The sequence below is a fragment of the Zingiber officinale genome, chromosome 2B (assembly GCF_018446385.1).
Source record: "Zingiber officinale cultivar Zhangliang chromosome 2B, Zo_v1.1, whole genome shotgun sequence".
NCBI classification, from domain to species: domain Eukaryota; kingdom Viridiplantae; phylum Streptophyta; class Magnoliopsida; order Zingiberales; family Zingiberaceae; genus Zingiber; species Zingiber officinale.
In genome coordinates, this window is record NC_055989.1 from 29,631,539 (window position 1) to 29,703,627 (window position 72,089).

General features: G+C 38.9%; 2 protein-coding genes and 1 long non-coding RNA gene across 3 annotated transcripts; 2 read left to right on the top strand and 1 right to left on the bottom strand.

Annotated features, from left to right (window-relative positions):
* Positions 1–6,801: 6,801 nt before the first annotated feature.
* On the bottom strand, positions 6,802–8,725 carry LOC122045548 (protein CURVATURE THYLAKOID 1A, chloroplastic-like). The gene is made up of 5 exons (XM_042605816.1): positions 8,520–8,725; positions 8,102–8,193; positions 7,919–8,026; positions 7,586–7,657; positions 6,802–7,063 (listed from the first exon to the last, which is right to left on the bottom strand). The coding sequence occupies exons 1-5, from the start codon at positions 8,680–8,682 to the stop codon at positions 6,995–6,997; spliced, it is 504 nt and encodes a 167-aa protein (XP_042461750.1). The 5' UTR covers positions 8,683–8,725; the 3' UTR covers positions 6,802–6,994.
* An 18,625-nt stretch (positions 8,726–27,350) lies between these two features.
* LOC122045549 lies at positions 27,351–29,993 on the top strand. The gene is made up of 2 exons (XR_006130012.1): positions 27,351–28,004; positions 29,748–29,993. It is a non-coding gene; the product is annotated as an uncharacterized LOC122045549 (long non-coding RNA).
* Positions 29,994–35,739: 5,746 nt separating this feature from the next.
* On the top strand, positions 35,740–37,554 carry LOC122049053. The gene is made up of 3 exons (XM_042610540.1): positions 35,740–36,755; positions 36,868–37,150; positions 37,238–37,554. Exons 1-3 carry the CDS (start codon positions 35,871–35,873, stop codon positions 37,372–37,374), a joined length of 1,305 nt encoding a protein of 434 aa, XP_042466474.1. The 5' UTR covers positions 35,740–35,870; the 3' UTR covers positions 37,375–37,554.
* Positions 37,555–72,089: the final 34,535 nt, after the last annotated feature.

Consider the following 72,089-nt stretch of genomic DNA (forward strand, 5'->3'; position numbering starts at 1 on the left):
TTAGCAATAAGGCGAGCCTTATACCGATCAATTGAGCCATCAGAATTACGCTTAATACGAAGCATCCACTTATTACCCATTGCCTGGAAGCCAAGTATTGAAATAAGAGTTTAATTGACTAACTGAAAAAAATATTAAATTTTTTTAAAAATACTTTAAAAGGTTGCTCAATTCGTTTTGAAAAAAATAATAATAAAAAAAAAACTTAGAAAATTTTTTTAAGTTACAATTTGCCTTAGAATTTCTTTTTACTTATGATTTTTTTTATTTTTTTATTTTTTTTACCTTCAAAAGTTTTTTTAGTTGCACAAAAATTCTATGCTTAATTATTCTTACATTTTTAAAAATAGAAATTTGTTTACTTAGAAATTTTTGCACATTTAAATTCTTTGAAAAATTCTCAAAAAGAACCCCATTTAATACTTAAATTTTATTAGTTAACCTTAGACTTGTCAAAAGAATCCCATTTTTTATGTGATCAAAGGGGGAGAAGAATGTTAAGTCTAGTGGGAGGTATAACTTTTTTCTATTGAAGAATCTTTACACTTATTTGCAAAATTTTGCTTTTATTTTATGTTTGTTTTACCCTACCTTAACTTGGGTTGCTCACATCAAAAAGGGGGAGATTGTTGGAACCCCAAGGTGTTTTGATGTGATCAAACTGTTGGTGCGGGAAACATCCGACGATCGAACTTGTGTTTTGATAATGGCAAAGGATTCAAAGTTAAGGTGTTTTGTATTCTAACAAGTCTACTTGAGGATTTCAGGAAAGTCCTAGCTGCGGTTAGGCAAAGGGAAAACCCTAGGGGGTGGTAACCCTAGGTCATAGGGGGTCGTAACCCTATGTGGAAAGTCTTGGCAGGTCGATGACTTCAGGCAAAAGTCCTAAGGGGTGGTAACCCTAGGTGGAAAGTCCTGGTGTCGCGAACGAGGTGAAAGACTGGACTAGCCGGGAAGCGGATGTCCAGTAGAAAGTCCGGAAGCGTCGAGTGCTGAGCAAAAGTCCAATCGATCTGGAGGATCGACTGGCAACAGGTAAATCTCCTGAATGGAGTAGGTGAGGACGCGTTCCCCGTAGAGGGAACAGTAGGCGTCGGGTCGACCTAGGGTTTCTGGTTGGAAATATGAAGTCAGACCCGGACAGTCCGGAGACTGTCATAAACATTCTTTATTATTCATACTGTTATTTTGTGCTAACTTTGTGTTGCAGGATGTTGTTTGGGACTAACATGTCTTGCAGGTACACAATAACGAAGATTTATCTCGGATGAACAGTATCTGAGGCGCCTCCATGGAGCTTGGAGGCACCTCGGGTGGAAAAGCTGACCTAGCTGCGAAGCTTCAATGGAGGCGCCTTGGTGAGGGTATAAGGCGCCTTGGAAGGCGCCTTGAGCAGGGCATAAGGCGCCTTAAAGGGATGAAGTTCGACCAGATCAGATTTGATCCACGCGGAAGACTCGGCAGCATGGAGGCGCCTTGGACAGCCTTCAAGGCGCCTTGAACACCCTTTATAAAGGGGTTTCGACCAACACTTCAACATATCAAGTTCTAGGCTTTCCTTCTTCAACGTGCTGCTAACAAAGTCATTCTGAAGTGCTGCTGCGACATTCCGACGACCCGGAGCTCCAATCTTCTTCTTTCTTAAGTTGTTGGTACAAAGTTATTTCAATACTTTCATTGTAATTTATAATTTCTATCAAGCTTATAGTTGTTGCCCATTGGAAGCGATCAAGGATCGCGGGCCTTCGAGTAGGAGTCACCTTAGGCTCCGAACGAAGTAAATTCTCTGTGTCCTTCTGTTTGTGTTTCTTTGTTTTAATTCCGCTGCTTTAACTCCGATAGTTTCACGATTCCGATAAACGTACAAAATAGCCACGAGCGCTATTCACCCCCCCCCTCTAGCACGGTCTCGATCCAACAATTGGTATCAGAGCGGGGTTATTTTGAATTGGTGCAACCACCATTCAAAACAGTTTTTTCTTTTCGTGGTATTTTGTTTCAGAGTCAATTAGAAATTAGCTAATTAGCTAAAATTCTAATTCTTTTCAAATCGGTGTTGCTCAAAGTTGGTCAATACCACTTGAGCTCGTTATTTTTTCTTCTTCTTCCCGCACTACTAATCCAAGACTCAGTCTTGGAATAGATCTTCTTGTTTGTGTTTTTTTTTAGATCTAAATGGCCCAACAAGAAGGATATAGCACTATTCATCCCCCACTATTTTCCGGAGAAGGCTTCGGATATTGGAAGGGGCGAATGGAGATATATCTGAAGATCCAGTTCGACACCTGGATGATAGTCAAGACAGGACTGCAACTACCAACTGATACAGACGGTAAGCCTACATCCTGTGAGAACTGGGAGCCAGCCTTTATCAAAAAGGTGGAAGCCGACGCCAAAGCTACCTGTACCATCCAGTGCAGTCTTACCAAAGAAGAGCTCAACAGAGTTGGTCCGTTCTCCTCCGCAAAGGAGCTGTGGGAGAAATTGATTGAACTTCACGAGGGCACCTCGGAAACCAAGGTAAGTAAGCGTGATTTGTTACTTAATAAACTATACAATTTAAAAATGCAGGAAGGCGAGACGGCAAGTTCGTTACACGCTCGAATTCAAGATATTCTGAATTCTCTTCATGGAATCGGGCAGAAGGTAGAAAACAGAGACATTATAAGGTATGCTCTTAACTCATTTCCTAGGAGTACATTGTGGGCACCGATGGTAGATGCTTACAAAGTCTCTAAGGATTTGTCTTCCTTAAAATTAGATGAATTATTTAGTGAATTTGAACTGCATGAACAATATAATGCACAGCCATCCGAGAAGGGTATTGCTTTGGTTGCAGGTACGAGTCGAAAACGGGAATCAAGAGTACGATAAAAAATTGAACCGGAATCAGAAGACGAACCCGACTCAGAAGATTCAGAAGATGAACTGACCAGCGAACTAGTGAATCTCGTGAAGAAGCTCTACAGGAAGAAGAAGGGCTTCAACAAGAAAGATCTGAAGAAGGCAGTTCAATCCAAGGAGGCCCAATAGAACTCAAAGGTAAAGTTCGAAGTCACTTGCTACGGGTGCAACCAGAATGGGCATATCAAAGCCAACTGCCCCAACCAGAAGGAAAGCCTAGAACTTGATATGTTGAAGTGCTGGTCGAAACCCCTTTATAAAGGGTGTTCAAGGCGCCTTGAAGGCTGTCCAAGGCGCCTCCATACTGCCGAGTCTTCCGCGTGGATCAAATCTGATCTCGTCGAACTTCATCCCTTTAAGGCGCCTTATGTCCTGCTCAAGGCGCCTTCCAAGGAGCCTTATACCCTCACCAAGGCGCCTCCATTGAAGCTTCGCAGCCAGGTCAGCTTTTGCACCCGAGGCGCCTCCAAGCTCCATGGAGGCGCCTCGGATACTGTTCAGCCGAGACAAATCTTCGTTATTTTGTACCTACAAGACATGCTAGTCTCAAACAACATCCTGCAACACAAAGTTAGCACAAAATAATAGTATGAATAATAAAGAATGTTTATGACAGTCTCCGGACTGTCCGGGTCTGACTTCGGATTTCCAACCGGAAACCCTAGGTCGACCCGACGCCTACTGTTCCCTCTATGGGGAACGCGTCCTCACCTACTCTACTCAAGAGATTTACCTGTTGCCAGTCGATCCTCCAGATCAACTGGACTTTTGCTCAGCACTCGACGCTTTCGGACTTTCTGCTGGACATCCGCTTCCCGGCTAGTCCAGTCTTTCACCTGGTTCGCGACACCAGGACTTTCCACCTAGGGTTACCACCCCCTAGGACTTTTGCCTGAAGTCATCGACCTGCCAAGACTTTCCGCATAGGGTTACCACCCCCTATGACCTAGGGTTACCACCCCCTAGGGTTTTTCCCTTTGCCTAACCGCAGTTAGGACGTTCCTGAAATCCTCAAGTAGACTTGTTAGAATACAAAACACCTTAACTTTGAATCCTTTGCCATTATCAAAACACAAGTTCGATCGTCGGATGCTTCCCGCACCAACAATCTCCCCCTTTTTGATTATGGCAACTCAAATTCAAAGTTAAGTAAACAGACGAATAGATAAACATTTTTAACATAGGCAAATTTGCTAAGAATAGATCAACACATTTACCAAAGCAAATTTGCTAAAGTAAACTCTATGCTCCCCTTAACTGTTGCTCCCCCTTAACTGATGCTCCCCCTTTTATATTAATTTAAATTTAAATTTTATTTTTGCTACTCTCCTCCTTTGCCATATATAAAAAATAAGCAACAATAGGCATTTGAATAACTAAATTTTGAAATATTGAACATGACTCATGTTAGCTAATTGAAATGATGATGTTAGCTCTTTAGAAACTTAGGTTAACAGTAAACTTAAGTTTGAACAATATTTAAATTTGGTTTAGGTTATTCATTCAAATTCAGTTGATCCTTAAGTCCAAGCATGAGTCATGTTCAATAGATTAACTTACTAGGTATCAGAGCCCTAAATATCAAACATGCTTAACTAGAAAATTGAGTCTCATTTACCAACTGTCTAACCTTTAACTACTTGATAATTGCTTATAGAGAAATAGCTTTCACATGGTTAGTCAAGTTAAGTCAATTTGGTCCAGTTAGTTTTGACTAGAGCTGGAAGACTTGACTTGATTAATGTATATTGCGTATTTAACGCCCAGACTCATATTGATGCACAGATATAAGCATTCTTGAGTCCAGGCTATACCCTATGCATCTCACGCCGTTCTATGTTTTTCAATCACAATCAAGGTATACCTTAGTAGTTTCGAAAAGAATTTAGATATCTCCACAATGACATGATATTATTCACTTTGGGCCTAAGCCCTCATGGTTTTGCTCTTGGGCTCTCCCCAAAAGGCCTCATACCAAATGGAGATATCTTTTCTCTTATAAACCCATGATCATTCTCATGTGTTTCCAATATGGGACTATGTTTGCAACCTTGCAACCTCAACACAAACAAGTTAAGTTAGGTCCTGTTCGCTTTAACCCTTGTGTCTAAGTGTGCAGGAGCTTAGGAGCACAGGAAGTCGAGCGAAAGACGCGGCTAACGAGAAGGACGACACGGAAGAGAGCCGACAAGCTCGGTGCGTCCGAGGGACGAGGTGACCACGGAAGAGTACATTAGTGGACGAGAAGAACGTACACGACGTTCGAGGGACGAGAAACTGGGGAGGAAGGCTGCTCGAGGAGAAGGTCGGAACTTGGGTTCGGGTGAGCCCTATTCTGGATGGCCGAGATCACCCAAGCTAGTGGAGCCGAAGCGAAAGACTCAGACCGAGACGAGCTGAACCGGAGCAGAGGTCCCTGACCAAGAAAAGTCAATCCTCTTGACTTTCCTAGTCCGAGCGCCCGGAACCATTCCGGGCACCCGGACCAGTCTGGGGCGCCCGGGATGCTTCCGGCCACTCGGACCTGACTTTTTGACCAGATCGAGTTTTGACTCGATCTGAACATTGGGGGATATAATTTTATCCCCCCTAGGGCGCCTGGACCCTTCAGGGCGCCCCGAACAGTACTATAAATATAGCACTGTTCTGCACAGTTTATTGAATTCACTTGTAATCCATTTCTCTGTGCTTTACTCTTCTGTCTGTGCTGTTAATGCTGTAAGAGGCTACTCCGCCCAAAGGAGACATCAGATAGTGCCCCACATTTGCCTTGGATTAGCAATCTCCTGATTGCAAACCAAATAACTTCCTTGTGTCTATTTGTTTTTTATTAGTCTTTTAGTTTTAATTACAAGTGCTTTTATTTAGTTGAAAATCCGAGAAAATGTTGTTTTATTTTGTAGGACAATTCACCCCTCTCCTCTTGTCGGCCTCCAATGGGACCAACATCTTCAAGTATAATTTAGATATTCATCCCTTGTTCTATCTCAACCTAGTCATACTCAGCGTTAATCTAGATATCCATGTCCTCTCTAGATATCTATCAGATCAAGGACTATTTTTAGATTAATATACCCATTAATATGTAGGACTTTATCATTAATCTTATATGTACAAAAATAAATAATGAATGATAAATATTTATCTTTATAAAATAATTATCCATAAAATATATAAGGAGTGTTTTGACACATAAATACACACACTAACACTCCTACTTCACATCTTGTTGCACCTTTATCTCATCACTTCAACCCCCACAAGATGCTCAATTAATTAGAAGATGGCAGATTTATTATAATAAATAGGGGTCAAATCTCAACGCGTACATGCTCTAAAAAAAAATCTTTTTTCACCCTATAACCAATCTAACAGTCAGCCATAAATTAACTTCATGATTTACCTTCTTCCACATAATCGCAGGACAAATTGTTAAGGACACTTAGGTCAACATAATCACTTCTTTTTTTATTATTATAATTTACCTCGTCACTTTACCTTTTTAGCCTGGTACTGCTCCCAATTCATGTGAACGGGATCGGAACTGCTTCCCGCACATATTATTGCTCTTCTACGAAATTGCTCCCATTTCATCCAACTTGGATGCAATCTTCTCACTTTATCTAGACTGGATGAACTTTGCTTTCAACTGAACTAGATCCACTATTTCCAATTAATTCGGGCTGCTCCTAATTCACCCAAATACTCTCATTCATATGAATTGCTTCCAATAAGTATGAAGTGGATTTGTCAGTTAACCAAACTAAGAGCATGTAGTTCAATTGTCATCGACACCAAACTTTATTCAACCAAAATATCATGTCCAAGCCTACACTCCAGCCATACTGACTAGCTCCGATTACCTGATTGTGATTTAAATATAAGAAATCATCATCATACAACACAAGGGAAAATACTAGTTATTTGTCTTGGACAGTGAGCCATAATCTTTGGATTGCCATCTAACAAATCAACGATTGCATAAGCACCTCCTAATAGTCGTATAGCTAATAAATAAATATGGGCATCACGATAAAAATTCTCAATTGTAAAATGCTAATGAACTCCTTGAATTGGCGGTTAACCGAAGTCATTCACTTGAGCCAGCAATTTTTTTCTTCAAATCTTCAATGTCACTGGCAAGCTCTTTTCTGCTTTCCTGTGAATGATGCTCAACATGTCAAGAGAGAGAGAGAGAAATACAAAGAATTAAAAGGAGAAATTAAATATTATAAGATTCTATGTTGATTAAACCAATATAATATGTTGATCTACCTATATCTACTTTTTAGAAAAAGCTACACAATAATGTTGAGTAAATGAATGTATAAATATGTACATAATCTTACATCTTCGGAACCGAAGAGTGCACAAACAATTATCAAAACTTGGTTTGGTTTTGTAGAACACATACACAATTTTTTGTTACATTTCTTTCTTTATTCGTTTTATATATATGAACAAGATTGGGTGCCTTTATCTTATAGAGAATGATCGGACTACTTTCACCAATTACAAGGTGTTTTCAAGTCCTATAGAAATTACAGGATTCAGAATAAGCAATACAATTTTAACAATTACCAATGTTACGTGAAAGACAAGCTTTTTATGCGTATTATAAGCAACTGTCCAAGTTAAACGGGAAATTGTTGAGAACATAGATTTGTCACACAAGATGTACCTTAAAAAGCAGGTACCGGTACACAAACCATCCAGTATATCCAAGACCTACTAACTCCAGGACTTTTGGAAGCTGTAAAAATATAGGAGATTTGAGTAGATCAAAGAAGGCATACCACTCTTTCTGCAAACTGTAAAATTAAGCTCAATATTATGCATGGTTAAAGAACACCAGTCCTGTTATTAGTTGTTTTAACTGCTCAAATCAGCAAGAATGATTGATTATGAAAAATGATTTCAGACAACTTAATAAGTAGTTATCTTAACTATGAAAATATGTCACTGAAAAAAAACTCAGTGAGTCCAGAGGAATATGCAATGATGATGGTAATACCAGAGGAACTGAATTGATTGCCCCGACAACAACCGATGATAGCCACACCGCTACAAGTGCACCGCCGCCATATAAGAGCACAGTGGATTTGTTCTCCAGTGAATCCCACTGTTATTACAATGACAGAATGAAATGAAATATTGCACATTCAAATTCAAATAAGGAGAACTTTAGTGGGCATACTTTCGCCTTCAAATCTGCAAGAACATCATCTGCAGAGGAAGATGACTCATCTGAAGAAGCTCTTGCACGGAGTGAAAAGAATCTGCAAACATCTGCTCTTAAAGATCTTAATCAGGCACCACCTATTGGTTTACCTAACGTTTAACATCTAATAAACTAATTTATATAGAAAAAGAGACAGCTTGTTGCTATGATTTTGGAAGATTAGGGCAAGCAACACCTACAAAATTTCTCAAAAATTTAATCTTTGGCTAATCGAAACTGCAGTAAACTAAATTAAATACGGGATGCAGCCTCCGGACAACAAATTAGGGGAATTCAAGCTAAATTAATATAAATTTCCAACTTGTTCACAAGTATCCAGAGTTAGTTGTCCCAAATAAGGAACTTGGAGAGGAGGATGGATCGAGAAGGATACCTTGCGATTGGGAGTCAAGATGGAGGAGTTTGGACGAAGAATAAAGTCGAGGCGGAGAGAAGAAGCGGACGGTGGCTCGAGCAGTGTCAACGACAGGCGAGGGAATGCGAGCTCCGGTGAGAACCGCCGCGGGGCACAACGCTGCAGATGCCGTCGCCGCCATAACGGTGCGAAGTTTTTGAGACACCCAACTCAATGCAGCGGTGGCTCCTGACCGCTAAAAAAAGCCAGACTCAGCTACCCGCCTACTGGCCACTATAAATTGGACACGTGGCTGATAGATTATCTCTGATTGGCTATGTTCCTATCATTATCTCATTTGGGCGACGAACAAACGAAGAAAATAAAAGTTGACCATGAAAATAAAAAAAACATATGACAGAAAATAAAAACGGCTAATTAATAAAATGATGATTTACCCAAGAGCGTAGCTGTTTTTATATTCTTCCTAAATCGCGTAGACATTTTGATATTGTCTACATCACGTAGCTTCTTCTATGAAAAAAAAAATCTTAATCGTGAAGGCGTTTCTTTTGAAGAAAACAACCTGCATCCAAACCAAAGACGACTAACAAACGGTACAACTAATTTTCAGGCAATGGTGCAACTAATTTTTTAACGAATGGTGATTCTTTACTATGTGAAAAAGTAGAACGGAGATAAGGTTGCAAACATCAGGCCGATGGCGAATACTTTTTGACGAACGGTAAAGCTTCTTGTTAGAGAAAACAGGAAACAGGGCATAAGTAAAAATCATTGCTCTGGTGGAATATCATTTTCAATGAACTTTGCAACTTATTGTACACAGAAGAGGTGCTTGGAGAAAACATAATAAATGTAGCGCTGGAGAAATTTCTATTGGTATAATCAACCTCCATGAATTTAATATTTGACAATATGTTTAATGGAGCTTGGTCAAGATTGACCTACTCAAAGTGAGAAGTTAAAATCAGGTCAAGGTTGATCAGATGACTGACAAGTAGGTAATAGTCTACTCAGTGGCTGCAAGTGGTGAGTAGTCTACCGAGTAACTAGCAAGTAGTGAGTAATCTACCGAGTACTGCAAGGGTGAGTAGTCTACCGAGTGACTAATAAGTCTAAGTATGTCAAGGTGACCTGATGTTTGGCAAGAGGAAAACCTTAGGAGGAGATAACCCTAGGTATGAGAAGTCTTGGAAAAGTGAACTCCAAGAAAAAGTTTTAGTGAGTGAAGCTAGGTGGTAAATGTCCTGGTGAGTGAAACCAGATAATGGAAAATCCTAGAAGGAGGTAACCTTAGGTAATGAGAAGCCTTAGAGGAGTGACCTCCAAACATGTGCGACTGTGGTCAACTAGACCAGCAGATTTTGATAAACCTAAGTATAGTTTTACGAATATTATTTTGCATTACTATTATTGTTGTTATGCTAATTTAGTATTACAGAAAAAATCTTAGTAGATTATGCGATCATACACTAAGCAAAGAAAGTCTAAACAGGTATGGAAGATCAAATGTTTGACAGGTGAGTGAGGTAAGCTCTTGGAGGGAGTGCAATGAGGTCGTGTCCTAGTAGGGACAAACATTATGTGTTAATCTAATCAAAGAAATCGACAGAAGTTTCTAATTTGAGATTAAGATAGTCTGTGCTGTCTTATTCATGTATATATATATATATCTATCTAACTCTGTCTTTACAGGATTATTACTCTGCAAACTCTGTTTTGTAGATAAATCAAAATTCTGGGTTAACAAATGGTTCTGTCAACTAAATAAGAGGTTCAATCAATGGATCAGGGCAGAATAAGATAATCAGAGCGAAGCTCACAGATTTTGTATCCATAGAGTGATAAGTCGATTGATAAAGTTTATCATTTGACCAATCCATAAAAGGAAGCAGCAGAAAATCAAATCGAATCATTGCGTGAATGACAACTCAAAGGCTCGGTTGACCGATCAGCATGATTAATCGACAGAACACCAAAAATCATGGGATTGCACAGATCGGATCACAGCAAAGAAGAAAGGTGCAGGATTCAGTCGACTGATAGGAGAATCGGTCAACCAAAACTATCAGTCGACCGAATGGGCTTCAATCGACCGAACCATGTCTATAAAATGTCTCGAGGTTCGAGCTCAGTACAACTTTTCTCTCTGATTCATTTTGTCTCTGCTACTACTATTCGTGCAAGTGACGATACCTCTGCTCGGAAAAGCTCTCCAACAACTTTGCTAAATCTTCATACTTGTGTTGTTGGTAAATTCTTTTCATACTTGCATTTATTCATTAGAGACAGTAGGATTGTTACTATCATCTTTTCATATTGTACGATTTGGCTTCCTCTGGAAGAACTATATTAGAATTGTCCACTGAAAGCGATCAAGGATCGTGGGCCTTAGAATAGTAGTCAATGGACTACGAACATAAGTCTTAATAATTCATTGCTCTCCTCCGCAGTCCATATATTATATTTTGCTTGTGAATCTCCCATTGATAGTACTTCTTTAGCATGCATAAGATAGAAAAATGGTGGATGAGCACGTATATAACAATATTCTTTGTTGTTTTATAATAAAAGTTTGGCTTATGCAGCCAATTAAACAGAAAAAGAAAATTTCAACGATCAAATGCTTCTTAATTTATTAATTTCACTATTAAACTATATGAGATTTTCATTGACTCCTTCAATGAAAATAAAATACTATGTTATTTATATGCTCTCCCTAATGCCTCAAAGTTCATACATTCTCGGTTACATATTTGCACATGTTTATAAAAGCAAGCCATCATGTATAAAAATTGATAAATAATTGATATTTTCTTTGATCATTTGTTCTTTGCTAAAATGAATATTGGAAATTACAGAACATAGAGCAGCTGCTCCATTTTTCCCAAATTATATAAATCCAAAACCAGCAACATTTCAAAGTCGATTTTGAGTTAGAATGATGCAAAAATAACCACCTATGAACCACAAAAGAAAAATATTTTACACGAAGTTTCTACGATTAATTTTCTATACACAAATTGTGCTCCATAAAATAAAAATAAAATCAAACACCCACTAAAAAATGAAATCAAATAAAAAATTCTACTCCACTATTCATATAATAGTAATCGTTAGAGATATAATAAATTCTACTATTACAAATTGTGCTTTGTAAAAGAAAAAATAAAATCAAACACCCATTAAAAAATGAAATCAAACAAAAAATTTTGCTCGTATAATAATTCAATATTTACTTATGTTGACCCATAGAGTTGAAAAAAGTATATCGTATACAAATTGTGTATAGTGGAGCAGAACATTTAAACAAATTGTATACACAAATTGATATCTATTCATATAATTTACGAATAATGTACGAATATAGTATCAATTTGATTTAATATTCATACAATTGTGACCCACTATTCATACAATCGTTATCAATTTGATGTGTATACGAATCGTATATCAATTTGTGTTTACGTTGACCCACTATTCATATAATTATATACTATTCATACAAATTGTGTATACAAATCGTATACAAATTGTGAATATACTATATAATAAATTCTACAAATCGTTATTAAAAATTGTGCTTTGTACTGCATATACAAATTGTGCTTTATAAAAGAAAAAATAAAATCAAACACCCATTACAAAATGAAATCAAATAAAAAATTTTGCTCCACTATTCGTATAATAATTCAATATTTACTTACGTTGACCCATATTGTTGAAAAAAGTATATACTAATCGTTAGAGATTGTGTTAGAGACGGTAGACAAATATATAGGTTTATGGTACCAATCGGGATGGGAAAATTTGTAGATATATACACGAACAATTGAAACAGTACCAATCGTTATGAAATAAGGGAAAAATTGTAGACGAACAATCGAAACAATAACAATCATACCTTTGAAGGAGAATTTCTTGGTCGTGAGAGGAGGTTTTTTTTATCGTGAGAGGAGACAACCCGAGACGTCTTGAGAGAGTTTAGTGCGATTAAAATCTGTCAAAATCTCTAGGTAAAATGGAAGACAATTTTTTACTTTTTATGGTAATACCTAAGGCATTTAAATATATACTAAAGAATTTTCTAAGAATTAATCCTTGGAAATCTATTACAATTTTGGATACCTTTAAATTTTTATGGAGTCTTTAAAAGTCAAGTTTGAATACCACATGATTTTTTATAATTCTTTGAAAATCTATTTTGAATACCACTAAATTTGTAAAGAGTTTATAAAAGTCTAATTTCAATACCTCTAGACTTTTAAATTTTAGAAGAGTCATTAAAAGTCATTAAAAGTCTAGTTTTAATACACCCCCCTAAGTAAAAAATTATTATGTCATTGAGTTTTTGCCTCTTTTTATTTTGCTACAAATTATACTTTGATTTATTTTTATTATTACGACAAGAAAAGATTTCGAACGAACGAGATTCACCCCCTCTCTCTTCTATCATGATCCAATAGCTTCTTCTTGGCAACCAGTGCAATTTATAGCTTCGACAGTCTTCATGAGGCAGTTGTTCCCGACCACACACCTCCCTCCTAACCATGAAGTTGAAAGCGACGAAACTTAGCTCAAGGCATTGACTTTGACATTTCTCTATTATTGTATTAGAGAATGGTTCAAGCAAGGTGTTGGGTGGCGAGTGTAAGCAAGTGTAAAGCGAGGTTCAAATAATTCAAGTAGTTGTTAATTCTATCAACTAGCCTTCCATATATGTTGTAAACTGCTATGGTGAGTACTGGAGCCCTGTAAATATGGTAAATCTGCTTAACCCAAATTGCTAATAAAATTTCGAGGAGTCATAACTTTCTACTCGGTTGGAGTCATGGATCAAGCCACCTATCAAAATGTCAATAATTTCAAGGTATATAAGTTTGGTTAAGAGTATAAATTGAGAAAACTGGGTCTAAGTGATAAAAAAAATCAGTTTTAGCAGAGCCCAACAAAAGGGGCAGATATGGAAAGTTTGGGGGAGGTATAAAAGGGTCAAGCAAACTCTTGCTTGACTTATATTAGACCAGGAGCTCCATCCCCTTCCTTGGAAAGGGTTTTCCCACCCTAGAGCAACCATCTTCATCCATCTTGATAATCCGTCCACCTCCGAAACAAAATTTCATCCAAGAAGACCGGCAACGCATCGATAAGTATTTTCTTCTCCCTATCTTGTGTATTGAGTTGTAGATTGTTATTTTCTTTATCAATTGGTTGTAATTTTTTTTGCTATGGAGTAGATCTTCCGAATTGTAGGATATAGAGAGTAATTGTGATGTAATATTGATGTATGAACTATGTATTTGATCATTTCCTTGTTCTATGATATGTTTATGACTTATTTTATTGTGTTGTGCCATGTTGTGTTTGATTAAATGTGTGTGTGATGAATGCATTTGGATGTAAATGATTGATTATGTCTTAGTGACATAGGTAATCCCTTTAACTAGACTTTCTAGAGTATCGCCTTGAAATGGGAACCAATTCTCTACAAGGGATTAGCTAATTAGAATTTAATGGGTTTTTCCCAACTTACTGTTAGGAAGTGACTTCTATAATCTAGACTATATGATCGGGAGACCCTCATGTGACAGGAGGTTTACCTTTAATAGGAATTTTTATGTTATCTCTTTACTTAATAGCATTATTCTAACATTAGGAAGTAAAGGAAAAAACTCTAGATTGTATGACTGTGGAGCCCTTTGTAATAGAGGGTATCCCTTTAAGCGGACTTTCTAGAGTTGCTTGTTTACTTAATTGAATTGGAAATTAGTGTAAATACTCCAGTGACCTTCACAAGTCCGTACTAATAATTTAGTTAGAATCTCTACAAGAGTGTAAATATTGAGATAAGGATATGAACAATATATAGGAACATTAACTAACATTATAGTGAAACTGAAATCCAAGAATCACCCCCAAAGCCAACTAATTCTCTCTCACTTTCTCTCTCTTGCATTTGTGACCATACATAGCCTTTGATTGTCTACATAATTTGCTTTACAAACTTGACTAGTCTTAATCAACAGTCCTTGTGGATCAATATTTTTATTACTTAACGACTTAACCGTGCACTTACAGTTTCGATAATACCTTGAAACTACATTTCCATTATCTAAAGATGGCTATGTAAACTCAACACTTGTTATGTGGCAAAGGTAAGAATTAGACGACAGTGATGAATTTTATGTTAGTAAGGTAATGTAAATTTTAATATGTAATAAGAAACTTTTTATTATATTTTGAAATAGTAGTATAATGATATTATTTTGTTTATGTTTCATAATATAATATGCACTCAATTGAAATAGTGATGTAATGTAATATTATTTAACTTTCATATTCTTCACTACACTCAATGATAGTAATAGTAACTAAAAAAACTATTGATTTTTGTGTAGATATTCTCAACCAAAAATATTTTAAAGATGCGCTTGTTGAGTATGCTATGAAGAAATGGTTCATTTACAAAATAAAGGACTCAAGGAAAATGAGAGTTAAAACAATTTATGTTGGAGAAAAATATACATGGACAATGGAGAAATAGAGTTGACAATTACAAAATATTTAGAAGAACACTAGTGTGGCCTTTGCTTAGGAAAGACTAATCATCCTGTATGAACAATTTCTTTTATTGCTTCTAAGATTGAAAGTCAATTTATCAATAAATGACTATAAACCCAAAAATATTCAGCGAGATTTGAGAGAATGATTTGTAGTAGAGATATCATTTCAAAAAAAATACAATGTATTGGTGCAAAGAGTACTAGAATCGAATATATATTTCAATGTTATCAAAGGTTTAAGTTAAGTTATATTATGATCTAATGGATTGATCAAGTATACATGATGCTCAACTTGGAAAGACCTAGTAGGTTAATTGGACCAAATACTAGGCAATGGAAATCTTTACATATTATGGAAACCAGGTAGGAAGTCTAGATGAGTCAAGTGGGCCAGACATTTGGCAAGATGAATTCAATAGGTCAGAGAGGACTAAATATCAAATCTGGAGGAAGCTCTAATAGATCTATCAGATACTGAGCAGATGAAGTCCAAACAAGAGGACTAAATGTTTAGCGAATAAGTTGAGGTAAGTTCCTAGAGTGGAGTGGTGAGGTTGTGTCATATTTGGGACAAACCTTGGTGATTATCCGACTGAAAAAATCGATGAAGGTTTCTAAGTCGAGATTAAGATAATTCTAACTATCTATATTACTCATGCATATTATTATCTAACTCTATTTTTTATGACTACTATTATTATTCTGCTTGTTCTAACTTTATTTTATAGAAAACAAAGATCTGGGTTGACCGAGGGTTTAAGCTACTAAACATGGAGGTTCAATTGACCAATCCAGACAGCGTGGTAGGGATAAGATCAAGGTCAAGCAAATACAGAAAAAGGGATCCGTCGATGGACAAATGGATCAGTCGATAGAATAAATATGGTAATTACAAGTGATTGATCAAATCACACAGAAAAGGAAATCAAGAGGTTTCATCAATGGATAAAGTGTTGGGGTCGATCATGTGAATCTTTACGTGTGTAAAATATGTTTTCGGAGAACATATAGTGGAAGAAAAAAAATTCAAAATTATTACAATGCACATCACATGCAACCATAGGAATACAGATGTGCTAGACATAACCATAGATTAAAAACTTTGTGTAGGAATTATACCTATTGGATGACATTTAATGGAAATGATATCAACTTGTAATTCTCACAAGACTTACCTCTATTCTTATCCATGCTCATATTTCTTCAAGACAACTTTGCAAAGCCATAAGTAGTGTCTCCACTTTGGTACTAGCCAAAGAGAGGAGACGAGATGCAATCTGAGAGAAAAACCCACGGCTCGATTTGGTGCCCAACAGCAATTGCAACCTGACGACACCAAAAGGAGGGCGGAGCAACCCCTTAGCTTTTGTTCAACAATTGAATGTCCTACTACCCATGGTTATGGACCACGGTAGATGGCAAAAAGTGCCTAGAGGAGTCGACAATAAGGCTATTGGCTGTTGGATTGGGTTGCGGCGAAACAAAATGGGGGGTGACCCCTTTTGGTTGGTGGCGACAACAAGAGAGAGAGAGAGGGAGAGGAGGAGAAGAAAATAAAACCTAAAAGTTTTCTCACTCTTTCTTTTTACCACATGGAGGGGTTTTATATATCCCCAATCTGGTTTAAAAAGCTAGTCCAAACCTAGACCCAATAAGCCAAGCCAATCAATTAACAATAAGCTTGGTTCAAAACCAAACCAACTTGGTTTAAAATCAAACCAATTAATTTTGGTTCATAACTAAACCAAAATGGACCCAACTTGCCTACAAGAGGCATGACCTAATAATGTCTCTAGTCTAGTAAATACTTTCTATATTTGCCCTTCATTTAGTCCTACCAGAATTAGTCTCTCTCATTATGAGAATCTTATTCTCAAACTTGTTTATGTCTTTTAGATACTTTCATAGTGTGTGTGACCCAATAGATTTTTGATTATGATGGTAATTCATAATTAACCATTAAGTATGAATAGATCATGAGTGACACCTAGTAGTAACCCCTAATTGATTGAAAAATCATAGTTGATCCCAAAATAAATTCTGAACTCTTCAGTAGCTATAGTTATTAATGCGTCTATTTCTTTCACTCATCTTATTGAAGGATCAAAAAGGAGCAATAAAGTGGGGAGGGCGAATATCTCTCATTAAAAACTCTTTCTTTTTGTATCAATTCATAAAACGATTATCAAAGTAGCAGCGGAAAAATAATACAGAATACTCAGGTGGTTTCTTGATTTTGAGTCTATGTCGACTCCTACTCCAAGACTTGTGATCCTTAATCGCACATTGGACAATTCAATATAACTCTTCTTTATGAAACTTTCGGAAAAAAGTAATTCGTATAAATGAAGTATAAGATAGTAATAACCTACTATCTTATATAAGATTAAGTATAATGCAAGCTAAATATTAATATACTGAAAAGAATAGAGATGAAGATTATCGACACTTGGTCGGAGCAGTAGCTTGCTTGATGATGAGTAGCAGAGTAATAGCACGAATAGACACTATGCACAGAGATGAATCGAAAATTAATTATTGCCTCAAACCTCGAGCTCCCCTTTTTTGAGCATGGTTTGGTCGACTGATAAACCCATCAGTCAATTGATCTGTTTGGTTGACCAAACCTCCTATCGATCGACTAAACCCTGTGCTTTCCTTCTTTTCTGAGATCTGATCCTTGTTCATTTATGAGTTTTAATGGTTAAGTCAATCGATCACCTTGTTCAGTCCATCGAACAGTGGAAAGAGATTTACACTTAATTCATCATTAATAAGGCGATCCTTTGATCGACCAATCCCTAGGTTTAGTCAACCGATCAGCCAGGCTTCCATCTTTGCTTTGGTTTGATCTGATCTCTGCCATGTCATCCAGGTTCAGTCGATCGATCTGCTGGTTTTGTCGATCGATTAGTCTGATTCCTGTATAATAATGTTAAATAGAATATCCCTGTAAAATAAAATTAGCACAATATAATATATGAGTAGTAAGATGCATGAGTAGTATTTGACAGTAGAACAGTCTTGATCTCAACTGGAAACCTTCCAGAACACCACCTCACTATCAGTACTCTTCTCCAGTTGCTTACCTCAACTTACCTACCAAACATGGTCCTCCAGACCTGTTTGAACTTTCTCTGCTCAGTGTCTAATCCCTGATCTACTAAGGCTTTTCCTACAATACTATATTAACCAATAATAGAAATATAGAATACTATGGTAAAACTAAACTTAGATTTACTAAGATCCACTAGTCTAGTCGACCATGTGCAGTCGACCGGAAACCATCTGAACAACCTTGCTTGGAGTTCATTCCTCCAAGACTTTCCGTTACCTAAGGTTACGTCCCCTTAGAATTTTCTTCATATGGCTTCACTCATCAGAACCTAGAGTTACCCCCCTTTTGGGTTTTCTCCACCTGACTTCACTCACTAGGACTCAACATTGGATCGACCCACTAGGGATTTAATATTAGGTCATCTAGACCTCTCAAATCCTTCTACCTGGATTTCATGATTTATCGAGATTTCCCTTGCCTAGCCTCAACTAGGACTTCCATTGACTAACCGTAGTTAGAACTAGTCACTCAGTTAACTTCTCACCCTTGCCTAGCCACGACTAGAACTTCCCTTGATCAAGCTCCATTAAATATATTTGTCGGACATTAAAACCTTGGAGGTCGATTGCACCAACAATCTTCCCCTTTTCGATATTTGACAAATATGTTTAAGTTACGGGTAATTTCTATTTTAGATTTCTAACTTAAACCATTCTTCTCCTCCTTTTGTCACTCATCAAAAAGAACCCTTCATAAATATTTTTGTTTACAATAATAATTCACATTTTACTTCACAGGAAAGAGATTCACATTTTACTTCTGGAGCAGAGTTTTCTGTTAAAGCGGGAGGTAATGACATTTCCGAAAATCTTGTGAATGACAACATTAATGATATTGCTAGGAAGTACACATTCTCATCTATACACTCCCCCTTCCTATGGCCAATTCACAGGTGGCCCTGCGTCGTCAGTGATGGATCGGTATGCTCCACATCTTGATATGACAAAGTATGCAAGGCCCATTAGTCAGGTCCCGTTCGGCCAGTTTCCTGGGAGAAGTGATCCATATGACTACAACATCCATGGAGCAAGGACGGACCAAGCTAAATTCCCTCGATTTCCATCTGGACCACATTCATCTTCCTCCAGTCGAGGCAATTCTTGTGGTTGGATAGACTAATCACAGAAGTTTTAACAGATGCTGTTCGTTGTTCAGTGGCCGACAAAAAAGAGACAGTTATCCATTTTTGTCTGCAAGATCCACGCACTTTCTTGCTCTTAAAAATGTCAGATGAGCTGTAGTTGTGATTAACACTTTTTACGACGTCCGGAATTCATATTAGCATTCACATGGTGGTTTGCACACGACGTCCGGAATTCTTAAAACGTAGCTTAAGCCGGTTAGAACGCTTAGACACAAACATTGTTGTGATACTCTTTTCACGAAAATGAAACCTTGACCTTGCTCATTTCAGGTTGTTAAATAGGCACAATTTGGTGAGTCACAGGAGTGCATTTGATGTTTGAATCGATTCCCTTCGTATATATTTTTTGAGATAATATAAAGTGTCTAAGTTTTGTTCGACTAATTATCGAAGCAGACGGTTTTGTTTTTTTGTTTTTTGTTTTTTTTGAGTAAAAGGTGATATCGTATTATCGTTCATCATAGACACTCTAATATTGCTAGTCTCACGATAAAATATTGGTAGATAAATTAATGTGGGACAAAATGACTTTCCGTACGATGAACTAAGCAAGGTCATACCTGGGGTGATTGGCTTGACTCCCATTAAAGTTTCCCATCGATCGTAGAGTAATCAGGAAATGCTTGTGGTAGGCGGTCCAAAAGTTAAACATTTTGTCGTTATGCGTCTCATTTAGAGAAATTTTTTTTGTAAATGTGTTATTGTTGGGATGGAATAGTGAATGTCTGGATGATAACTTGATATTCTTCCGTTGTACCATAGTCTGGGGGTGAAAATCAATTCTCTTCTTGATAACACTGTAATAGAGTTTGTGCTCTCAAAACAAGTCTGGGAAACAATGAGTAAACATTTTTATTTCTACATCTCCATTTTCTTTATCAAGTTTATCTTTGATACAGACAACATAATTCGTTGTTCGCCCACAAACATTGCAAAAAGTTTGATATGCACGAAACAAAATAGGGTGGCTAAACAAGACTTAGTTGAAGTTGTAAACATTGTATGAACTTGAGATTTACTGGGTTAGTTGTAAAAATCATTGTAAACAATAATGATTTAAAGTATGCATGATCATGGCAAGTCAATCAATTCAAACAAGTCATATTATTATTATTATTGTTGTTGTTGTTCTTATCATTATTGTTATTATTATTGTTGTTGTTGTTGTTATTATTATTATTATTATTATTATTATTATTATTGTTGTTGTTGTTGTTGTTATCATTATGACTATTATTACTTTATTGTTATTTTTATTGATTAGTTTCATAATTAAAGGATACTTGATTATAATATGATTTTTGAGGTTTAAGATTTTGATTTCGGTTTGACTTAGACATGTAACCCAAATCTAGATTTTGTGAGTTAGTAAAATTATTAATTAACTTTTCTAATTTATCAATTTTATTTTTCAAAAGATTAATTTTTTTATAGTTTTCTAAAATTTGAATTTGTATTTTTAAATTTAGAAAAATTATTTTATTTGTTATTTATATTCAAGGTAGAATTTTGTTTTTTATAAGCCAAAAATTTATTTTCTAAATTCTTATGTTCAAAGGTTAAAGGATTAATTTTTAAATTTTTATTTTTATTTTCTAAATTTTTAGTTAAATTTTGTTTATTATTAATTAATTTTAAATAATTATTATTTTAATTTAATTTGAAATTATTTTGAATAAATGGATTTTGATTAACTAGATATATGTTATGATTAAGGTTTGAGTTGATTTGATCAATTTTAGTTACATTTGAATTAATTAAATTTTTATTAATTAAATTATTTTTGTTAAACAATGTTAATGTAGGATTTTTTATGTATTTTTGAATTCATATCACAATCTATAGATCTAAAGTATGTAAATTTTCATGTAAAATAAATTTATTTACCTTAATTGTTCCCCCTTGGATACTTGGGTCTTCTCTTTGGGCATTGAAATTTGTAATGACTCATTCTTTTGCACTTGAAGTACTCTATATGGTCCTTCCTTTTCTGGACTCCAGGCATCGATTCCTCCTTTGCCTCCGACTGTGCGGATCGATTCTTTGGATATTTACTTTTGTAGTGTCATTTTTCACTATACTTAAAACATGTTATGTGATCTTTAAATTTTGTATTTATAATATTACCGTTTGCATCCTCGTTAGGATTCTCCCCCTTGACCATTTCCATCTTGGATTCATTCTTGGACATTTTTTTCGATGAGCTGGAATCCATATCATGGCAAATTAATTTCATGGATAGAATTTAATTAATATATGCATATGCAATCAATTTAATTATATGCATGATATGGCTAAGGAGGTGCACGGTTCAGAATTAGTATACATATGATAATAAAATATTTAATTCATGATGAACATTTTGAGCCATAAATAGATTTAATGAGTATGGTAATGGATTATCTGATTTGGAAATAAATGATTTAGTGGTTGGACCAAGTCATATGCAACAATTATAAAAGAAAAAACCCTGAGAGAGAAGGAGGGTGAGATAGATGCCGTCGGGAGAGAAGAGTCGCCGGGTGTCGTGGAGTGTCACGCCCCCAAAGGAGTCCCTACTGAAAAATTTTGGCAACATCTTCTATGTACCGGTGACAATCTGAGGCATACATACATACAAAATACATTAGTCACATACGGCTGGAATATACACACAACCACGCAGTTAATAATGCAGCCCACACGGCTAAAACATAGCATAACAACACAATTAATAATGCAACCCACTCGGCTGAAACATAGCACAACGAAAATCACAAAATAATGGACATGAAACGAACAAAACAACTAACTATGAGCCGACTCGGTTGACGCAATATCACCAAACCAAATACAAGATACCACAAGACAAAACTTCAAGTCCTCATCAAACTATTACAATGCCAAGATCACAAATCCAAAACAAAATAACATAAGAAACCGAAACCAGAAGATCGTCCTCGAATGTGACGTGGGATTGGTGAACAGGACCTCCAAGCGACTCCATAAATCCTTTACCTACTATCTGGTGAAATAAACCAGTTTATGGGGTGGTGAGTACTAAGACTCAGTGGGTAATAGACAGATAGTGCATGAACATAATAAAGAACTAGAAATACAAAGGTATACAATCTCGTAGGGAAAATAGCAGATACTACAGTGATATCATAATAAGTGTCCATACCTGAAACCATATCCTATACTAGTAATAGAAGGTCAAGTGTAGCAAAGACCTGCTACAGTACTGCTCATAACTACATGGGTAACATGTGAGATATATACATATTACTAATAAGTAAATCAGTGTCTAAACTTATACCTCAGGTATATATCTCAACCTATGTGAGCATATCAACATAAGTAAGCAACAGTAGCATAAATAAGTAATAGCAGCATAAGTAAGTAATAACATCAGCAGGTATAATAATAACAGCGTATGCACGGATGGTCACCCCGCCCACCTCTCTGCACCACGACCCCTGTATAGTCGAGAGGTCGAATCGATGATAACTGTACCACTCAAAGGCCGCCACTACTCTCGAGTGACTGAGTGGACAGGTGCATAGTAGCTAACTAGCTACGTCTGCGATGGGGGTCCCTGCTTCTTGTAACTCCAGCTATCACTACCCATGAGTAAGCGAGTGGGAGCACGATAGGACAAGCGGCACACTCCAGCTACCACTACCCATGAGTGGCCGAGCATGCGACCCTGACCAACGACCCTCTCAACCACAAGGGAGACATGGTCGTCAGTATGCATGCAATGATATGATGCATAAAATGTAGCAGTCATCATATATATAAAAACAGAAAACATGTATGCTACATGAAGTCAGCATGCTCAATAAGGTGTGTAAATAATAACATTTAAGCAAGTAAGCATGGTATCTAATATCCATATATCCAATATCTAATATCTAATATCTAGTATCTGGTATATGGTATCTGCTAAATATCATAGATAGTAACGAGAGACTGTATAGATATAGAAATGAGTTTCTCAAAGATTGAGTGGATAAGTATCAAGCACAGGAAAAATACGAGTGGAGTCAACATAAATACAGGAACTATCTGAAAATACAGCTCATGCACTAAGATCAATATATTAAAGAGATAAAGTAAGAAGTACCCGCCTTTATCTGCCGATCGTGATAAATAATGTCACGTCAAGATGTGTCTCCAACTAGTATCCTGCAACACAGAATACATAATAGTGCTAAGTTCTATCATAAGCCAAATAGCTAATCCTAATCCTAATTCGATTATGAATCAACATTTAATTCCCTTTACTGATCCAACATTTCTTTCACAACTAATCCCCTTATGATTTAATCTAATTCAATTAGATACCCCTCTTGTTAACATGACTCAATTATCCACCAAGATATAAACTAACAATCCAACTAGTATAATCAATCATGTATCAATTAATCCTCAATTAACACATCATTTAATCCACATCTTAAATCAACTAGGCATCATGAATCAATTCTATATAATTCATCTAACTCAATTAACACAATCCACGATCTAGCACCATAATCAAACAACAAATCATTTAATCCATGAAGACAAACAACTTCATAATCATCATGAATCACTTAATTCATTTCAATAAGCGTTATCACAACAATAATCGATTAACATCACAATCCATAAATACCAATCATGATATCAATCTAATGATTCTATTAACAATCATGTACTCCTATAAATCAACCAATCTGTAAGTAACAAACTACAACTAATCACAAACTTTATTCACTCATGTCTATTCATCAATCCAATCCACATCACAGTAATCACATCAAATGTAAACATGAAATTATCTTCGAAACTCACCTAAACCCAGATGATGAGCTGGTGATCCACAACTGAAGATGTGCTTGCTACCGAAAATATTATAAAATATGACACTCAGATAATAATTAAATAATAAGATTTAATAGACAAATAACCTTAACAAAAATTTTAGGAATTTTTAGAGATTTTTTGAGAATTTTCTGAACTCGTATGACATATTTTGAGGGGAAGAATTTATAAGTTTAGGAAAAGCCTATTGGAATATCCATTTATTAGGGAGTTGATTATTTTAATTAACCTAAGGTTTTTATTAATTACTCTAAGTTTTATTACCGAGCCCTAATTCCTTCTTCTTCCTCACCCGATTCTTTTTCCCCTTTGCGTCGAACCACCACCGAGCTCCTCTCTTCCCGAGCCCTCACCCAGCGTCGCTGATCTTCCTCGCACACGAGCACCACAGCAGCCGGGATCTCGCTTCTCCTCACGCGAGCACCACAGGTCGCCGTCCTTGTGCCCTAGCACTAAAGTCGTAGCGCCGCCTCCTCTTCTCATCGTGGATGCCAAGCACTCGCCGGGAGCCGAAGCCACCACCGCCTCCCTCTTCCGTGCCCTAGCGTCATCTCCTCTACCCTAATTTGGTCTTCACCGTTGGCCTACTTTTCCTCCAGTGGGTCGTCGTCGGGCAGTGGAGATTCGGCTTGGGGCTTGGGTGAGGTTACTAGGCATGACTCTGCTCCTCTCTTCTCCCCGAAGCCCCCTTCCCACTTCTCCATAGCAACCATCAACAAAGAAGATGATGGTGATTTCTGGCGGACCTACAACAGCGACAGTCACTGGACTTTGATGGAGTGGTTTCTCCAACAAGGTTTGTCATTTCCCTTACATCCCCTTCAGGCAAGCTTCTGTCGGACATGGTGAAGAACGGAGTAGTAGTCTCAGAGGGTTTTGAGTTTTGTTTCATCTCCGACTTTCATCCAGCAACCACTCTTCCTAGCCGCGAGCCAACAGAGGGAGACCTCATCATAAGGGTAAGATGTTGGAATTAGGTTGTGGGTTAAGGATTAGGTCTAATGCTTGGATGTGAATGTGTTGTTTGTGATTTAGGTTTACCGAATTGGGAGATCAGCATTTCAACCTAGCTCCGGCCATGATTTTGATTGCAGGTTCTTCGGCTGAGAGTCCTATAGCGGGGCATCCGGATCTAGGTGAGTTTTAGAGTTAATTTCGTTGCTTATTGGATTTCATTTGGTGTGACGATTAGTGGAGATTGATTAATGAGTTAGATTAGTTAGTGGATAGATAGCTAACAATTGATTATGTGGATGGACTGTGTATGTCGGGTTCATAATGCTCAGTAGTTGATGTGTTGGATTATTTTGTTGTGATATGTGGATTTGGGTAGATCTTGATTTGATTGGTGGATTAAAGATGAGCTTATCATCTAGTTGGATTTGGATTATTAGATGAAATTAAACAGTTACCTAATCGAATTAGGATTGAGTTTTGGAGTTTAGCTTGTTGTTGTATATGTGATTAGCTAAACCATATATCATATTATTTGCAAGACTTTGATTCGAGACGGCCATCTCGACGTTGGATTTCTGGTCACGATCTTCTTTTAAGGCGGGTACTTCTTACCTTGATTCTGTAGTTCTTTGAACTTAGTGCATGAACTATTTTGGATAAGGACTATTTTACCTTGACTCCACTCTTATTTTTCCTGCGCTTGATACTTCCATGTGATCTTTGAGATATTCGTTTCCATATCTATACAGTCTCTTGTTGTTGTCCATGATAAGTAGCAGATACTAGATACCATGTTTGTATGCTTTGACTGTTGTTTATTTATATACTATATTGAGCATACTGGCTTCATGTAGCATACCTAATTTTTACTTATATTGGTATGATGACTGTTGTTTGTTTATGTACCGTATTGAGCATGCTGGCTTCATGTAGCATATATAATTTCTGCTTATATTTGTATGATAACTGTTGCATTTGGCGCATCATATCATAGCATGTATGTCAACAACCAATTCTCCCTTGGGGTCAAGAGAGTCGTTGACCAGGGCCGCATCCTCGGCCACTTGAGAGAGTGGTAGCTGGAGTTGATGCCGCTTGTCCTGTTGTGCTTCCACTCGGTCACTCATAGGTAATGATAGCTAGAGTTGCGAGCAGCAGGGACCCCGTCGCAGATGTAGCTAGTTAGCTACTATGCAACTGTCCCCTCGAACACTCGAGAGAGTGGTAGCTGGAGTGGTGTACAGTCTGTCATTGACCCGGCCTCTCGACTATACAGGGGGTCATGGTGCAGAGAGGTGGGCGGGAGTGACCATCCGTGCATACGCTGTTATTATACTTGCTTTGGCTACTGCTGTTTACATATGTTGTTATTGTTTACTTACTGTTGTTGCTCACTTATGCTGCTATGCTTTCTTATGTTGAGATTTATCCTCGTTGTAGGTGTTTAGTCCTTGGTTTATTTATTGGATGTTTGTATATACCTTACATATTTCCTTTGTAGTTATGAGTAGTACTGTAGCAGATTAGTACTACTTCTGACTTTCTATTACTAACCTAGGATATGGCTACTTCTGACTTTCTATTACTAACCTAGGATATGGTTTTAGGTATGAGCATTTATTATGATTTTGTTTTAGTATATGTTATTCCCTCTTATGAGACTGTATGCTTTTGGCTCACTTTCTATTTGTATATTATGTTCATGTACTATCTTTCCTTACTCGCTGAGTTCCAATACTCACCACCCCACAAATTGATTTTTCTTTCGCCAGGTGGCAGGTAGATGAATTATGGATACTTGGAGAGTCCCGACTGCCGATCCCACTTCCCACATTATATCTGAGGACATTTATTGATTTTATTTCCGCTTTACTTGTATTTTTTTTAGTATTCAGTAGCTTTAGTATTGTTTGAATTTGTCTGTGTTTAGAGTTTGATTCGTGGTATTTTACTATCGTGATCTTGTGATTGTGTAAGCCAAATTGGCTAGTAAATTTTAGTTGTCGATTTTCTCTTCGTTTTTCCACTGTGCTTTTAATACAGCCGTGTGGGCTTAATATTAATTGCGTGGTTATTTTATTGATTTATGTCCAGTCGGGTAGGCTGTGTTATATAAATTACGTGGTTATATATGTTGCAGCCGTGTGGGCTGATGAATATGTTATATGTTGTTTATGTATGTATATTGGTCTCGTACCAATCGATCCTCCACTTTTGGCCGGATTGGTACAAGGCAGTCTGGGAGATTCATACTGAAATTGGGAAACAGAAACAGAATCCAGTGGAAAGGATGCAGCAGAATGACCTCAAGCGTTCGTCAAAGGAAAAAGGGAAGATCAGCTGATCACGATCGCAAGACGCTGGTGAAATCGAGAGAAGGCAATGATGCGCGTGAAGAACAGAGAAACCAATAGCGATTGAGGCAACCGTCGAGTGCAAGAAGAAGTAGCAATGGGATAGAACTACTTCGGCGGCGCTGGATCAACATTTCTTGCACTCATGTGGCCGGAGGTGGAAGAGGATCGGCTGCCGGCGATGGATCGGCTCTCCCCCGGTCATCTGGTACCCTTCCCAGCCTTGCTATCCTATGGCCGACTATGCGATGGCAACGGAAATCTGGAGCTAGGGCACGACCGAATAGGGGCTTGGGTGCTCGCTGAGATTAGCAGATACGGAGACTCAGCCGATGGTGGTCGAACGACGACGACGTCAGGGAGGCGACGATCGGGATCTGAGGAGAGGGCGGTGACAAATCGTGAAGAAGAGAGGGATCGAGAGAAATCGCGGAGGAGATGATCGAGGAAGAGGAAGGCTTCAGCGTGGCAAAGTTTAGGGCACGGGTAAGGAAGAGGAAGAAAGAAAAATAAAAGGTAAAATGAAAAGTTAAACTTAGGTATTTTTAATTAAACCTAATGTTAGTTTCTCAATCAACTTCCTTTTTGTTCCTTTTTGTTGTATTCCAAATAGATTTTTTTCCCAAGTTCATAAATATCTCTCCGCAAAATATATCATACGAATCTGAAAAATTTTTAGAAAATTTCTAAAAATTCATAAAAATTCTGTTAATATTATTCGTCCATTAAATTTTTTTTTTTTTATTATTATTTGAGTACTATATTTTACATGAAGTTTAGTCGCAAAAGAAAAAAAAAAACGTTTTTACCATCTTAGTTCAACAATTAATCTATTAAAATAGGTTGTTGAAAAGAGATTTCTAAATTGATTAATTTCTAGATGGAGATATAGGTTAGGATGGTTGGATATTAGTTTGAAAAGAAAGGTTATACTTTATTTTGCTCTGCGGCTCATCAGTTTTTTTTATGCACCAAACAGATTATGAATTAAGTCGAATCCTTGTGGTAGTATGGTTATGTATTATTTTCCCTTCATGTTGTTTTATGCCTTAGCTAGAGCACGTTCTAAATCTTTCTTTAGACATCTAATAGATTCTATATTATGTGAATATCAGATTATATGCAGAGTATGCCCCACGTATGAATCCTTTTTATTTTTCTATATATATCATTTTTAATTTTCATGGAGTTTTCTTATTTGCTCATTCGTACATGATTAACAATGTGAATCCTTTATGGCTTAATCCTCTGATTCAGAACTCAACCAACCATCGAGAATTCCTTAACTATTTTCTTTCATATTATACGATATAAATCAATTACATGTAGCGTATAAAATGTTGTCGATTTATTTGGGTTCCAACGTAAGGATGATAGAGTTGTTTATTATTGTTTGTTCTGCTTAAATCGTTATTTCATATGAATTACTTTTATAAGATAACTTACCACTTTATGATAATAAATAAACAATAAATCCAATCCATTAGGAAAAATATGTTCATGGTGTGGAAATAAATATGATAAGTAGATTCGAACAGTGAAGTTTTGGTTGTAATCGACATGGCAATGTGCATGTGTTACCATCGTACCTATAAAAAAATCTATGTTATATGAATTACTACTACTACTATTTACTTATCGGCATTTGTTTCATAGTTGTAAGATTCATATATGATCACGATCTTTAATTTCACTTGTGGTATTTCTGAGACATGTGATTTGACTGTGGTCAAACAATACTTCATATGGGTAGGGTATGAATCGGAGATTTAAGTCCGTAGAACTTATCAAATTATGGATGGATTGAGCTATGAACTAGGGACCTAAGTCTGAGGAGCTGATCAAATTATATATGAATTGAATTATGAACCAGGGATCTAAGCCTCGGGAGCTGACCAAATTATGGGTTGAGTTATGAACCGATGACCTACGCTCGGGGAGCTTGCCAAACTATGTATGGGTAGTGGTTTCATTCCGAGGTTTGGATCCCTACCAACCTAGCGCTAGGATAAATATTTGATCAAACGGTTATGTTATGAGGCCACTTTCATTGAACTGAACTCTACTAGAACTGTTACGTTTATGTCATGAAAGCATTTAAGTTAATTTTGTTAATTGAATATTTTTCCTTATGTTTACGGCATGTAAGCTTTCGACCTATATCTCTTTCCTTGTCTAACCTAAATTAGTGGATTTGATTATTGACTATTATGGTTTGAACGTACTGGGTCTTTAGACTCATTATATTGTTTAATACAGGAGGCAGGACCGATGGGACAAGAGGCTTTGACAATCAAGCAAGCTCAGAATGACGACAGCACAACCCATGGACCCCCCTAGTTTATGTTTCCACTTTTAATTGAAATGATGTAATAAAAGATTTAGTCCAAGAAATTTTCTTTAAGAACTATTAGTTGTTTATAACTTGGTCGGTCTTGTTGGGATATTAATGTATATTTTATTATTAGAAAATAAATAAAAAAGTGATATATACTAAAGAGGAAAAGACATTTTGATTTAAAATAGATTAGAGATATTACATAGAAAGTATAGAAAGTATCGCAAAAGTCTGTGTTATAGCAGTTACAGACCAGTAACTTCTACAACATCATCTTGATTATAATTATTAAGTTTAACCAACTTCTTTTGTTCCATTTAATGTACTATCTGGAAATGATGTTTTAATTTTTTGAAATAAATTTCACCACCCCTCATACTTTACCTCTAGAATTGATGAAATTACACCATTATAATGCTTGACATCCTAAACACTTTATCCTTTATTATCCTAAAGCATTCAATTTCAGATAATGGCTTCTCGATTATGAGGCAAGAAAATATTAACTTATCTTGGACCCATGATACTGATCAATGAATCGACATCTTCCTCTTCTTTAGAGTCTTGAGAAGACTCTTCGGCCTCCCTCCCTTCTAAACCATCGGCATCCTTACAACAAAAGTAGGATCAAGCGGTGACCCAGTTGAAGGGGGCCTTCAAACACCGGTGGAGATCAAGATAGTTGTTAAAGCGACCATTGATCTGTTGGAAAGCATGGAATGCTAGAGGCTCACCTTAGAAGTCCTTGGCCTAGGGAGGAGTTATTTTATAGCACTTCATTTTGTTGTATTGATGTTCCTTTTTATTTTATTGGTGTCTTATAATGACTATCTTCCATATTTTGTCTATTTAATAGAATAAGTAAGTTTAACTTTTAATTTTGAACTCTGAGTTGATATATTTCGGCCTTGTATAATACATTATAGTATCTACGGTTATAAAGTTGCTACAACACAAGTTTATCATTGTAGCAGCTATTGTCCAGTAGCTGCTATAACGAGCTAGTACACTGATATTCACATGGTAGCAGCTAGTCTGGATTAGCTCCTACTGTAGCAACGAAATCTAACTTGATTCATAATATATTAAAAATGTAAAATGTATCAAACATGTGACCTATAGTAGTTGATAGAAACAATGATATCCTCCGTGTTGGCCTAGGGACATGGTGGCGGGGAAGCTGGGGGTGAGCAAACCGCCTTTTGCCACATAGATAGAAACAATGATAACAAGACAAATATAATTGTCTAATCTTCATAACAAATTTGTTCAAAAGTTAATACATAGTGGAAGATTTAAAGGCAGAAGACCTATAAACACTACCACTTTAAATACCATATCTAATCTTTATCTCAAATTTGTAGAGAATCTAACTGTTGATCTATATATTCTAATGCATCTTTCAGTTTTATAAATTTTTCAATCTTCGATAGCTTTATCTCTGATTTTGAGCTTGATACTTTATTTGAGGATGCACACAAACTTTCTTTTCGTCTCGATGTAATGGAGGTATTTTCTTGATTTTTATCGTTGTAGGCTTCAAAAGCTCTTATTGCATCATGTTTACTCTTGAAGGCCTGGTGTATAGTGCCTTTAAAACAATTAACTCATGTGGATACTTTTATCCAAGTGTCATAAACACCCGGTTGATGTCCAATAAAGATCACATATGTCTTGTCCTATATTAATTAAATGGATAATTTAGAATCACGTATAAAGCATACATATTACAAATAGAGGGAATTACAACTTAATGAAACAACTTAGCAAGTAGTTGTTATACGTTGTAGAAGTTACCTTTCAAAGTAGCTACTACAGTGTATAGTAGTTAACTTTCCAAGTAGCGGCTATACGTTGTAACAACTAACTGTCAAAATAGATGCTACAATGTGTAGCGGTTAGTTCTTATATGTTATAGTATAAATCTTAATAATATCTTAGGATTAGAGATAATTAAAGATTAAAATAATTTTAAATAAATTTTTACCAACTTTATATACATAATGATAATATTTTTAGGTGTATTATCTGCTAGAAAATGTAGTTACTACATTTTACATTATATAACCAAAAAATCATTTAAATTTATTAAAAAAATATTCACAATAATATGGGAAATTTGTCAAATATTTTTTAATAGGGTTTAAGGTACAAACGACACAACGTACAAGCCATAGCGAATACAATTTATAACAGATAGTTTGACAATTATCTGCTATCGGTTGAAAACTAATATTTTAATTTATCATCAAGATTTTCACTATGATCTGGAGAACTTTTTGTCTTATTGTATTGCAGGTGTAGAAGTATGGACATTAGCATATAATTAAACCTTACAGACACCACCATGACATTCAAGAATATGCTTATCGACTAGTTGATTACCCTTGTCTTTTCCATTTACCACGCATAGTGGTCAGAGAAGTTTGAGCAATCAGATCAACAGAACAGACTTCGAGAAATTCATAGAAGCACACCATCTTGAAGACGAAGTGCTTCTAGAACATGAAAAATACAAGCAGATTTCAAATAAAGATATTCTTTTTTGAACCCCAAAATGGCTGCGTACAATCATATGAAAGCTTACAATACCCGCAGAAGATAACATGACCGCCTTGTCATTTTTGTTTTGGGAGGAAAACACAATACCAGATTTCAAACAAAGATAGTGGATAACATGAAACGCATGACGAAGGTAGTGTAAAGAAGATGGTGGCATAGTTATGCTACTCGTAAAAGTTTCATAAAAGGATGAATGACGGTGAGAGTGAGAAGGCTCATAAAAGAGTAGTGATGTGGAAGCGATAATGGCAAGTGTCCCTCGGCGACACCATCATTTTATAGGAAAACAAGGCTGCTGTAAAATCCAAGAATAAGAGTATCATGCGCCTACAGTTGCCCTTCTACCAAAGTCGAATTTTGCCTGTGTTCACGGGCCATGGTTTATAACAAGTATGAGTGGTCATTCTATTGAAGTGATAGATTAATGATCTAGAGTAGGTATATCGCCATTATTATTAATTGATGAGTTGTCATATATTAATTGGTATTAGCTAGCTGCTACAATGAGTAGCAGCTGATGTAGGGTAACTGCTATAATGTGGAGCAGCTATTGTAGAAGGGTAGCAGTCTACATTGTGGAATTAGTTATTATACCTTTGTAACAGTTAACATTTCAAATAGCTGCTATACTACTGTAGCAGTTATCCGTCGAAGTAGCTGCTATAATGATATAGTAGCTAATAGCCGAAGTAGTTGCTACAACGTTGTAGCAGTTACCTATCGACATAGTTGCTACAACATTGTAGCAGCTAATCGTTGAAGTAGTTGCTACAACATTGTCTCTGTTAATCGTCGAAGTAGCAACTACAACACTGTAATAGTTTACATTGTCGAATAAGTTGCTACACCGTTGTAGCAATTACCTATCGAAGTAGCTACTACAATGTTATAGTGGCTAGGTGTCGAAGTAGCTGCTACATCATGGTAACAGTAATATTTCAAGTAGTTGCTATAACGTTGTAGTAGCTATGTCTCGAAGTAGCTATTACACCATTGCAGCAGTTAATATTCTAAGTAGTTGTTATACCGTTGTAGCAATTAACATTCCAAGTAGCTGCTACAGCGTTATAGCATCTAGCTGTTGAGCTACAACGTTATAGCGGCTAGGTGTCGAAGTAGCTACTACATCATTGTAGTAGTTAACATTCCAAGTAGCTGCTATATTATTGTAGTAGTTAACATTCCAACTAGCTATTACAACGTTGTAGTAGCTAGCCGTCGAAGTAGTTGTTACACCGTTATATTGGTTAACCTTCCAAATAGATGCTACAACGTTGTAGCAGCTAGCCGTCGAAGTAGCTATTATACCATTATAGCAGTTAACATTCTAAGTAGTTGCTACAACGGTGAAATAGCTAGTCGTCGAAGTAGCTATTACACCGTTATAGCAGTTAACATTCCAAGTAGCTGCTACAACACTATAATAGCTAGCCTTCGAAGTATCTACTATAACGTTGTAGCAGCTAAGATTTCAAGTAGTTGCTATAGAGATATAGTAGCTAACATTCCAAGTAGCTGCTACAACGCTGTAGTAGCTAAAATTTCAAGTAGCTGCTACAATGTTGTAGCAACTATATGTCCAATAAAGACAACATATGCAGGGAGTGGCTGCAAGCGTCGACCTTGTACGTTGTAGCATAAATCATTCATTCTAATGTATATTAAGATCACGACTGGAATTACAACTTAAAATGAAACGAATTATCATTGGTTATGAATCGATGATTGGGAAGTTCCCTGCAAATTATATAAGCAAAAACTGGTAAGAAAGCAGCTAGGGCTTGTGAGTTGTAGGATATATCAGAGCTAAAAAATATCGTATAGAGTTGAAAAACAAACAATGGAGTGGAAAAGCCTATGATCGAGAATAGAGAGGGGTGCTAATCAAACCAGCATAGACTATATGCTCGATGACAGTTTCTCGAGCTTCTAGCCAGCTCGAGAATAAGCATGCGACTGTAAGTTGTCCAAGTAGCTTGCAACGCTTTTGCTTTTGGTTGCCCGACAGGAGCGCGTTGCGACGGAAGGCGGCGGCGAAGGAAGAGGCGAGAGTGAGAGAGAGGGGAAGGGAAATTTAGATTTAGGAAAATACCTTCGTTTGCCGTTTTGAATATAGGGCGGAAGAAAAGAGAGAATAAAAAGAATACTTTTTTACAAAAAAAATCAAATTAGCAACGTCACCACGTTTGTACGTCACTTATGATCGCGCATAAAGCGTCACCTAACTTATCATTTCTGTGTATGTATACACACACCTTATCTCTTCAAATTTGATATTTCATCATTAATGAATGTCTATTTATTTATTTATTTTTGATATTTTATACATAATGAAAGTCTATTTTTTAATTTATTTTTATATTTTCTAAAAAAATAAATGACTATCTTTGGACACGGTTGACCATTTTTGATGATATGTTATTTATCTTCACAAAAAAAAATTCTTAAAATAAATAAATAAATAAGTCCAATTAGCAATGTGAGTAGCAACGGGTGACCTTCCCTTTCGAATTCTAATGATTTTTACTTAGAATTATTGTTAAGTTAAGGGTATGTTCGATTAAATTTTGATTATGTAATTATTAGATAATTATATAATTAAGATTACGAAAAATAAAATATAAATATAGATAGCGTAAAAATAATTTATTTATTTAGAAATTTTAATCTATAATTTAATTTAATATTTTAATATATTATCTTCGATTACATAAATTAACAATACATATTATCATTTTTTATTTTTAACGGTAAATTTTGTTTTTTAACTATACATTGTTTTTTGTTTTTTTTAACTTTCCACTCTCTCTCTCTCAAATAGCACATATTTGTATTTTTTATTTAATTTTTATAATTTAAAATAAAATTTTTATTATAAAAATTTTAAGGATATTTTTATCCCAAAATGTAAATATCAAAAGATATTTTTAACAAAAAAAAATTAGTAACCCATTAAGAAACATCTCACTTTTTGATTTGAATTGTATTTCTCTTTTACCTACTTATAAGAGAGATGAACCATTATCAATTATCTAAATTAAATATATTTTTCATTGATAGTCTGGAATGGATACGGAACAGACTGTGAAATAGTAATTTCACCGTGTAAGAACAGCGCAATGCAACGATCCCTTATCCATCTTTTCATTCAACATTTGGTTGAAACTTGATTACAAAACTAATAGAAAGCATATTAGCTGTCTAATTATAAAGAGAAAGAAATTAGTATCTTGCATTCTTTCCTACCTAATCGAATTTGGTGTTCCAATCAACACAGTCCCCATGCATAGTAATTATGGAATCATTTTTTTTTTTTGAACAGCTTTATTTTTCTGTATCCAGGTATAAATAACAAGAAACCGGTGATTGCGCTTCGCTTTCCATCTTTTCCGTTTTTTCTTATTTAATTAGTATCGTCAATGGTCAACGACAACCATCCCATCTATAGGCACGGGAGCCAAAGAGCCGACTGACCTTGGTAAATGGTGGGAAACGGAGACGCTGGCGGCAGCGGCAGCGGCGGCGAGCCGCTGCTTTCGTGCAAGGCAACCTCGTACCTCCGCTCCCTCTCCCGGTCCGACGACGAGCTCAGGGTGTTCCGCTCCTGCCTTCGTTGGATGTGCGTCGACCAGTCCGACACATGCCACGCCGTTGTGTCTTGGTCCGTCTTCCTCCTGCTCAGCATCTTCGTGCCCACGGCGTCCCACTTCGTCCTCAACTGTTTCCCCGGACGCCGCGCCTACGACGTGGCGGTTCAGCTCTCCCTCACCTCCGCATCCGCCCTCGCCTTCGTCTGCCTCTCCCATTTCGTACGCCGGTATGGCCTCCGCCGCTTCCTCTTCCTCGACAAGCTCGTGGGGGAGAGCGAGCGCGTGCGAGCGGGCTACATGGACCAGCTCAACCGTTCCTTCCGCCTGCTGTCTCTCTTCGTCATGCCCTGCTTCGCAGGAGAGGTGGCCTACAAGATCTGGTGGTATTCCTCGGGGTCGGAGAGGGTTCCTTTCCCCATCGCCGGGAGCATGGCGGTCGGGAACGTGGTGGCCTGCGCGCTGGAGCTGGCCAGCTGGATCTATCGGGTGGCGCTCTTCTTGTTCGTCTGCGTCCTGTTTCGTCTGATGTGCTACCTGCAAATCCTCCGGCTGCAGGACTTCGCCGCTGTGTTCGTGGAGGGAGGCCCGACGTCGGACGTGGCCGAGGTGCTGGGAGAGCACCTCCGCATCCGCCGCCAGCTCAGAATCATTAGCCACCGCTACCGCTCCTTCATCCTCTACAGCCTCATCCTCGTTTCCGCCAGCCAGCTCGTTGCTCTGCTCCTCACCACCCGCCACCGCGCCATCGTTAACTTCAACAACGCCGGCGAGCTCGCTGTAACAAAGAAATACATCCACAAAATTAACTAGCCAATTGGCTTTTTTTTTTTTGTCAATAATAAAAGACGAGTTCATTGCTTGCGCTAAATATGTTGATTTGTTGTGACAGCTATGCTCGATCGGGCTGGTGACTGGATTGCTGATATGCCTACGAAGCGCTGCGAAGATCACGCACAAAGCGCAGGCGATAACAAGCCAAGCAGCGACGTGGCACGTTTGCGCCACCATCGAGTCCGACGCGGAGAATCGGACTTCCGTACCCAGCTGCGACGACGAATCCGGAGAAGAAGACGACGAGTGCAGGAAGGATGACGGCGAGGAAATCTTGGATGTCGGGAAGATAACGCCATGCCACATGAACAACATCTCTTACCAAAAACGACAGGCATTAGGTGAATACATATATAATAATAAATTGATTTTACACTTAATTAATAACAATGTCTATAATTTGATCAATCAATTTGTTGCCACTTCAGTGACATACTTGGAGAATAACCCAGCAGGGATCACCGTTTTCGGCTTCGTGGTCGATCGGACATGGCTTCATGCGTTGTTTATGATGGAATTTTCACTGGTAATGTGGTTGCTGGGCAAAACAATAGGAATCTCATAGTCCCTCAAAGTTACAGCTCTTTGTTGGTTGCCATGGACACTCCTACTTCTGTGCACAATAATAAATAATAAATAAACATAGACAAAAGAAATGGAAAATGGAAGAAAAGGAACTCATATTGTGAGAATAAAAATTATTTTCATCTGTCCAAACTCCAAGCAATATTCCAAACAGCAAAAAAAAGAGAGGCGGATTGTGCTCGAAAACGACGTAAGATTAGCGAATATATTGGCAGTGTGAATTCACCTATACCGTTGTATATGTACTCCATCTATATATTTATTGGTCGTTTAGAAGATTTACTCTGTAGTTCTTATCTTTTATGATCAGTTTACTCTTTAACCCATGTAAAAAACATAATAGAACGATGAATTAGTAAAGGTGGATAGTAAAGATGTGACCGAACATTATTTAATTCATCCCTTCTTTTATTTATTCTAAAGCAAGGATAGTTAAAGAGATAAACGATCACTTCGCCAAGTCTACTCTTTTCGATCACCATACTCGGCCTGTCTGTGTCTGGGCTACTCAAACTGTCGAACAAGCCCAGTCGGCCAAGTCAACCCACTAACAATGCTCACGTGCCTTAACAATTTGCTCGACTTAATTGGGTTGATTGGTCCAATTGACCTAACTTTATTATTTGGTTGATCTAATCAAATATGCTCAGTCGACTTGATAGGCTTGATTAATTGCTTGCCCAAGCATATCAACCATATAGGCGTTGGACCGATCAATGAGATTAGAAATAAGAAACAAAGGAGGGTATTTTATGTACATTGCATTTGCATAAAGTGAGGGCATATAAAACCAATAGCCATTGCATTTGCACATATAAACCATTTGAAACGAGAGGGCATTTTCCCCCCCAAAAGTTGATCTAATTTTGATGTTATTAGCTCTAATATCACTTTGTTGAAAGATGATAGACTCTCAAAAACTTTGGGAGATCATAAGATAGGAAAGGGATTCTAAAAATTCATCACTCCGATCAATTATGTAAATCATGCTTATTAGGTAAGTATTCAATAATGAGCTTTCCAAAGTAATCTGTTTCACGAGCAATCAAACTATTCCAACTTGTCAATCCTAAGGAGTGTGGGATATTATTGAAAATGATTTTGAAGAGCTCTTAGATGTAGCAACTCTACCTCAAAACCAAAAGGATGCTTTGGAGAAAGAAAGAAAGAGAGATCAAGGTGTTTTTATCTGTTAGTGCGGTTAACACTAATGGTCTAACTCAGATTTTGATAAATGACAAAGTAAGTTAAGTTAGTTTCATTGTGATCTAACACTTTAACTAAGTGTGCAGGAGAAGCCCAGACTGGTCATCGGGTTGACCGGATGTCTGGCACGAAGTCCAGCTAGGTCAACGGGTCGACCTAATAGCTGGCACGAAGCCCAGACTGGTCGACGGGCTGACCAGATGTTTGGCACGAAGTCCAGCTAGGTCGACGGACTGACCTGATAGCTGACACAAAGTTCAGACGGGTCGACGGGATGACCGGGCGTCTGACAGGTAAGTTAAGGTAAGTCACTAGAGGAGAGTGACTTGGTGAGGACGCGTTCCCGGTTAGGGGACTTAGGCGCTGATCTAACTTAGAACCATTTCGGAACTCTAAGTTGAGATCTTGACTAGATTCCGGTCTCGGTGAGACAGAATCTAATTACTACTCTTCTTCTATTGTGCTAACTTCTATTTTGTAGGGTAGTTTAAACTATTATTTTTGCCTCAGACTAACTCTTTCTTGTAGGAGAAGGACATTTTGGAGAAAGGTGATCCGAGTGCCCGGAAGAGATCTGTGCGCCCGGCGTTGGTCCGGGCGCTCGGAATTGGTCCAGGCGCCCGAGAAGGCAAATCTCATCCTGACGCAATCGTCGCACGTGAAGCTCACTGGTTGACTGGGCTACGTCACGGTCCAGGCGCCCAGAAGGGATTCGAGCGCCCGGAGCATCCTATATAAGGAGGGTGAGCCCTGAAGCAAAACACAACAATGACATATGCTCTACTGCGCTGTGCTCCTGCGACGCTGCGAAGCTCCTCCGACAACGTGCTGCCAATAGTTTTTCTACTCTATTTTTGTTGTCGGTATTTCTGTTTAATTATACTTGTAATTGATCTTGTAATCATCTTTTCGAACTGATAGTGAATTGCCCAACGAAAGCACTCGACGAGTGCGGGCCTTGGAGTAGGAGTCGACCAAAGCTCCGAACCAAGTAAATTGGTTCTTGTTAGCGTTGTTCTTTTACTTTTCCGTTGTGCACTCCGCTACGATAATTTTTTCGATCGATATTCAACCCCCTTCTATCGACTTTCACGATTCAACAAGTGGTATCATACCCGCTCTGGTTTGGTGCAACCACTAATCATACAAGGGGGTGAAATTTTTTTCTTTCTTTTTTCTTTTTTCGGCTTTAAGTTTTTCGGAACAATCCAAACTGGTATTGTTGCCTTTTTGGATTTTGTTTGCAAGTTCAAATTTCTTTCTTTCTTCTACACTGCTAATCCAAGACCAAGTCTTAGGATTTCTTTTGTTATTTTTTTTATGCGTGCAAGAAAGAAATGTCTCAAATCGAAGGTTTCAACACAGTCCGTCCCCCTCTATTCAACGGTGACGATTTTCCTTACTAGAAGAAACGAATGGAGGTCTATCTGAAGATCGATTTCGACCAGTGGTTCAACATCACTAGAGCATACAAGGCGTCAGTCTACAACTCCGGAATCCACTGGATCCGGAACAGTGGATTCTGGACATGAAAAAGAAAGCATCAACGAACTTCAAAGTCCTCAACACGCTGCAATGCGGACTTACGAGGGAAGAGCTGAAGCGAAGAGGTATACCTTAGTCTAAATAAGAATTTTTCAAAGTCATTGCTTATTTAGATAAAAAAATTAACTGCAATTGAAAAAGAAAATAAATTGCTTCTTGAAGAAAACCAAAACCTCAAGGAACAAATCACAATTTCTAATCCAACTCAAGATTTAACACTTGAGGAGGAAAAATTAACGCTAAAAATAGAAATTAATAAATTAAAAGGACTTTTATGAAAATTTACAATAAGATCTAAAAATTTAGATCTTATTTTAAATAGTCAAAAAGATGTTTACAATAAAATCGGACTTGGCTACAAGTCAAGTTCAAATAAAACGTTTATATCACTAATAACTCAACATAAACAACAAACTAAAGCTTGGGTTCCGAAAGCGTGCTTAACTATGCAAGTAGGAATTAACCAATATTATATACCCAAAGATAAAATATATTATTTAAAATCAAATAAACCAAATCAAAAGTCAAAATACAAACCTAGACCAACCAAACCAAAAACAAACTTTAGAACCTACCAAAAATCAGACTATCATCAAGTTAAATATAATTATAAAAGTAATCGACATAAACCCAAAACTAAAACCTAAATCTGATCAATAATTCAGGGGGACACTCCAGAATAGCTGGCACCAGTTGGGACTTTCGAGTCGCAAAAACCACTTTTTCGTTGCGGAAACCCCGAAGTCCCATGCCACCGGATCCATGCGAAGATTAAAAGAACAAAAATTTTGTATACATGTTTTCTAACCTAGATCTACACTAGATCTACATGTTAAGGAGTTTATACCTTTGATGCGAAGCCCTTCGCTTATCTCGCTCGTCCAAGGTTCGTCGGATCTCATGGGTGTCAAGTGAACAACCCTCTATGTGTATCCACACGAACAAAAAGGATGGAGAAGAAACCTTAGAGTGTGCAACTACTCATGGAGGTTTTGGCCAAGGAGGAGGAGAGGGAGAAAGATGAGAGGAGGAAGAAGATGAAGTTACCCAAGTACACCAAAATGCATTAAGTGGCCGACCACTTCATAGGAGGGGTTTTAAACCTCCATGGGATATCAAGAGTCACAACTTTTGATCTCCCTCATGATGTGGCACACACATAAGCCAACCTTGATGATGTGGAACATCATCATTGGTCCACCTTATGCCAACTCACAAATGAGATGGCAAATGGTCAAGTCAAACTTGACCCTTCATCTTCCCTCTCAAGTTAAGTCAAACTTGACTTAAATTCTCCCATGGTTGATCAAATCCAACCTTTGATTCAAGTCAATTTAATTTATTGAATCTCTATCCATTAAATTAAATTGATTCAATGAGTCATAATCTAAATTAGACTCATTGGACACATGAATCAAATTGAGTCCAACTCAATTAGTCTAGTTTGGATTACTCTTAATCCAATTTGGTTCATCACATGAACCTAATCCTCTTGGTTCATCAAATGAACCTAATCTCCATCTAATTGCCCTTTGTGTGTGACCCTATAGGTTCTTGTAATGTTGGCAATGCTCCTAAACCCATTTAGAAGCATAAGTAATAAGCGATATCTAGCAACACATCATTACTACCCAAGTTACAAGAATGTTGAGATCCAACATCACCTTGTGACTACTAATTGTGACTCTTCACAATATATGACAAGTATCCTTTTATCCTTGACATCTAGATTGATCAATTTGAGGAATAGACGGTGTCATCCTCTGATCAATCTAAATCTTAAACTCCAAGTAGACTCACTCTAATCAAATGAGCTCAATATCTCATATTGACTCATTTGGGCATGGCCATGCACTTAGTGGTCTCACTCTATCAAGAATAACGATGTCACTCCCGTTATATAGGAGGGATAGATCTCATATACATCACTCATATCTCTCCACATAATTTGTTACATACCCAGTAATCGCCTTTATAGTCCACCTAGTTACGGGTGACGTTTGACGAAGCCAAAGTGTGTAACTTCTTATGTAGGGAACCATGGTGACTTCAGGTTCAAGGACTAATAGTCATACTAATAGCCACATGAGAAAGTATATGACACTCATATAACGATCCATGATACTTTCTCATGGTGGGTCATTTAGTATACATTCTCCAATGCATACCCATGTGTCAACTTGATATCTCTATATCCATGACTTGTGAGATCAAGTCATCAAGTTGACCTACATGCTACTCTTGTCGCATTAACATTGTCCCTGAATGTTAATACTTGACTAGGAATGATTAAGAGTAGTGTTCTCTATATCATCTCACTATCGATTCAACTAATCGATTGATATAGGTAAGAACCTTTTACTCAAGGACGTTATTATACTTAGTTATTTAGCACCAATACAAGTAAGTATAATAACAAAAAACAAATGCCTTTATATATATAGGAATATGATACAATGAGTCCATACAACAATCATCATATGATTGGATCTAGGGCTCTAACTAACAATATTCCACTAGCACTAGTACCAATCAGTGTAGGCTCTAAGCCCCAATGACCTAGTGTGACCATCATGCTTTCTCTGTGCTAAAGCCTTGGTCAAGGGATCAGCGATGTTAGCCTCTGTGGGTACTCTGCAAATCTTCACATCTCCTCTATCGATGATATCTTGATTAAGATGGAAGCGTCGTAGTATGTGTTTGGTCCGCTGGTGTGAGCGAGGTTCCTTAGCCTGTGCAATTGCTCCATTGTTGTCACAATAGAGCTCTATCGGATCGGCTATGCAAGGAACCACCCCAAGCTCAGTAATGAACTTACGGATCCAAACTGCCTCCTTTGCTGCTTCTGATGCAACAATATACTCGGCCTCTGTTGTAGAATCAGCAACTGTGTCCTGCTTCGAACTCTTCCAGCTCATAGCACCACCATTTATGCAAAACATGAACCCTAACTGCGATCTAAAATCATCCTGGTCAGTTTGGAAGCTAGCATCACTGTAACCCTTTACAGCTAGCTCATCATCGCCTCTATATATCAAGAAATATTCTTTAGTCCTTCTTAAGTACTTAAGAATATTCTTGACTGCTATCGAGTGACTTTCACCTGGATCTGACTGGTATCTGCTCGTCATGCTCAAAGCATACGAAACATCAGGATGAGTACATAACATGACGTACATGATATATCCTATGGCTGAGGCATAAGGGATCGTATCCATGTGGTCTCTCTCCTCTCTAGAAGAGTGACTTTGAGTCTTCGAAAGACTCACACCATGTGACATCGGCAGAAATCCCTTCTTGGAGTTTTGCATGACAAACCGCAGTAATACCTTGTCAATATATGTACTCTGACTTAGGCCAAGCAATCTCTTAGATCTATCTCTATAGATCTTTATGCCTAGAATGTAGGCTGCTTCACCTAAATCCTTCATTGAGAAACAATTCCCAAGCCAAGTCTCTATAGACTGCAACAAAGGGATGTCATTCCCAATGAGTAGTATGTCATCCACATACAATACAAGGAAGACAACTGTGTTCCCAACAACCTTCTTGTAGACACAGGGTTCATCTTCATTCTTGATGAAACCAAACCGTTTGATCGCATCATCGAATCGAAGATTCTAGCTCCGAGAAGCTTGCTTTAGTCCATAAATGGACTTATGCAGCTTGCATACTCTGCCAGTATGCTGTGGATCTACAAAATCCTCAGGTTGTGTCATGTACACATCCTTGAGCAAGTTTCCATTCAGAAACGCGGTTTTGACATCCATCTGCCAGATCTCATAATCGTGGTATCTGCAATAGCAAGCATGATCCGAATGGACTTAAACATCGCTACTGGAGAAAAAGTTTCATCATAGTCAATACCATGAATTTGCTTGAAACCTTTAGCTACCAGACGACCCTTATATATAAGTCCATCCATGTCAGTATTTCTCTTAAAGACCCACTTACACCCAATGGGTTTGACCCCCTCAGGTGGATCAACCAAAGTCCATACTTGGTTGATGTACATGGATTCCATTTCGGATCTCATAACCTCTAGCAATTTCTCAGAATCTGGTCTCATCACAACTTCCTGATAAGAGGTAGGCTCATTCTCAACGAGCATAACGTCATCATGGTCAGACAAGAGAAATGAGTATCTCTCAGGATGACGACGTACCCTATCAGACCTGCGAAGAGGTAGGTCTACTTGAACTGGTTGTTGTTCCTCAACTCCTTGTGGAACAATCTCATCATCCACAACACTTTGTGGTTCCAGTTCAACTTCCATCAAGGCTTTAGTGCTATGGTCCATATCCTGAACTTCTTCAAGATTGAACGTACTTCCACTAGTTTTTCTAGAAACAAAGTCCCTTTCTAGAAAAACCCCAATCTTAGCCACAACTACTTTTGTGTTGACTGGGAATGTAGAAGTAATATCCCTTCGTTTCCTTGGGATATCCTATAAAATAACACTTATCGGATTTGGCTCCCAGTTTGTCTGAGACTTGACGTCGAACGTAAGCCTCACAACCCCAAATCCTCATAAAAGACACCTGAGAATCTCTCCTAATCCATATCCTATATGATGTCTTTATCACAGCCTTGGATGGAACACGGTTGAGTATGAAGGCTGCTGTGTCCAGAGCATAGCCCCAAAGAGATATAGGAAGATCTGTGTGACTCATCATAAACCGTACCATATTTAATAGGGTACGATTCCTCCTTTCAGATACACCATTCCACTGTGGTGTTCTAGGAGGAGTGAGTTGGGATAGAATCCCACACTCAGCTAGATATTCACCACCTCGATCTGACCAAAGTATCTTAATACTCTTTCCAATCTAGATTTGTACTTCATTCTTGAATGCTTTGAACTTTTCAAAGGATTCTGACTTATGTATCATCAAATACACATAACCATATCTACTAAAGTCATTAGTAAATGTAATGAAGTACCTATAACCACCTCTAACAGCGACATTGAAAGGGCCACATACATCACTATGTATAAGTCCTAACAAGTCAGTCACTCTCTCGCTGTGACCACTAAAGGGAGTCTTGGTCATCTTGCCTAGTAGGCATGACTCGCATGTCTCATATGATTCAAAATCAAATGAGTCTAGCAAACCATCTTTATGGAGCTGGGATAAGCGTTTGTCATTTATATCACCTAAGCGACAATACCAGAGATAGGTTTGGTTCATTTCATTTGATTTGAATCTTTTGGTATTTATGTTATAGATGAGGTTCTCTAAGTCTAGAATATAGAGTCCGTTCATCAGAGGTGCACTACAATAGAACATATAATTTAAATAAACTGAACAACATTTGTTCTTTATTATAAATGGAAAACCTTTCTTGCCAAACAAGAAACTGAAATTATGTTCTTAGTAAGAGCAGACACATAACAACAATCATCTAATTCTAGCACAAGCCCAGAGGACAGAGATAGATAATAAGTCCCTACAGCAACAGCAGCAACCCATGCTCCATTGCCTACTTGTAGGTCCACCTCGCCCTTCGTCAATGCCCTGCTATTTCTCAACGCCTGCACATTAGTACAAATGTGAGAAGCACATCTGGTATCTAATACCCATGATGAAGAAATAGAGAGATTAACTTCTATAACATATATACCTGAAGTAGAAGTCTCACTTCTCTTCTTCTTAAAATCTTCCAAGTAAACTTTGTAGTTCCTCTTCCAATGGCCTGTCTGACCGCAGTGGAAGCAGGTAGCATCCTTGGCGACCCCTCCTTTGGGTTTCAGTGCCTTTCCTTTGCCCTTGGCTTAAGACTTTCCCTTACCTTTAGGCTTGCCCTTGCCTTTGCCCTTTTGCACCATCAAAATGGAGTTGGGCTTTACCTTCTTATGGTTGAGCTCAGTAGTTCTTAACATGCTTAGCAGCTCAAGCAGTGGCTTGTCAATTTCGTTCATGTTGTAGTTCATGATGAATTGACTGTAGCTCTCTAGCAAGGATTTCAAGATCAAGTCAGTGGCCAGCTCTTGGCCAAGGGGGAATCCCAACCCCTGTAGGTTTTCTATGTACCCAATCATCTTGAGTACATATGGACCTACGGGAGTCCCGTCTTGCATCTTGCACTGAAACAATGCCTTAGAGATCTCGAATCTCTCGTGCCTAGCTTGTCCTTGATATAGTTGATGAAGATGTTCAACCATATCATAAGTACTCATCAACTCGTGTTGCTTCTGAAGCTCAGAGTTCATGGTCACGAGCATGAGATAGGACACATCTAATGCATCATCTTGATGCTTCTTGTAAGCATCTCGGTCAGCTCGCGTGGTAGTGGAAGGAGGTGCCTCGGGAATGGGCTGCTCCAGGACGTACAGTTTTCGTTCCTGTGTGAGAACAATTCTCAGGTTCCTGTACCAGTCTAGGAAGTTAGCTCCATTGAGCTTGTCCTTATCAAGGACAGAATGCAGGGAGGTGTTCATGTTTGACGACATGACAATCTACAATAGAAAAATACAGAAAATAAATATCATATTCCACTAATCATTTAATTAGGCCTTTAATTAAACGATGCTCTCACTGAATTATAAAACTTTCGTAGAATAGAGTCATGGATTTGGTCAAACCACACTCATTAGATTCTAACCAACTAGCTATAATTCTTGCGGGACAAGATCCACATCATACTACGCCTTGAGTTAGCTTTGGCTAAATCGCCCAAGACTTAGTATGATCGGTAGGTAACTAATTACCAATTACATCTCTATGCAACTCTTGTTTATAGGATCAAGATCCACATGTATATTAAAAATTGAGTTAGCTTTGGCTAAATCGCCCAAGAGTTAATATAAATGTGATTTTGACCTATCTACCAACCATTGGAAAATGCCTATAGTTATACCCGATCCAATTGAGTTTAACTAGTTTTACTCAATCTGATTGAGTTTGTACTCACCCAGGCGTTGATAGGCGGGACCAAGATTGTCCCTTCGCACCCTACCAAGATAATATGCGTTGCTCTACTTTGGAAGATTCAACAACAACATGTGATCGAGGTAGTGATGGGTATCACGACATGGTAGGCATTTTGAGTTGACGCGATTAAGATCTAATCTAATCGTTGATGTGTATCATATATGCGATTTAGATCTAATCTAATCGTTAAGGCACTAATTAATTACTCTATTCTAGCATGCATCACATACACACACACAAGCAATTAATTAAATTGTGATTAGTCATGGCCCTACTACGATCTTCTCAAGCCAATGAGAAGATCGGATGGTCAACCTAGGGTCAACAACTTCTCCAAACTCCTCCCTTTGACCGCCATGTGTTGCTTACACCCTCCTCATAACTCCTCCTTGAGTGGACCTTCCACAACTCCATTTTGTACATTACAAAGATGAAACTCAAGTTACATTCTAGTCTAAAACTATTTACAATAGGAATATTAAAATAGAGAAAGGCACAACGCGCAGGTCGCATAGCAAATACAACACGCACATCACACAAAATGGCACGCAGGCCATAATATGAATTACAACACATTTTGTCCAATCTTATTGGGTATTTGGGCCATGACCATCACAAAAATTATACATAATTCTAAATTATCTAATTTCCATAAATTTCTATAATTTTTCCTACTATTTTTATAATTTTATGAGTTACAACTTCCCGGCGGTCCCGTTTAGCGATTTTCGGGCGCGATCGTGGGACAACACCCCTTGCGGGGTTAGGGGTAGCGCCCCTACTCATGAAATGAGTCTCACGAGTGTCCTACTATGATCTTACAACGCCTTAAGCCACTATCCCAAAACTATTTGGGCGAAACCTTGCCGTTTCGGAAAGTTTTTCTCGGTATACGAAGCCTACAAGTGACCAAACACTTGTTGCTTCGCTTCTACGAGAAAAATACCCATAAAATACATTAAAACAGTAAATATACAGAAACTTACAGATCTGTAGTTTTTCATAAAAACCAAAATAAAACACGTACACGCTTCGCACGTGGCTCTGATACCACTGTTGGGACTTTTGAGCCACAAAAACCGCTTTTTGCGTTACGGAAACCCCGAAGTCCCATGCCATCGGATCCGTGCGATGATTAAAAGAATAAAAATTTCATGTACATGTTTTCTAACCTAGATCTACACTAGATCTACATGTTAAGGAGTTTATACCTTTGATGCGAAGCCCTTCGCTTATCCCGCTCGTCCAAGGTTCGCCGGATCTCAAGGGTGTCAAGTGAACACCCCTCTATGTGTATCCACAAGAACAAAAAGGATGGAGAAGAAACCTTAGAGTGTGCTAGCACTCATGGAGGTTTCGGCCAAGGAGGAGGAGAGGGAGAAAGATGAGAGGAGGAAGAAGATGAAGTAACACAAGCACACCAAAATGCATTAAGTGGCTGACCACTTCAAAGGAGGGGTTTTAAACCTCCATGGGATATCAAGAGTCACAACTCTTGATCTCCCTCATGATGTGGCACACACATAAGACAACCTTGATAATGTGGAACATCATCATTGGTCCACCTTATGCCAACTCACAAATGAGATGACAAATGGTTAAGTCAAACTTGACCCTTCATCTTCCTTCTCAAGTCAAGTCAAACTTGACTTAAATTCTCCCATGGTTGGTCAAATCCAACCTTTGATTCAAGTCAATTTAATTTATTGAACCTCTATCCATTAAATTAAATTGATTCAATGAGTCATAATCTAAATTAGACTCATTGGACACATGAATCAAATTGAGTCCAACTCAATTAGTCTAGTTTGGATTACTCTTAATCCAATTTGGTTCATCACATGAACCTAATCCTCTTGGTTCATCAAATGAACCTAATCTCCATCTAATTGCCCTTTGTGTGTGACCCTATAGGTTCTTGTAACGTTGGCAATGCTCCTAAACCCATTTAGAAGCATAAGTAATAAGCGGTATCTAGCAACACATCATTACTACCCAAGTTACAAGAATGTTGAGATCCAACATCACCTTGTGACTACTAATTGTGACTCTTCACAATATATGACAAGTGTCCTTTTATCCTTGACATCTAGATTGATCAATTTGAGGAATAGACGGTGTCATCCTCTGATCAATCTAAATCTTAAACTCCAAGTAGACTCACTCTAATCAAATGAGCTCAATATCTCATATTGACTCATTTGGGCATGGCCATGCACTTAGTGGTCTCACTCTATCAAGAATAACGATGTCACTCCCGTTATATAGGAGGGATAGATCCCATATATATCACTCACATCCCTCCACATAATTTGTTGCATACCCAGTAATTACCTTTATAGTCCACCTAGTTACGAGTGACGTTTGACGAAGCCAAAGTATGCAACTCCTTATGTAGAGAACCATGATGACTTCAGGTCCAAGGACTAATAGTTATACTAATAGCCACATGAGAAAGTATATGACACTCATATAACGATCCATGATACTTTCTCATGGCGGGTCATTCAGTATACATTCTCCAATGTATACCCATGTGTCAACTTGATATCTCTATATCCATGACTTATGAGATCAAGTCATCGAGTTGACCTACATGCTAGTCTTGTCGCATTAACATTGTCCCTGAATGATAATACTTGACTATGAATGATTAAGAATAGTGTTCTCTATATCATCTCACTATTGATTCAACTAATCGATTTATATAGATAAGAACCTTCTACTCAAGGACGCTATTATACTTAGTTATTTGACACCAATACAAGTAAGTATAATAACCAAAAACAAATGCCTTTATATATATAGGAATATGATACAATGAGTCCATACAACACTCATCATATGATTGGCTCTAGGGCTCTAACTAACAGCACCTCCAAAACTAACCTACCCGATAGGGTAACCAAAAACTGTCACGCCCCCAAAGGAGCCCCTACTGAAAAATTTCGTTAGCACCTCCCCTGTACCGGTGACAATCTGAAGCATGAATAGATACAAAATACATCAGCCACATGCGGCTGGAATATATACACAACCACGCAGTTATAAAATCAACCCACTCGGCTGAAACAAGAATAAAATACAACCACGCAGTTATATATATATACAATAGACAGCCCACTCGGCTGTATTAAACCAACACAGCGAAAAAAAGATAAAGAAAGCCCAATACAACACAATTCAACACACTGCTAGCCGGCTAGGCTTTATACAATAACCACAACAACACAAATACAACAACAATACCAAATACACCAAATACACCGAATGCACCAAATAACGAATACAAGTAAAACATAAGCGGAAACCCGAAACGCTCTTCGGATGTGATGTAAGACCCGACAGACAGGATACTCCAAGCGACACTCCACCCATCTACCTGAAAACATAAAGATATATATGCGGTGGTGAGTATAGGTAACTCAGCGGGTAATAGACAGGATAGTGCATGATCTATAAATAACATGGAGATCAACGGTATACAGTCTCAATAGAGAATAAAGAACATGATCATACTAACATATCCAATAAATACAACTACCAGTATCAACAATCTCACATGGTATAACGACCATAACTGACATGCAAAAACTGCACATACTACAACTGACAAGATGATAAACACATACCCAATTTGGAATCGACACCTGGTACAATGGTCAGTAAACTCACCATATCTGCAACAGACTTACTCGTGACACCTGTGCAATATAAATACGACTACAAATACATGTAAAATAAATGACATGTATGCAGCATGACAACCATATGCAATAATCATATCGCAAACAAATGCAACATACCACAAACACATGCAACTAGTATCTACTAGGCATGTATGCAAATATATCTCTAAAGATGCACCGCGCATCAAATGCCAATGTGCATGCATGCTCCATGGTCACTCCCGCCACCTCTCTTGACACCATGACCCCTGTATGGCCGAGAGGCTTGGGTCCATGACAAACCGTACTAGCCTCCAGTACATGTATCGCTATAGGCGGCCGAAGCGGACGGTCAGCTAAGTAGTTATATAACTACATAGCTAAGGATCCCTGACCACTCACATCTCTAGTCCTCTGACTACTATACCCTCAAGACTCACTACTCTAGAGTGGTCGAGGCTGACAGAACATTGAGCGATTGAGTAAGCGCGACAGGACTAGCTCCACTCCTACCACTCTCCATCAGTGGTCGAAAGGATAGTTATAAACGACTGACGACCCTCTCAACCACAAGGGAGGCTAGTCGTCAGATGCAATGAATGATGAACATGATATATATATATATAATCATGATACAAACACCGTCATCATCCATGCAACCTCTAAACCACATAAGCACCGCACAACAAGAATATAATCGTCATGGTACCTCCACATATCCCCCCAAACATATGTACACAACTACACATGTATAATCAACTAAAAATCTCCAATAATCCCACAAGACACATGTACATAAATACAATCAATATGTATCCTCCAGTAAACACATCAAACACGTGTATATACAACAAATATACAATTAACACAACTCCCCCAATCATCTCACCAGACAAATGTATACACGACATACAAATGGACAATCATCATATGAACACCACCAACGAGGTATCCCCTACCATACATACTCTACATGTAAAAATGCCACAGAGTATAGATAACCAAAGTGCAGACTGTATAAGAATTAAATAGATCATCACAAGGGTCAAACATCAGTATCAAGCAGGAAAGCAACATACGAACCCGATATAAGGTAAAACAACCTAATCCATCAAAGAAAACCATGCACTAAGCTCAATAAAAATCTACATAGAGCCAAGGAAGAAATACCCGCCTTAATCTGTTGATCGTGCTAAAAATAAATCCCACGTCGTGATGATCGTCTCATATCAAAGTCCTGCATCAATCAATATACATATATTTTATTTAGCTAAATTCGTATGAATTAAAATAGCTAAATAAAATCCCTACCCAACTAGAATAACTCCACTCAAATCTGATCTCTGATCAATCCCCCAAATCAATACATCATTAAATCCAATAACAAATCCATCTCTTAGTTACCAACCCACCATATAGTGATATCATCCACAATAACCTATTATAAATCCAACTCATTCACAACTCCCACCATACATCCTTCAATCATTCTAAACATAATCTACAAGTCATCAATCGACCTAATGCACCTTAAATCAATTTCTACAATCCAACTCCACTAATTCAACAAATATAGAAATGAAATTAATCTTCAAAACTCACCTAAACCCGGAAGATCAGGTGGTGATCCACCGCCGAAGATACGCTTGCTTCCGGGACCAAATGTAGCCACTACCACCAACCTTAACCCCTAATCAACACTACATCAAGATCAAATACCCAAATCTAACCCAATACGAAATGTAATCAATCCATAGCACAACTTACCCAAATTGGATTGCTCTTCCATCCACTCACGACCGGAGAGGTCACTGTCGGAACAGGAATGGCTGGAACCATGGTTTTCCAGCGAACAATGATGGCCAAAGCTACAAAGACTAGTCAAGAATCAACAAATCTCCTCATCCTAATACAAGGAATGGAAAAACCAACCTCTATTAACTCAAATTCAACCATACCTTGTGGCCTAGAAACTCTTCATCAAGCTATGGAATGGCTCGGATCAAATGTCCCGATGATCATAGACAATTGGTGGCAACCAGCTCACACTCATAATGGAAACGGATCAAGAAAAGGGAAGCTAGGGTTCGGGGTGAAGGGTGATGGTGGCGTTGCCCAAAGCTACAACATCAATAATTCAGGAGAGAGATATGATAAGTCGACCCTCGAATAATCGTGACACTAAGCTTCGCCGGCGACTGCAGCTATGGCATGGTAGAACGTTGCGCTCGCAGTCGGGAGAAGAGAGAAAAGGTTTAGGTCACGGTAAAACCTAAGTTCTCTCTTTATAACTAGGATATCCTGTTATCTACTACTGCTTAAATTATTTCCACTCTTTCTTTAATCAGCACGACCCGCTTGGGCGCTTGGTTATCGCGCTTCGCTTAAGTCTTGGACAGGGTCGGAGGTCGCGGGTTCGAACCTCGGCCAAACCTCTTTATTTTTTACAACTTCTTTCTTTTGGTAAAAATACCAAACGAATTCCGAAAATTACATAAAAATACTCTAAAAATTTCTAAAAATCTCTAGAATATTTCTAAAGCATTTCTAAATATTTTTAAGTACTATTAGAACTCGTAATGATGAAATTTGGGTTGTTACAATTCTCCATACCTTATAAAAAGTTCGTCCTCGAACTTAGAATAATTCTGGATATTTCTGTCTCATGCTGTCCTCACGCTCCCAAGTAACTTCCTTGTGCTTCGGATTCTGCCAAATGACCTTCAGTAGTGGTACTTCCTTGTTCCTTAGTCTCTTAACTTCTCTGTCCACTATCTGTGTAGGTTTGCTCTCATAGCTAAAATCCTCCTGGATCCGCACTAACTGAGGCTGAATCATTTGGCTAGGGTCGTGAAGGCACTTCTTTAGCATGGAGACATGAAATACATTATGTATTGCTGACATGTCTTGAGGTAAGTCTAGCTTGTAAGCTACTTTCCCAATCCTCTCTATGATCGAATAGGGTCCTACGTAGTGGGGACTTAACTTCCCCTTTTTGCCAAATCTCATCACTCCCTTCACCGGAGCAACTTTGAGAAATATTGAATCTCCTACTTGGAATTCAAGTGGCCTACGGCGTGCGTCAGCATAACTTTTCTGTCTGCTCTGGGCAGTCTCAATTCTCTGTCTGATCTTCTGGATAGCCTGAGTGGTTTCATCTATCATTTCAGTTTGCCTGCCCAATTCTGATTCCATCTCATTTCTTTCTCCAGTCTCCAACTAACATATAGGTGATCTACACTTTCGGCCATACAGTATCTCGTAAGGTGTCATCTTGATAGTAGCCTAGTAGCTATTGTTGTAGGCAAATTCAGCTAAGTATAGATACTTGCACCAACTGCCCTTAAAATCTAATGCACAAGCCCTAAGCATGTCTTCTAAAACCTGATTTACTCGTTCTGTCTGTCCATCAGTCTGGGGATGGAAGACTGTGCTGAACTTGAGTTTGGTGCCTAGTGCATTCTGAACACATTCCCAAAAATGAGAGGTGAAACGCCCATCCCTATCAGAAATAATCGACATCGGAACTCCATGAAGTCTGATCACTTCCTTAACATATAGCTATGCCAACTGCTCTATAGAGTGGGACACCTTGATGGCTAGAAAGTGGGCAGACTTGGTCAATCTGTCCACTATCACCCATATCGCATCATATCCATTAGTGGTTCTTGGAAGACCTGTTATGAAGTCCATGGATATTTCTTCCCATTTCCACTTTGGTATTGGAAGAGGCTGTAGAACTCCTCCTGGTCTCTGGTGCTCTGCTTTGACTCTCTAGCATGTCAGGCAGGTACTGACATACTTTGCAACATCTCTCTTGAGTCCAGACCACCAGAATCTCTGCTTCAAATCTTGATACATCTTGGTGGAACCAGGATGCATGGAGTATGGTGTACTATGAGCTTCTTCTAGAATCTTCTTTCTCATTTTCTCATCATTGGGAACACAAAGGCGGCTCCCCTGATAAAGGATTCCATTGTCTAATACTCGAAACTCTGAATTTTCTTCTTTTTGTATCCCTTGCTTGATCTTATGGATATCTGGATCTTCACTTTGCTTTCTCTATATATCCTCATGCAAGGTTGACTCTAAGGTCAATGCAGAGAGTTGCCCATAAACAATTTCGACTCAAAAATCTAACAGTTCCTTCTGCAGTGGCAGTGCTAATGATGACAAGGACATCAGAGTTACACTGGACTTTCGACTTAGTGCATCCGCCACTTTGTTAGCTTTACCTGGGTGGTAGAGGATTTCACAGTCATAATCTTTAACCAACTCTAGCCACCTACGTTGTCTCATGTTTAAGTCTTTCTGAGTAAAGAAATACTTCAAGCTCTGATGGTCTGTGAAGATTTTGCACTGGACTCCATACAAATAATGTCGCCAGAGTTTTAGTGCAAAAACCACGGCTGCCAGCTCAAGATCATGAGTGGGGTAGTTCTTCTCATAATCTTTGAGTTGTCTGGAAGCATAGGCTATAACCTTCCCTTCTTGCATGAGAACAGCTCCGAGGCCAATTTTGGAAGCATCACTGTATATGTCGAAACTCTTGTCACTCTCTGGAACAGTCAGGATAGGAGCACTGGTCAGTCTTTTCTTCAGTGCTTGGAAACTTTGCTCACATTTGTCTGACCATTCAAACTTCTTGTTCTTCCTAGTTAGGGTTGTTAGTGGAGAGGCTATCCAGGAAAAGTCCTCCACGAACTTTCTGTAATATCCAGCTAAACCAAGGAAGCTTCTAATTTCCCTGGCATTCTTAGGTCTACACCAGTTGTTGACTGCCTCTATTTTGGCAGGATCCACCTAGATACCTTCTTTAGAAATGATGTGACCTAGAAATGCCACCTGCTCTAACCAGAACTCGCACTTTGAGAATTTAGCATAAAGCTGCTTTTGCTGAAGTGTCTGCAGTACTATTCTCAAGTGCGTGTCATGCTCCTCTGGGGTTCTTGAATAGATCAGAATGTCGTCGATGAACACGATGACAAATTTGTCAAGGTATTTTCTGAACACTTTATTCATTAAGTCCATGAAGACTGTAGGTGCATTAGTTACTCCAAAAGGCATGACTATAAACTCATAGTGTCCATATTTAGTCCTGAAAGCTGTTCTGGGTATATCACTTTCTTTCACTTTCAACTGATGGTACCCAGAGCGTAGATCTATCTTAGAGAACATTGTTGCCCCCTTTAACTGATCAATTAGATCATCTATTCTGGGAAGAGGGTACTTGTTCTTAATTGTTACTTTGTTCAGCGCTCTATAATCTATACACATCCACATAGATCCATCTTTCTTCTTAATGAACAACATTGGAGCTCCCTATGGTGAATGACTAGGACGGATGAAACCTTTGTCAAGCAGCTCCTGGAGTTGTTCTTGTAGCTCTTTCAGCTCTGCTGGAGACATCTGGTACGGAGTTTTTGAAATTGGACCGGTACCAGGAACCAACTCAATTTCAAACTCCACTTCTCTGTAGGGAGGTAGTCCAGGTAGCTCTTCTGGAAATACCTCTGGATACTCACAGACTACCCGAACAGCTTCCTGCTTGGGTCCTTCTTGTTCTTCTGTATTCACAATGTACGCAAGAAAACTAGCACACCCTTTAGCTAACATTTGCTGAGCTGTTAGGGAAGAGAGGAATTTCTGGGTCTTCCTCTTCGGCACTCCCGTAAACTCAAAGGATGGTTCACCTTCTGGGTTGAAAATCACTTTCCTTTTGCAGCCGTCCACCGAAGCGCTATACTTACTGAGGAAATCCATACCCAGAATAATGTCAAAATCCTGCATCGCTAGGACTACTAAATTAACATATAGGTCTCGATCTGAAATTTTGACTGGTACAACCCGAAGCCACTGGTTGGACTCCATGACTTCTCCGGAAGGTAGGGTTGTCAAGAACTTGGAGTTCATGCCCTCTGTAGGCACCTGAAATTCCTTGGCAAAGGGTACTGATATAAAAGAATGAGTCACCCCAGTATCAAATAGTACAGTGGCGACATGCTGAAAAATAACTACTTGACCTGTTACGACCGTGGAGGCACTAGCAGCTTCCTTTTTAGTAAGGGAGAATACTCTGGCACTGGCTGAAACTGGTGGGGCCTCCAACCTTCCTTGACTGAGATGAGGTCCGTCCAGAGTTGCAGACATGTAGTGTAACTGAGGCTTGTTCCCGTATTGCGCTGTCTGTTGCTGAGGTGCTTTGAGCTTGTTAGGACATGCCTTAGCCAGGTGTCCTTGACCACACGATTAACATCCAGTCATACCCAAAAGATAGGCTCCTGGATATAGTCTTCCATATTTGGGATAGGGAGGGAGTTTAGCCTGCTTGTCTGTTGAACCTCCCTTTTGGCTACCTCCTGTATTCCATCGCTTCCTCTTATTATCTTTGCCCTTCCAGTGCTGCTTACTTGTCTGGAGTTTCTGACTCCCTGCTGTCTTGTCCTCTATCTTGACTGGCTTGAATTGCATTTGTTGTGCCTCGATGCTATTCAGATAGTGCTCAGTGACTAATGCCCTGATGACCAACTCTTCACCAGTCTGTGGCCGGTGAGTTCCACTACTCATGTTAAGTGCTATTTTTGGCCTCAGCATTCGGAGCATCAGTCTGACTCGTTCTTTCTCTGTACTTACTAGCTCTGGGCAGAAACGAGCTAGCCTGTTGAATCTCTCTACTGCTTCTTCTACTGGCAGGTCACCCTGTCTGAATTCTATAAACTCCTCATAATGTTTATTGGTGATCCGTTGGCGGAAGAATTCTTCGTAAAACTCTATCTCGAAGTCAGCCCAGCTCATCTGATTGATTGCTCTCTTGCTCTTAACTCTCTCCTACCACATACGAGCATCTCCAGATAGGCAGAAAGAGGTACACTTGACCTTATCGACTTCTGGCCAGTCAAGAAGCTCCATGGTGCTCTCCAGTGTCTTAAAACAAGCCTGAACATCCCAAGGCTCAGTCCTGCCTGAGAAACTTTCTAGCTTGAGCTTCAGCCACTGTATCAGATATGCTTCTTGTCTTTTAGGTGCTGTGGCGGCTTCCAGGGCAGTTGGTGGAACTTCAGTCACCACTGGGGTCTCCACATTGATAGTTGGGGGAGTGGGAGGGACTGGCTGCCGATTAGCCATCAGATTGACGATCACTTGTTGCTGGTCTGCCACTTGTCTCTGGAGTTTAGCAACAACTTCAGAGAGATTTGGTTCAGTTGCTCTGGGCTCTTCGTTCTCCTGTGCTAGGTCCTCAGTACGAGCGGTACAGGGACGTCCTCTTCTTGACATCTAGTCATGTAGAGAGAGAAAACTTGAAATCTTCTCTATACTCTTTAGACATATATGTATATAAACATAGAAAACAAAACAAGAAATTTTATCTAGCTTAAGCACATATAAGCAAATATTTCTAAAGATTTCTCTTTACTGCAAAAGGAAAGGCATACTAAAAGGAATTTAAGTACTTTCTTACTTGAAGACGGCAAAGCTGATGCTGATGTGTGTGTGATGTTGGAGAATGGGGACTGCTCTGATACCAACTTGTAACACCCCACCCTCCTCCCTACTAGTCTGTGAGGGTGGAGCGCTACTGGGCTACTAACTATACTTAACTAAAGTTGTTCACATGAAAATATCTATACTTAAAACTCTCAAAAACTCAAAGCATGCAATTAGTAGCAATAGAAAACATAATAACTCACTCCAACATTCTACTCAAGTATATGTTCGCAACTAAAACATATCAATCTACACAAGCATGCAACAATGATACAACTCAGATTATAAACCAATGTGCATAGCAATTAAAAGAAAGAGTTCTAAAACATAAAATATCCAATGAGTAAATCTAACAACATGAAAAAATAGTTCCAACATTCTGAATACAAAATCTTAATAAATTTTAAACTAAGTCCCGAGGCTTCCATAGTCCAAACATCACACATCCATCCACACCTCCTTGTTGCCTTTCTTCGCTATAACTTTTCCTTTCCATTATCTGTAGTAAGAGGAAATGCAACTATAAGCAAAATGCTTAGTAAGCGCTATCTAACTCACAAAACTCGAATATGCAAGTGAATAGGAAGAAATCTAAAAACTGAATGCTTAAAAGAAAATACTACTCATGCTCATCTAATAGTAAAAGAAACGAAACATACTGAAATGCTAAACATGTAAAGCTGCTCATCTAATAACAAAAGAAACAAAACATACTAAAATGCTAAACATGTAAAGCTGCTCATCTAATAGCAAATAACAGCAAGAAGGTTCTAAACAACATGCTAGCATAAAAGAAAAACTAAACTTGCTGATTTTTCAAACCATGTAAAGCTTATTTCACTTGTTCAAAACTTATATTTTTATACTTCAAAATACTAATCTCTTAGGCCCAGGCTTAGTACCATTGCGCGCTCCCTAATAGCAACTGGGGTAGCAAGCCACCAGTCTTACGAGGGTAAAGACCTTGGTCTTACCAGGGCCGAGACCTCGGAACCGGTCACCTGGATTTGTTTAACGACAACCTCAGAAGTCGGTTACTAGCCTCTTCAAGTAAAATACTTGTTACTTGTTAATACTTCTAATAAGAATGCCTCATACAAAACTGAAATTGAATGCTTGATAAAAGTCTAAAACTGCAATACTTAACCAAATCTAAAACTGCAGTGCTTAAACGAATTTAAAACTGCAGTGCTTTAACAAATTTAAAACTGCAGTGCTTTAACAAATTTAAAACTGTAATACTTGAACAGGATCTAAAATTGCAGTGCTCGAATCTAAAACTGCAGTGCACGGGAAAAGTTATAATGGTTCTTAGCTCAGCTCAGTCGATTAAGAAAGCTAAATACAAAAAAATTACCAACTAAGAAAGCCATACTATAAGAACCATCTGCATGGAAAGCTTAATTAAACTCATTTGAGTAATCTGCATGGAAAGCTTAATTAAACTCATTTGAGTAATCTGCATGGAAAGCTTAATTAAACTACATCTACAGCTAAAGCGTAATTTAACTCATTTGATTTGAGTCTCTTTTTCATAACTAATTTTTGGCATCTGCAGCTAAAGCGTAATTCAACTCATTTTATGCTCAATAAATGCAGAAATGTATATATTTGAGGTTCATATAGGAAAAAGAAAAGACACAGAGATGATAAGGAGAAGGCAAATCTCGGAACTACTCTTAACCCTCTAACAACCTCAATTCTGTACAACATAATCTGAAAGCCAAAAGGAAGACTAAATCCTCAGCAATCACAAATTCTGTACAGCACATTCCGAAAGTCAAAAGAAATCAAATCCCTAGCCATCCACAATTCTTTACAGCATATTCCAAAAACCAAAAAGGAAAATCGAAGCTCGTAACTACCCTTACTGCAGGTGAGTAGCGCTTACCTTTGCGTTCTTGGACTCACCACCGAAGAAGAAGGCTTCTAGGGTTTCGGAGAACTTGAAAATCCAACCTTTCCTTCGTGCCTACAGATTCCCTCGACGAGAAGGTCTCTATTACGTGAAGAGCTCACGGGATTTGCCCTTCGCCGGCCGCTGGAGACGAAGCCCTAGCTTCGGCTTTATCTTCCGCCCGAACAGAACGCCGCGCTCGCAGTCGGGAGAAGAGAGAAAAGGTTTAGGTCACGGTAAAACCTAAGTTCTCTCTTTATAACTAGGATATCCTATTATCTACTACTACTTAAATTATTTCCGCTCTTTCTTTAATCAGCACGACCCGCTTGGGCGCTTGGCTATCGCGCTTCGCTTAAGTCTTGGACCGGGTCGGAGGTCGCGGGTTCATGTTGGGACCGATTATGTAGCTAGGGGGGGGGGGGGGGGAATAGCTCGGTGCGCTCGTCTTGACCTTCGTTGCTTGTTTCTTCAAGATATGCAGCAGAAATTCAAAGAAACAAAATACACAACACCAACAAGAGGATTTACTTGATATCCACCTTACAAGAGGTGACTAATCCAAGGATCCACACACTCACGCACCCTCCACTATGAAAAACACTCCTTTTAGGTAACTACCAAAGATGGAGAAGCCCTACAATACTCTCAGTACAAGAAGAAGACAAGGGGAATAAAAATACAAGGATTCTTACAGGTTTGACAACTGAAAACCGTAACCCTAGTTTCTCCTCCTTGCTTTTGATCCGCCTCTTGACTTGGAAAACTTCCAAGAACCTTCAAGAATTGGCGATCTAAACTTCAGAGAGATGTTATGGAGTCGCTGGTGAAGATCAGAGCTGAACAGTGTAAGGGTTGCCGAAGGAATCGCATGCCAACGGCTTTATCCAGCGCCAATGGTCGGATCCCAATCGATCGGGGAGGCTTTGAATCGATCGACCGATCGATCCAGAGCACCTCTGTGCTCTCAGGAATTTCCTGGATGAATCGGCTGATCGATCCAGGGCTTATCATGCGAAATCGCACCTCCCAATCGATCTACTGATCGATTGGGGTATCTGGATTGATCGACCGATCGATCCAGCTCCATTTTGTGCGATCGCGGACTTGTCCCAATTGATCCACTGATCGATTGGGAGGAGGCTTGTCACGAAGACTCGCCCAATCGATCGGCCGATCGATTGGGCATGAGCCAATCGATCGGCTGACCGATCTAGCTCATGATTTCTCCCTAAAATCAAGTCAAAAGCCTCCTAAACCAACATCTGGTCAACCATGACCTGTTGGTTCATCGTGCCTAGCATCCGGTCACCCTTGACTTGCTAGAACTCGCTCACCAAGTGTCCAGTCAACCTTGACCCACTTTGACTTATCTTCACCAGGTGTCCGATCAACCTTGATCCACCTAGATTTCCCGTGCCAAGTATCCGGTCAATCCATTTGACCTACTTGGACTTCCCAACTCCAGATGTCTGATCATCCTTGATCCATTTGGATTTTCCTTGTGCCAAGTATCTGGTCAATCCCTTTGACCTACTTGGACTTCCTTTCTGCCTAGCTTCACTCACTAGGACTTCATGTCTGCCTGGCTTCACTCACCAGGACTTCCCTTCTACCTAGTTTCACTCACTAGGTCTTTCACCTGACTTCACTCACCAGGATTTCCCTTCTGCCTAGCTTCACTCTTTCACCTGGCTTCACTCACCAGGATTTCTCTTCTGCCTAGCTTCACTCACTAGGTCTTTCACCTGGCTTCACTCACCAGGACTTTCACTTGGCTTCACTCACCAGGATTTCCCTTCTGCCTAGCTTCACTCACTAGGTCTTTCACCTGGCTTCACTCACCAGGATTTCTCTTCTGCCTAGCTTCACTCACTAGGACTTTTACTTAGCTTCACTCACCAGGATTTCTCCCGTCAAGTATTCAGTCAACCTTGACCTACTTGACTCTCCTTCACACATGAACGATTGCACCTGCAATCTTCATGTATTGACTGCATGTATTGTCAAACATCGAAACCATAACATCAACACAACATCAAGACTCGAGCTTGACTCAATTCAAGCTCAGTCAACATGGTCAACCTTGACCTGGGGAATATTACACCAACGATCTCTCCCTTTTTGATGTTTGACAATATCTTCTTTAAGTTAGGCTAGTCCCATAGCCTCAACCTTCTTCATGCCACTAGGTAATGAAGACGTAAGTTAAACCCTACATTCTCCCCTAAGAGGGCAAACTCCCTCTTAGATAATGAAGGCCTAACTTAAACCCTTCATTCTCCCCCTATTGACACACATTAAAAAGAAACTCTCCCCCTGAAGAGTTACTCACCCATTGTTCACAACTTCACTCGTTGTTCACAACACGATTCAAATAAAGGTCTCATACCCTTTATTTTCATCAAATGCTCATCCTTGAGCATATACCACTAAAGAATGAAGATATCTACTCTCCATTTTATTCCAATGTCCAGCCTTGAGCATTTTCACTAAAGAAGGTAAAACCACCTTCCAAGGTGTATGAAAATAATTTTTCATGTCCTTAAAGAGTAACTCACCCTAAAGACATGCACGTAACTTCTGTCATTGCACCAAAAATGACTTGAAATCCCTAAACCTTTAGGAAACCCAAAATAGAAATTTTGAGGTTCAACAATTCAATATTGAAACCAAACCTCAACCTAAACTTCTACTTAGTCTTCCTTAACCAATCCGTCCTTGTTTTCATCATGAAAACTCCCTCTAATTATATACAAATGTGGTTTGAGGGGTTAGGAATGGTTACCTATACTAAAATTGGTCCAAGATGCTGAAATCAGGCTTTACCAGCCAAAATCAGCACTCCCAATCGATTGGAGTTGGGTCCCAATCGATTGGACCTGCTTGAATCAATCCACTGATCGATTCAGGAGGGCTGGATCGATCGGTAGATCGATCCAGGAAGTTTCTGTTCGCGAGAAGCTTGCTCTCAATCGATCGCCCGATCGATTGAGACCCTTCAATCGATTGGGTGATCGATTGAAGCTCTGAAAAGGCTGAAATTCCATTTCAGTCAATTTCAGAAATCCCTAGAAAAATCTACAAAATTCCAAAAATCATAAAAATCATTGTAGACATTATTTAGGGCATATAGTATCATGGAAAAATAGTTTTCTAAGAAAATACTTCATATTTTCAAAGATTGACACAAACTTGAAAACTTGTAAAAACTTTAGTGTTTTCTTCAAGTTTGTGCTCAACTATTCAATGATGATTACTATCAAAAGATAGCCTTCACCAAGGTTTTCCAAAAGCATTTTAAAATGATTTTTAAAACCAATATCCAATCATATTCCTTGGGCTCAATGCACATGACTTGTACATTAGCTTTCCCAATGATTGGAAAACACATAACTATGTGTTTCGATGAACCTAAAACTCAAAAGAATGCACTAAATCAACATCTTGAGTTTTGTTCATCATTCCAACATCTCACTTGTATCTAATGTGTACTAAAACCACATACAAGTCACCTTATAGTTCTTTTGTGAGATGAAAAGTTTGGTTTTGCACTAATCTAGGGATCATACATATCTACCTAGGCATTTTGAGGTTATGAACACCCACCAAGGATGTTATTTGTTAATAAATGTCATTTGTCCTTAAATTGCAAGGAATTAAAATAATGCATGATATGTTATGACATACATCAAAAAGAAATAATTTTCAAAAGAAAATATCCTATAACTACATGATGTATGTATGACATGACATGGTATTTTTGTGGTTTTCATAATAAAGTATGAATGCAAAAATAGACATGATGTCATGGCATATGATGGGCAAACAAAGTATGGCAAGTTTTAGCATAAATAAAATATACCTAGATTACCTATCTAAGTATCCTAAAACCTTAGCTCAATTAAAAATAAACCTAGATTGCCCACTATTTTCCAAGAAAATGCCAAAAACCAATTTTGACATTTCTTTTGCTTTTCATAATTTTGTGCCAATTCAAATTAAGCATATTCCTCAAATTTTGACACAAATTACTCTCTCAAAGAGTAACCACCTGAGTTAAGACATAAATTGTCTTTAATTTCCTAAGAGCATACCAAAATCCCAACTCGGTAGTTCTTATGATTTTCCCAATTTGTGTCACTTAAAATATCATCCAATTTCTCAAAATGTGACACCTTTTACTCTTACCAAGAGTAAGCATTTAATCCTTATCATTTTCAAAGGTTAATAATAACCTTGAAAATGCTCTTAGAGTGTCAACTTTATCATGATTGGGTTAACTACCCTTTCAATTAGAGTTGACACTCTCTAACCCATCTATAGGGTAGAGAAAATACTCCTAGGAACCCAAAACCTATTGGTGCTCCTTGGATGCTCTAGGTATTCCCTAGGGATAACTTCCCTAGATACCTTCCTAGAGACCTTATTAGTTTTCTTAGAAGCCTTGGTCACACTTTCTAGATCAACCCTAGGGATTTCTTCCCTTGTGACCTTTTTAGTGACTTTCTTGGACTTCTTAGTAGTCTTAGTCACATTTGTTGCAAAAATACTCTTAGGGATGACTTCCTTAGTATTTTTAACTTGACCCTTAGACCTAGACTCGGTTCCATAGCTATATGGTGTAGGACCGTTGCGGCCGGCTAGGAGGGGGTTAGATATCCTGCAAACATAAAAAGACAAACCTTCCTCGAACTCTTTAAGCTAACACTTGCATATATAAAGTAAGCTGATAAATTAAAAGCATAAAGAAAAAGCGAGGCACAAAAGGTTTACTTGGTTACAACCGATGTGGTTGTTAATTCAAGAAAGATAAAGTCCACTATCAATCTCCTTCAGGCGGAGAAGCCTCGTACAACAATGTAGCGCAGAAAACAGAAGCTAAACTAGAACAGAAGCGCACAAGTGTTTGGAATTACAATACTCAGTTCATTTTGAAGCTTCTGGACCAAGGCTATATTTATAGCCTTGGTCGGGGCGCCTGGAATGGTTCCGGGCGCCCTGGGGGGATAAAACTTTATCGCCCAACGTTCAGATCGCATAAATCGCGATCCTGGTCAAAATTAAGGTCCGGGCGCCCGGAAGGGTTCCGGGCGCCCTGGATGGCTCCGGGCGCCCCGGAGCCCAAAGTCAACAGTGTTGACTTTTTCGTCTGGGACCTCTTCTCTGGTTCAGTCCCTCCTCGGTCCGGTTCTTTTCCTCCGGATCCGCTTGCTTGGGTGATCTCTGCCATCCGGAAAAGGGCTCACCCGAACCCAACTTTCGGTCTTCTCGAGCGGGCTTCCCTCCAGCTTATCGTCCCTCGGAATCTCCGCGTGTTTCCTTCTCGTCCGCCGGCGTACTCATCCGCAGTCTTCGTCCCTCGGACGCACCGCGTGCAGTCCTTCTCGCTAGCTGCGTCTCTTGCTCCCCGAGCAATCTTCCGCTCCGGCTTTCGTCCCTCGGAACCACCGCACGCTTCCTTCTCGTCTGCCGGTGTACTCTTCCGCAGCACCTCGTCCCTCGGACTGCCGTCCTTCTCGCTAGCTGCGTCTTTCGCTCGACTACCTGTGTTCCTAAGCTCCTGGACACTTAGACACAAGGTTAAAACAACGCAGGACCTAACTTAACTTGTTGATCACACCAAAACAACCTTGGGGTTCAACAATCTCCCCCTTTTTGGTGTGATCAACCTAAGTTAAGCTAGGGTTACAAATAGACATAGAATAAAAACAATTTATTGCAATAACATGCAACATGATAGAAAAAATTGAATTTCAAAAATTTCAAATTTTAATTTTCAATTTTCTACCTCTCCCTAGACTTATACTTTCCCTTCTCCCCCTTTGATCACAAAAAATGGGGTTTCAAGAAAAACAATCTAAGGGTTTGACACTTAGAAAAATTATAGAAATCTATTTCAATGTTTTTTGGAGAAAAAATATTTCCAAGTTAAAGAAAAAAAATTTCTAAGTTAAAGAATGACTTTTTGAAAAATTTCTAAGTTTTCACCAGAAATAAATCTTTCTAAGCCCAAAAATTTATGCAAGAAAATTTAAAATAAATTGGCAGCATTAAAAAAAACCTTTCTATGCATTTATTTTTATACTGATACTTATATCAGCAAGTTTTAAATTTCCATTTCAATTTTTCATAACTTCTCAAATTACACTTTTTCAAATATAAAGCCATAGATATTAAACATGCAATAATTTGTATCATGTTAATTTCTATTATTTTTTGAATTTCAACTTCACAAAAATATTCAAATAGCATAGATTCTAACTTGATAAAAATTTTCGACAATATATAAAATTCTTTCGGCAATGTGTAAAATTCGTTCGAAAGAATATTTTATAATTTGCAAGAATTTTTTAACAACAAAAATTCTAATTTACAGGAATCTATTAACAATAGATTTCTTAATCCGAAACACGCACCTTTTCGGTGACTCAATTTCTAAATCGCAAAATTCTTTCAAGAGAGTAATTTGTAATTCGAAAAATTCTTCTAATTTGCATAATTCTTTTGTCAAAATATTTTTTAATTTACAAATTTCTTTGGATAATATTTCAAATTTGCAAGACAAATTTGACAATTGATTTTCTAATTCAAAAAACTTTTTGGTAATTCAATTTTTAAATCGCAAAAATCTTCAGGCAATTTTTCTATTGAATTAACCGGTTGTTCAGAGGATAGAGACCATACCTTACTTACCTCGTTGGCCGTTGGTTCTCCCCCTGTTGAATTAATTTCTTCCGAAGATTCTCCCCCTTTATCGATCTCGGGATGTACTTCGGCTGTTGGGGCTGTCTCGGTAATTTCTCCTGTCTCAGATTCTTCAGATGACGGCTCGATGTCTATTGAGGGGACGGCTTCAATCGGTTCTTCATAGAGTTTTAAGAACTTTTCCCAAAGTTCTTTTGCGTTGTTGTATTCGCCAACTCTATCAAAGTCTTCGTTTGGTATTGCGGTTAAAATGTGAAACTCTGCCCGACCGTTTGCCATTGACTCGTCACGTTGCTTCTTGTTCCATAGGCGTAGATCGAGTTTTTCTCCATTCGTTGTCTTTGGTGCTTCATAACCTGTTTTCATTATTAGAGAAATACCAATATCAGAGTTAAGAAATATTGTCATTTGTTGCTTCCAAGAAGCCAGCTCCCCCTCGAATGCTGGTGGGTAGTCGCTAGCTCTGGCCATTGTTTTGTTGCTTCAGACGGCGGTTAGTCCTTCTGAGGCGTACTTGGCTCTGATACCACTTGTAGGACCGTTGCGGCCGGCTAGGAGGGGGTTAGATATACTGCAAACATAAAAAGACAAACCTTCCTCGAACTCTTTAAGCTAACACTTGCATATATAAAGTAAGCTGATAAATTAAAAGTATAAAGAAAAAGCGAGGCACAAAAGGTTTACTTGGTTACAACCGATGTGGTTGTTAATCCAAGAAAGATAAAGTCCACTATCAATCTCCTTCAGGCGGAGAAGCCTCGTACAACAATGTAGCGCAGAAAACAGAAGCTAAACTAGAACAGAAGCGCACAAGTGTTTGGAATTACAATACTCAGTTCATTTTGAAGCTTCTGGACCAAGGCTATATTTATAGCCTTGGTCGGGGCGCCTAGAAGGGTTCCGGGCGCCTTGGGGGGATAAAACTTTATCCCCCAACGTTCAGATCGCATAAATCGCGATCCTGGTCAAAATTAAGGTCCGGGCGCCTGGAAGGGTTCCGGGCGCCCTAGATGGCTCTGGACGCCCCGGACTGTTCCGGGCGCCCCGGACAGTTCCGGGCGCCCCGGACTGTTCCGGGCGCCCCGGAGCCCAAAGTCAACAGCGTTGACTTTTTCGTCCGGGACCTCTTCTCTGGTTCAGTCCCTCCTCTGTCCGGTTCTTCTCCTCCGAATCCGCTCGCTTGGGTGATCTCTGCCATCCGGAAAAGGGCTCACCCGAACCCAACTTCCGGTCTTCTCGAGCGGGCTTCCCTCCAGCTTATCGTCCCTCGGAATCGCCGCGTGTTTCCTTCTCGTCCGCCGGCGTACTCATCGGCAGTCTTCGTCCCTCGGACGCACCGCGTGCAGTCCTTCTCGCTAACTGCGTCTCTTGCTCCCCGAGCAATCTTCCGCTCCGACTTTCGACCCTCGGAACCACCCCACGCTTCCTTCTCGTCTGCCGGTGTACTTTTCCGCAGCACCTCGTCCCTCGGACTGTCGTCCTTCTCGCTAGCTGCGTCTTCCGCTCGACTACCTGTGTTCCTAAGCTCCTGCACACTTAGACACAAGGTTAAAACAACGCAGGACCTAACTTAACTTGTTGATCACAGCAAAACAACCTTGGGGTTCCAACATATGGAACCCTATGGTAAGAAATTACATCCTTCTTAGCCTTAGGTTTGTATCCCAAACCTCTATGGCCATTGGATGGCTTTTGTTGTCCTAATCCTATGTTTTGCTCATTTTGCCCTTTTAGGATATTTTCCATCCTTTTTAGGGTCTTTTCCATTTTATCAAGTCTTGACCTCAAACTTGATTTTCTTTCCATAAGTCCTTAGTTTTTGATTTATCATTAAGTCCATGAGCATTTCTATCTCTAGGCTTATAACTAAAATCCTTAGAGTTATTGTCTAAATTCTTATCTACCTTCCTAAACCTAGGTGTGGTAGTTTTAGCATGTAGAGCCACATGTTTTTATTTAAAGCTCTCATGCTTTCTATTCTTATGGTAAATAGCATTAAAATGATAAAAATTAGAACTAGCATGCTTTTTACCATTATTCAAAGGAGTAGGCTCAATAAATGATACCTTTCTTTTTTACGTTGAAGGCTCCCCCTTTAGTTGTGCTTCCTCCATGAGCCTTGACCGCTTTCTTCCCCTTGGGACATTGGCTCCTATACTGCCCCTTTTGATTGCAAGAGAAGCACACAATGTGCTCCTTGCTCTTCTTTGTTGTGGGGACGGTCTCCTTGGGCCTCTCCTTGCCCTTTAGTGCTATTTGGCTCTTTTTCTTGGCCAATTTAGGACATTTGCTCTTATAATGCCCATGCTCCCTACACTCAAAGCATATGATATGACTTTTATTTTTATTTGAAACATTTATACCTTCATGTGTAGGGATGACATCTTCTCCTTTTGATCTGGAGGTAAAGGCTTCCTCTTGATCCGATAATGATGCTCCTCCAATAGATTTGTCTCGACTTGTGGAGGTGGAAGCTTCTTCATCCTCTTCTTCTCTTGACTCGGATGTGAAGACTTCTCCTTCTTCTTGATCTGGTGTCGTTGAAAATTGCTCCCCCTCAATCCTAGAGGTGGAGGCTTCTTCATCTTCATCTTGTACATGGAACAAGGAGTATGCCCTCTCCTTACCCTCTTCATTGCATTCCTTTGAAGATGAAGCTTCTTGGACTTATTCTTCGGAAGATGAGCATCTCTCACCTTCGGAGTCCTCTTCCTCTTGATCTTGATCCAATGAGTCACCCTCTTTGGATTCTTCTTGGTTTAGTACAGTGGAGGGGATCTCATGAATTTTTGCCAACTTGCTCTATAGCTCTTTGACATCCTTGAATTCCCCAACTTTCTCCAATATGTTGCTTGGCAATAGATTGACCAAAATCTTGGTCACTTTGCAATTGGCCTCACATCTTTGGATTTTTTTCTTGGCTCCATTTACTTTTCTTGAGAGGCTTGCCCTTGGAGTTTGTTAGAGCTTCAAATCCTTCCATGAGAGCAAACCATTGCTCTATCTCCATCATCAAGAAATTCTCGATCTTTGATTTCCAAAGATCGAAGCTTGTTGAAATAAATGATGGAGGCACCCTTGTATCAAATCCAAGCCCGTCTTGGAATTCCATTTGAAGTTGAGCTTCTTGTGATGAAGTCTTCGACTTGTAGAATTGCTTCAACTTCTTCACCCTCTAGCTTGTTGACCCTTCCGGCGATGATTCCGGTGAAGAGCGGCCTCGCTCTGATACCACTTATTGGGACCGATTATGTAGCTAGAGAGGGGGGTGAATAGCTCGGTGCGCTCGTCTTGACCTTCGTTGCTTGTTTCTTCAAGATATGCAGCGGAAAATACAAAGAAACAAAATACACAATACTAACAAGAGGATTTACTTGGTATCCACCTCACAAGATGTGACTAATCCAAGGATCCACACACTCACGCACCCTCCACTATGAAAAATACTCCTTTTTGGTAACTACCGAAGGTGGAGAAGCCCTACAATACTCTCAGTACAAGAAGAAGACAAGGGGAAAACAAATACAAGGATTCTTATAGGTTTGACAACTGAAAACCCTAACCCTAGTTTCTCCTCCTTGCTTTTGATCCGCCTCTTGATTTGGAAAACTTCCAAGAACCTTCAAGAACTGGCGATCTAAACCTCAGAGAGATGCTGTGGAGTCGCTGGTGAAGATCAGAGCTGAACAGTGTAAGGGTTGCCGAAGGAATCGCACGCCAACGGCTTTATCCAGCGCCAACGGTCGGATCCCGATCGATTGGATTGCTCCCAATCGATCGAGGAGGCTTTGGATCGATCGGACGATCGATCCAGAGCGCCTCTGTGCTCTCGGGAATTGCCTGGATAGATCGGTTGATCGATCCAGGGCTTATCATGTGAAATCACACCTCCCAATCGATCCATTGATCGATTGGGGTATCTGTATCGATCGACCGATCGATCCATCTTCGTTCTGTGAGATCGCGCACTTGTCCCAATCGATCCACTGATCAATTGGGAGGAGGCTTGTCGCGAAGACTCGCCCAATTGATCGGCCGATCGATTGGGCATGAGCCAATCGATCGGTTGATCGATCCAACTTATGATTTCTACCTAAAATCAAGTCTAGAGCCTCTTAAACCAACATCTGGTCAACCATGATCTGTTGGTTCATCGTGCCTAGCATCCGGTCACCCTTGACCTGCTAGAACTCGCTCACCAAGTGTCCGGTCAACCTTGACCCACTTTGACTTATCTTCACCAGGTGTCCGATCAACCTTGATCCACCTGGATTTCCCGTGCCAAGTATTCAGTCAATCCCTTTGACCTACTTGGACTTCCCAACACCAGATGTCTGATCATCCTTGATCCATCTGGATTTTCCTTGTGCAAAGTATCCGGTCAATCCCTTTGACCTACTTGGACTTCCCTTCTACCTATCTTCACTCACTAGGACTTCATGCATGTCTGGCTTCACTCACCAGGACTTCCCTTCTACCTAGCTTCACTCACTAGGTCTTTTACCTGACTTCACTCACCAGGATTTCCTTTCTGCCTAGCTTCACTCACTAGGTCTTTCACCTGGCTTCACTCACCAGGATTTCTCTTTTGCCTAGCTTCACTTACTAGGTCTTTCACCTGGCTTCACTCACCAGGACTTTCACCTATCTTCACTCACCAGGATTTCCCTTCTGCCTAGCTTCACTCACTAGGTCTTTCACCTGGCTTCACTCACCAGGATTTCTTCCGTCAAGTATCCAGTCAACCTTGACCTCCTTGACTCTCCTTCACACATGAACGATTCCACCTGCAATCTTCATGCATTGACTATATGTATTGTCAAACATCGAAACCACAACATCAACACAACATCAAGACTCGAGCTTGACTCAATTCAAGCTCAGTCAACACAGTCAACCTAGATCTAGGGAATATTACACCAACAGTTCGAATCTCGGCCGAACCTCTTTATTTTTTGCAACTTCTTTCTTTTGGTAAAAATACCAAACGAACTCTGAAAATTACATAAAAATACTCTAAAAATTTCTAAAATCTCTAGAATATTTCTAAAGCATTTCTAAATATTTTTAAGTACTATTAGAACTCGTAATGAAGAAATTTGGGTTGTTACAAACTGGCCGCTCAGTGCTGCTATGTGGAGATGGTCAAGACTTAGGCAAAGGTTACTCGGAAGGCTCCGTGACTAGAGGTCAGCGCTATCACTAAAAAATCTCCCTCTCTGGTATATGAAGAAAAGGAGGAGGTCCAGAT

Coding starts and splice junctions, on each gene's coding strand:
- LOC122045548 (XM_042605816.1), bottom strand. CDS start 8,682: ATGGCGGCGACGGCATCTGCAGCGTTGTGCCCCGCGGCGGTTCTCACC. Junction 8,194..8,519: donor TCTTGACTCCCAATCGCAAG/GTATCCTTCTCG, acceptor CTTTAAGAGCAG/ATGTTTGCAGATTCTTTTCA. Junction 8,027..8,101: donor TTGCAGATTTGAAGGCGAAA/GTATGCCCACTA, acceptor TTGTAATAACAG/TGGGATTCACTGGAGAACAA.
- LOC122049053 (XM_042610540.1), top strand. CDS start 35,871: ATGGTGGGAAACGGAGACGCTGGCGGCAGCGGCAGCGGCGGCGAGCCG. Junction 36,756..36,867: donor ACAACGCCGGCGAGCTCGCT/GTAACAAAGAAA, acceptor TTGTTGTGACAG/CTATGCTCGATCGGGCTGGT. Junction 37,151..37,237: donor CCAAAAACGACAGGCATTAG/GTGAATACATAT, acceptor TTGCCACTTCAG/TGACATACTTGGAGAATAAC.